This window comes from Acartia tonsa, chromosome 2 (genome assembly GCF_053477335.1).
Source record: "Acartia tonsa isolate MP-2025a chromosome 2, ASM5347733v1, whole genome shotgun sequence".
Taxonomy (NCBI): Eukaryota; Metazoa; Arthropoda; class Copepoda; order Calanoida; family Acartiidae; genus Acartia; species Acartia tonsa.
In genome coordinates, this window is record NC_137261.1 from 22,366,011 (window position 1) to 22,438,099 (window position 72,089).

The 72,089-nt window shown below is 30.3% G+C and overlaps 1 protein-coding gene across 3 annotated transcripts; it reads left to right on the plus strand.

The window, feature by feature from the left end:
* Positions 1–2,623: 2,623 nt before the first annotated feature.
* On the plus strand, positions 2,624–49,946 carry LOC145306784 (uncharacterized). Of its 3 annotated transcripts, none has more exons than XM_080149095.1 (15): positions 2,624–2,897; positions 3,514–3,841; positions 9,569–9,650; positions 24,580–24,681; positions 28,172–28,224; positions 31,953–32,133; positions 33,098–33,186; positions 33,906–33,965; positions 39,506–39,604; positions 40,206–40,312; positions 40,735–40,852; positions 43,359–43,553; positions 43,954–44,018; positions 44,876–45,069; positions 48,541–49,946. In XM_080149095.1, the coding sequence occupies exons 1-15, from the start codon at positions 2,828–2,830 to the stop codon at positions 48,850–48,852; spliced, it is 2,055 nt and encodes a 684-aa protein (XP_080005221.1). In that variant the 5' UTR covers positions 2,624–2,827; the 3' UTR covers positions 48,853–49,946. The 3 variants fall into 3 exon arrangements, with proteins under 3 accessions (XP_080005221.1, XP_080005213.1, XP_080005209.1); XM_080149087.1 differs by lacking the exon at positions 40,206–40,312 and adding an exon at positions 40,383–40,489; XM_080149083.1 differs by lacking the exon at positions 40,206–40,312 and adding an exon at positions 40,026–40,133 and having other exon boundaries at positions 39,506–39,603.
* Positions 49,947–72,089: the final 22,143 nt, after the last annotated feature.

Consider the following 72,089-nt stretch of genomic DNA (forward strand, 5'->3'; position numbering starts at 1 on the left):
GAGAGAGAGAGAGAGAGAGAGAGAGAGAGAGAGAGAGAGAGGGGTTATACTCAACAAATGCCTATCTTAGAAAACGCTTATAATAAAAACTTTGGTTCATGGAAAGAATAAAAAGGATACAAATACAACAAAACCTGCAAACTTGTTTCCTTTCCATGACCTAAAACTTATAAATTATTTTGTGTTTTAAAGCTTATTTTGAATATCTACTATAAGTAGCCCTCTTTCTGTTTAAGTTAATAAATTATATTTAAGTAATACACACATCCTAAAAATAAATTGTTATAATAATGTAACAGGATGTCTGTATGTTTGTCTGTTCTAAAGGATCTTGCTAACAGCTGAACCAGTATGGTTCTCCTTTACAGGGTAGCTCGTCATAAGTTCTTGAAATGTTTATAACTATTTTGGAGGAGAATACCACCACCCTCCAAAACGATTTATACATTATACATTAAAAATTTTAATTTTTAAAATTTTAATTTTTTATGGAAGTTTGAAGCTTTTTTAGCAAGTAGTAAATATTGAGATAGGATGAGGATGCTATGTTACAATTGACAACTATAAATCAGCTGACCTTATATCCATATTTGGTAATATCTTTTCGATTATCGATAAAAATCGTTTAATCTCCCCGTAAAAAGAAATTATAAACCTTTTTGGTTAGTTTGATATGTATGTAACAAAAGAATTTATTCTACTCTAAATTTGCAAGTAAACCTTAACAAAAAGATTGTTATTTGTCGATTTTGATAGGTTTTAAGATATGTATAATAAAACACAAAATACATCAATGTTTTCAAGGGAATAAATTCGTTTTTTTAAAGTTTGATTTATTTTTAAATGGGAAGTAATTAAGACTTAATTCTCAAAATAGTACTCTTAAAAAACATTAATCAGTGACATATATCAACTTTTTCCCAGCTTCGTGAACACTTTAAATAAACATATCAAATACAAATATTTGGAAATATTCTATTTTTCCTTATATGTAAGAGGAGGTGAGCATAAGTGGTTGGTGAAGAAGATAAAGTTATATTTTCATGCAATCTTTGTCTAGTTATTTTAAGCTTTAGAATATGTATAGAACTTTTACTTTTGTTTTCTTATATTAATAATTATTGTGCAACCATCCAAATTTTAAATTTGCCTTTGAGAAAAAGGAATATTTAGAAATTAATGATATCCTTTACTTAATAAAAGGAAAGGGGTGTATAATATTAGTTCCATGTTTCTAAGAGGGTTCTTTTTATATGTAACCCCATCCTATTTAATTTCTAGGCATACCCTTACATGCAAGTTTTCAAGTGTATGCAAATATGTAAATAACATGCAATTTATGAATTTTATAAATGGAACATGTACAAATTGGTCCTATTTACAATGTTTGGACTAAATATGTCTTGAACAAGGATGAAGGTATCAATTGCTGTAAAGAATCTTATAATGAAAAAAACAAACAAAAAAAAAAGGTTGGCCATCGGTATAAATCATTCAAATATTTTTGTATATCTATTTTTCAAGTTGGCAACCATTAATTGAGATACCACTAGTGAGTAACATTTACCATTAAATGCTTTAACTGTTTTTCAACTGTATGTACTTTTTATACTACTTTCTATGAGTTTTGTTATTGAGTGTTTGCAGAAATAGCTTTAATAAACTTTTCTCGTATTCATTTGAATCGGGTGGATAGGAACTGGTTCTCATCCATACGAAAAAACTATGTCTAGCATCGTATTATATCCAGTTTTCTACGAATATAGAAATGTACAATCATAAGATTAAAACTAGTTTTTTTAGCCCCAAGGTGCCAAGGTACATTCTATATCCGCGGAATAGCTATTTTTAATTTTAAATTTCATTGTACAAAGAATCAAAAAGATAGTGACCTCTTTCCAAAACAAAACATTAAATTAATTACCAGACTAGAACATTAATTTGCTATCAACTACTTAAAAAGTAGATAATGAATGCGATGTGTTGAGAGTGATATAGAAGTATATGAGGTAATCTAATTACAACTCTTTTCTTTAGATCTATATTCTTTTACAAGAGAATCTTGGGTTCCTGATATCATTTGAGTGATTAAACCTGTCAGACTTGTTGAGTTTAATGCATAAAAACACGAATAAAGTTAACAAATGATAAAAAGAATGGCTAGGCTTTGACTCAATTCATAAAAAGTTGTTAATAAACCTATAAACTTGTGACTGAAAATTGAATTTTAACCAACGTTTTCCTATTAAATCTATCAAATCTTTATCAGAATACATGTTCCTGTTTTTTTCTTTGTTTCTATCTATTAGATTTTTTCTGTCTCTCTCACTTAGTTGAACTTGTTTTTGTTTCTGTACTGTACATAAAACAAAACTTTATAAACAATAGATAAAGAAATTACAATTGTCTATCTTAACTTATCTAAGCAAATCTGAAAGATATCTAATGTCTTAACTACTAAAAATCTAAACAAAATTGTCAGTAAAAAGACTAACTAAATCTATCTCACTATCTCAACATATATGTATAGCTTTAAAAGTACTCTATATAAATGACCTAAACTCCTTATGATTTTCTTTATTAGAAATTTTAAAGTGGTAATATTTTGTTTTATTTCAGAAATAAATTAAAATCTAAGAACACTCATATATCCTTAGATTTATAAAAAAAATGCAAGTAAAAGTGAACTAAAGTTGTGTGTAATAATAATTGATCCAATAATTTCCTCTCTGAATGGCAGTGTATGCAATTTAATGTGGCGCTTCACATGAGATTATTAACTATGTGCGCTTTAGTGATAATTTAATGCCTCTCCCTTTATCGCTGAATGGTCGGGCTTGCGGTCCTTCTCCTCCGCATTTTCACAGCACAACTCCTACTAGATTATCTTTGTAAAGGTAATTTTAAAAAACGAAGCTTTTCTATTATTTGGGTCGGCCCGTCAGTCCTTAACGGTTAGCCTTTTCGTGTAACGGTTAGCTCTATTTGTTAATTTTGACATGTTAGAATTGTCCTACTGATTTCAAATTTTGCATGATGATTCCTAAACAATGAAGTACGATTTAGGAACTACGCAGTCAGTACTTCCATTTTTAAATATGCTGATTTTTTACTTTATTGACAACAATCTGACAACATCTGATTTTTTAGTACTGATTCCTAGGATAACAAAGTACAACTTTTCGTTCTTCTACATTTTCAGAGCTTTGCTTTTATTGATGTTGTCATACATGTTATATGTATGTTTGTTCATAAATAGTTTTCATGGATTTATTCATTTTCAGTAGAGCAACTTCTTTATAACCAAATCGTTAGACCATGATCAGATCGAGTTTTTTATTTGATTTTTTAGCCGTTTTCAAACAATTAAATGATATATACTGCTTACAATTAGTTCAGATATTAACGCATTGGGCCTTTATGGTTGATTTTATGTCAATAAAAAACTATTGATAAAATTGAATATTGCTAAGTGTTTTTAGTGTAACCTTTAAATACTGTATTTATGTATAGATGTATCGGGTCTGGAGAAAACGAAGGAAGAGAAAAGCAGCCTAATCTACACCCCCCACCATCCCTACATGGCAGACCAGAACGCAGCTGCCGCCGACGGAGGCAGCCACTACATGGCCGCTCAGCCCATAGTCCTACAACAGACAGACGCCGACATGTGGCGAGAAACTGCTGCTGCAGCTGCTGGTCACGGCGGCATTGGCGGTCCTATGGCTATGACATATACTCAGGCGGCGGCCAGAAATAACGGGACGGCGGAAAAGCTGTTGGGAAGACGGAGGATTCAAGAAGAGTCGAAACTGTTGAACTATCTCATGACAGACTATGATAGGAAATTTATTCTTTGAAAAAAAATATTTAAAATCTTTCCAAAGATTTAATGGTTTCTATAGCTAATTTTATGAAGTAAATCCTATTCTGTAAAGTATTATAGGTATCCTTATACTAAAGTAACAGGATGTTTGTCTGTTTGTGTATCTGTGTGTCTGTACCGAAGGATCTCGCTAACCGCTGAACCGAACGGGTTCTCCTTAACAGGATAGCTTCTCATAGGTCCCGGGAAGGTTTATAACTATTTTCATGGGGGGTGGGACACCCCCAACACCCCCAAAACTGAAAAATAGCCCCACCCCAAAAAAAATTTTAATTTTTTTAACTAAAATTAAAAATGATTGGGGGCACCCCCCCCCCCCCCAAAAAAAAAAAAGTTCCAACCCCCAAAATATTTTTTTTACTTTTTCTTTTAAAATCTAAAATAAGAAATTGGGTTATCAAATTCGACTTCCCCCTCCTTAAGTGCTCCTAGAGGCCTCTAGGGGCGTATCCGCTAGTATTGTATATAGGAATATGAAGTAATACAAATGTTAATCAAACTTAGAATTAATTCTATACATTCTCTTATAGAATATCAAAGCCCTAGTTTTTGGATATATATGTAGATTAGGATATATAAGTTGGAAGGAATTTTAATGTTAGAGGGAGATTTGAAATCTGCATCAAATTTTAAGGATTTTTTTTATAAAATTCGTTTTTTGTATAATTCTTTATCTAAAAGAAACTACCTGCGCTCTAATTGGTTGAATGATGTGCGACACTTAGGCTTCTCCAATCAGAGCGCAGATAATTTTCAATCCACCAATCACAGATGTCAAAATTAATTAACTTATATTGTATTTCCGCTTTTAGATAAAGAATTATACAAAAAACGAATTTTATAAAAAATCCTTAAAATTTTATGCAGATTTCAAATCTCCCTCTAACATTAAAATTCTTTCCAACTTATATATCTTAATGTAGATATGTAATAGTTATTTCTCGTATCGTATTATAAACGGCTTTTTTAGCCCCGAGGTGCCGGAGGCACCGGCTAAAAAAAATGGTTTTAATCTTATGATTGTACATTTCTATATTCGTAGAAAACTGGATATAATACGATGCTAGACATAGTTTTTTTCGTATGGATGAGAACTACGCATATTTCAGATCATTATGCACCCTTTTGCTTCTTAAATAGTAATAAACCAGCCAATAGACCAAAATTTATAAAAACTAGAAATTTTTCTGCTGAAAACATTAATTCATTTAGGACCCTTTTAGAACAGGCTAACTTTCAAGGTACATTCAATGAGCAAGAAAACCCACAATTAGCTTATGACAAATTTCATGACATTTTTTTCTCTCTTTATGACGCACACTTTGAGGAAAAAACTATTCGTTTTAACATCAATATACATAAGATAGAACCATGGATGTCAAATGGTCTTTTAACTTCTAGACGCAAAAAAATAGAGCTTTATTCAATTTGGTCTAAAGACCGTTCAGCTGAAAGCAAACAAATTTTTAATAATTATAAGAATCTTTATAATAAATTAATTAGGGCAATGAAGAAACTACATTATAGTATGCAACTTATTTCTCATCAAGGTAATTTAAAAAAAACTTGGGACATTATCAAAGAGGCATGTAATAAAAGTGGAAGGGCCAATTCATCCCCTAAATCCTTGAACATTAATGGCAATATTATTAGTCAAACAGAGGAGATAGTTGAGCATTTTAATAGACATTTTACTAGTGTTACTACTAACATCCAGCAGACAATCCCCCCCACGGATCGTCCCCCTGATAGTTATTTAGATGAAGTTGGTGCAAATTTTAGTTTCAATCTAACTTCATCTGAAGAAATAATACAAATTTTTAGCCAACTTGAAAGCAAATCTAGCACTGATTTTACTGGTCTCTCCACTAAATTAGTTAAAAAGATTCTGCCAATAATTTCTAGGCCACTTGCACACATTTTTAATTTATCTTTAAGGCATGGTTTAGTCCCCTCTCAATTTAAGATAGCTAAAGTGTCAGCAGTTTTTAAAAAAGGTGGAAATCCTGAAAACCTAAATGATTACAGATCCATAAACTTATTGTTAGTATTTAGTAAAATCTTAGAAAAATTAGTTTCAATTCAATTGAAAGATTATTTAAACGAACATAGCATTATTCATCCTAATCAGTTTGGTTTTCAGGAAGGCAATTCTACCATTCATCCTATGATTCATATGCTTAACAAAATTTCAACTGCAATGAATAATAATGAATATACAGTTGGAATTTTCTGTGACTTAACCAAAGCTTTTGATATGGTTCCTGTGGACATTATGTGTAAAAAATTAGAAAAGATAGGTATACAGGGGTCAAATCTTAATTGGTTTAGAAACTATTTAACAGATAGGCAACAATTTGTTTGTATTGATTCTACCAAATCCACTCTTCGCGAAATTAAACTTGGCTTGCCACAAGGATCAATACTTGGCCCAATTATGTTTCTTATTTTTATTAATGATTTACCCAAATCTACTCTATTATATACTTTGCTTTTTTGTGATGACACTACACTTCTTGCATCTGGGCCTAATCTAGCAGATTTAGTTTCATTTGTAAATTCAGAACTGCAAAAAGTCTCTACTTGGTTTCGCACTAACAAAATGTCTCTTCATCCCTTAAAAACAAAGTTTACTATTTTCCATCCCTCCCCTCATCTAATTCCATGGAATGAAATAAATATTTATATTAATGAAAATAATATTGACTGTCCTTCCCCCAATGAGCAACTTATTAAAAAATTAGAATATGTAAATCATGAATCAGATATACCTGCTATAAAATTTCTTGGGGTTTACTTTGATCCAGCTCTAACTTTTAAGTACCATGTTAAACAACTAAATGCTAAGCTTTCAAAGTCACTTTTTGTTTTACGAAGATGTCAAAAAATATTAAACCCTGAAGCAATGCGATCCTTATATTATTCAACTTTTCATTGTCATTTAATCTATGGAATTATAGCATATTCTTCAACATATGATAGTCTTATTAATGATGTCTTTAAACAGCAGAAGAAAGCTATTCGATGTATTTCTAATGCTAAATATAATTCACATACAGGATCGCTGTTTAAAAGATGGGGTATTTTGCCATTTCCTGCTCTAATAGACTATTTTAAATTAAACTTTATGTATCTTTATTTAAACGATTTGCAGCCTAAATCATTCAGGATAGATAATTGTTGGACTTTGAATCGAGACAGAAATGTTCCTTATGCTTTAAGAACTCAAGCTGACTTTGCTATACCATTTTCCAGACTTGCCCTAATTTCTAGATTGCCTTTTATTTCTCTACCAAAAACATGGAATAATTATGCAGAAATTTTGAAAGATCTAAAAAATAAGCCAAATTTTAATTTATTTAAACAACACTTGAAAAAAACAATGGTTGAAAATATTGAAACAAACTGCTACAGACTTCTTTGCCATATTTGCCATTTAAATGCAATTTGAACTATTGTTGGTTGGAATGCTGCCATTATTCTATAATTTTATTATTCTGTGATCAAAAAATATTAGAATGCAAAAATTGCCAGGTTTTAAACATACTACAACGCCGTACATTTCCTTTCTTTTTTTTCTTTCTCTCTTTTTTTTTGAACTACATGCTCCATTTACTTTTTTATTTTTTTAAAAGAAATACAAATTTTTTCACTTATGATATTTAACTTTTATCTCGTTTTTATTTTATTGTATTATATTCTTAATAGGGCTTGATCTCTTTTTACCGCATGATCACAGTGTTATTGTATAATAATCCACTTTATGCTAAAAAATTTACACATTGTGTTTTGCGTTAGGTCCTGCCACTAGGCAACATATTTGATATTTCTTGTGTATTAAAATAAATAAAATAAAACTATATAAACAATATACCTATGTAAATATTCGTATCATATAATTGTGTTTTAATATGTTGACTGAAATAAATATTTTGATTTGATTTTGATTTGACCGTTTCCTATCCACCGGATTCGAATGAATACGAGAAAAGATCATTAAGTTAATATAACAAATTATATTCTTTTATAGACCATTTTGCTAATCTAAATTCTTTAAAACTTTTATGAAATATTTTAAATAATTTTAAAATAAAATCACAAACTTTTTCTGCTGTGTATTGGTCATAAAAAGCGCATAATAACTCTTATGTACAAGAATACAAGGATCTAAAGGGATAAGACAGTGTTTGATAAATTGATGTACTTGTTGATACACAAACTTACCCCTTCTGTAGAATTACAATTAGTGGTTAAAACGTTTGGACACTCAACTTAATGAAAGTTGTTAAGCCAACGAATAAGAAAAGGTTGCTATACAACTGTGGGGACTAGTGTAATAATCAGTCCCAATGTCTCCTCCCCTCCCTGACAAGAATATGATTGTAAGCCAATGCAAAATTAACTGCAATATACATTTTGACTTTCTGCAGCAGTGCAATTTCTGTTTGTTTTAACCTTTAACTCATTATTTCATACTTTTTTTTACATTTTTATTAAAATTTTGACAAATTATAAATATACAACAATAATTAAAATTTGTTTTTACTTGAATACAAAAGAAATATTTGAATTGAATTTTTTAAATGGCAAAATATTATTTTTTATTCCGTATTTAAGAAATTTTCCACTGTGACCAACCATAAGCCGTCAATTAAATGCAATAAATTTCTACTTGTTTTCTTCAATCGTAGCACATTTTATCATGGATTAATAACAACAATGTTATAAACAAACAGAAAGAGAGAGGAGACAATGGACTGTTTATTTTAATAGTATCCAAAGTTTTATATAAAAAAAAGTTTTCTTATTCGTTGGCTTTATAACTATGGAGGCCTAAATTGGTTGTTTCATTAAGATGAGTGTTCAAAAGTTCCAACTACTAAGTTTAATCTACAGAATGGGTAATTTTGTGTATCATCATTGGGGATGAACATCAATTTATCGGCCATTGTCTTATCCCTTTATATCCCTCCAAAAACAAGGTATTGTAAACTAAATATTACAATATACATTACATCAATTTACTTTATCTTATTTCTAAAACAATTTTTGTTTTATTTTAAAAAAGATTTTCTCCAACTTTTAGTTTTTATACTTGAGCTAGATGAAAACAAGGCTGTAAGCTCTATTTGTTTGTTGATTATTTGCGTTACTATTTCTTCCTCTTATTTGGATTCATTTTCAACTTTAAAATGTTTCATTTAATCTATTTTACATTATTTTACTATCTAACAACAATTTCTTCTCAAAGGATTACTCAATTTTATCCTATTATGTAAAGTAGTAAGGTTTTTTATCTGTAGCTTAAGATTTCGATATTTTTTAGACCCATTATTTCCTTCTTTAAAGCTATTTTTCCTTTCTCTTAGAGCCCCTAGATGTTAGAGGCGCCGCCTCTTGTAGCTAATAGAGTAACAACATAATTCACCATAATTGAACGCGATTATTATATACAACTAATTACTTTATTGTATTTATTTTATCTTTACGGACTTTCTGGAAACGATTAAAGAGTTGCTACGCTTTCTAAATACTACTATAAGAATCACCATTCAAAGGTTTAAATCGATGCGAAAACTCTAACACGCCTAAATTAACGATAAGAGCTATCCATTACGGACGGACCCTAACTATAGAAAAGCTTCGCTTTAAAAAAAGTTTAAAGAATAAAATATGTGTTACCAGAGAGGTGAGACCTGTGTATGATGCGCACAAACCCGTGGTTGTCAAGGTGGGAATCACTCTCACACAGATTTTTGATATGGTAAGTTTTTTTTTATAAATATTTCTTCACTTTTTGCAATTAGACATTCGGTTCTTATTTAATAAAACTCAACTTGCAACATTTTTTTCGGGAGAAAAATTTAAACATATTTTTTTCTACAATGACTTCGAAACGGATTAATATGCGCTGGATTGGAACCTTCAATCAGCTATACTGAAAAATCATGTATAGCATCGTATTATAAACAATTTTAAACGAATATTAAAACAAACAAAAATAATACCAATTTTGTTATACCGGGGCCTTAAACTCTCGGGGCTAACAAAAATGGTTTAAATCATATAATTTTTCATTTTAATATCCGCGGAAAGCTGTCTATTATAATATGAGATAAATAACTACTTTAGTTGGGGAAATAATTATTGTCAGTTTGACTTAAACAAAGCACGCAACAAAATCTTGCTCAGAAATGTATCTAGAGTTTCAAAAAAATTTAATATGAATATGAAAACTTGATAGCCTCCATTTGATTTTATAAATACAAATAAAAACAATTTGAAATCTATGTCTGTACTGTTTTAAACTTTACCCTTGACAAGTATAATAAAGTATAACCTGTAGTTTTCTAGTGTAAGTGGCATGGGTCCAAATTATTAGCCTGGATCTTTTTACATCTTGCAAACAATTTATTTTAAAAAAACAATAGACTTTGTGATTACTAGAGTAATACACAGACAAATTTACTGAATAACTGGATATCTTCTTATTGTATCGGTCGTCTGATTTTAGGCTTTCTTATGGCTATAGGGTTAGGTGAAGCTTTCTTCCCCCCATGCCTTTAGAAAGGGAATTCAATAGCAGTAAGGCATCTGCTTTTTAAACATGGATGACAACATCCATAAAAGCGAATGTCTGAAAAGGTAGGACAAACTAACATTAACACTTGTAGAGTGTCATAATTGAAAAAAACTGCTTTAATACAGGATATTGTTTAAGACATTTGAGGACTTGATTATAGAGACGCTTCATTTATAACAATGTACTTTGTTGTCCTAGGAATCAGTACTACAAAAATCAGACAAATCGGATTATTTTATCACATAAAATGTGCTGTTAAAAAAGTTAAAAATCAACATGTTTAAAATAAACATACGGACTTTCTATAGAATTACAAAGTTGTAATAATTACAAAGTTGCTTCACTTTATAACTCATACCTAACTGCTATAAGATTAGTTTGAAATCGATAGAAAAATTTTAACATGCCTAAATTAACAAAAAGAGCTAACAGTTACGGACGTAAGGACCGACCTTAATTATAGAAAAAACATCGCTTTAAATAATATTTATCAAAAAAAACTAGCTACCAATAACCTGACCATTATAATCTATAATACAAAGTAGAACGATGTCTGTCTGTCTGTCTGTTTGTCTGTCTGTTTGTTTGTAGCGAAGTTTCTCGCTAACCGCTGAACCGATCGGGTTCTCCTTAACAGGGTAGATTCTCATATGTCCCGGGAAGGTTTATAACTATTTTGGGGGAGGGTACCACCACCCTCCCTAGAGAAATTAAATTTTTTTTAAATTTTTCAATTTTAGAAAGAGAGTTCAACGAAAAACAAACGTCAAACGTAAAATTTTTTTTTACTTTTTCTTTTAAAATCTAAAATAGGAAATTGAATTATTAAATTCGACTCTCTCCTCCTCAAATGCCCCTAGAGGCCTCTAGGGGCGTAGCCGCTAGTATTAAAGATAGAATGAAATGACATAACTCTAGAATTTATCTGTTTGTGTAGTTTTGGCAAAGCTGAAATATATATGATATAAACATGAAAATAGTAAATACAAGGACAATAATAAATGTTATTGAAAAAAGAGATATCTCAAACCAGCCTTTAAAAACCATCGAGTAGTTTAAGTTAGATGAATTTATTCAAAACCAAACATAGTAAATCTATATAATAATGCAGTGTTAATAATTATTTCTTGGTTTAAACTGCTTCTAAAACAGGTTTTTCACAAAATTAGTTGTCCAATCAAAGGTTTTATTCCACAATTATTGGTTACCTTTAGTATGATAGAATAAAGAAATAAATAAATTAATTTAATAAGAATCAGCTTATTGTCCCTTATAAAAAATGACGTCATACAATACAAAAGACCAACGATAGGCCAGTATACGTTGTAATTGACCTATGGTACAATGTATACCGGACTATTTTTGGTCCTTTGTATTGTATTTTATTAGGCACTATAATCTGCTTCTTTCAATCATAACCTTTCTGTTCACAGTTTCCAGAATGTTCCTCCCCCTCCTTGTTTATAAGATGTAAACCTTTTTGCACAGATATAATTTCTTTACTTGCCTAGTTATAGTTTTATAGTCTCTAGAGAGCTGGTATATTCACTCAACAAATCTTGGCTATGTCTCAATCAGTTTCTTATTATGTTAGAATATAGTCTGTCGGTTTGTCAGAAATGTAATCAAGAAGACGGTTTTTCTTGGTTGTTCTCGGAGTTAGATAGCTGAAATTTTTTCAAACTCACATCATAATGTACTTAATTTTGGGGCAGGTTGATTACCCCCGTTTAAAATATATGGTAGTGATGGGAGGGAACCTCTAATCTTTTTCCTTCTTTTTAATTAAAAAAAAATAGAGAGGAAATCTCCCTGCCTCCCCTAGGGAATGCTAAAAGCTGGGATTCGAAAACCTAAAAGTTAAATGTTACTTGAATCAAGAACCATACTTTTGGTTAGTCCCGCGACTGTGGCGTAACACGTAACGCATCCGCGCGTTGTCAGGAAGGTGATAGGTTCGAATCTCCAAAACATGCGCAACTCATTTCCATGCACAGTTAGGATTTTTCAGACAAAGGTCGTGCAATCAAAGGGTTGGTTGTCTGTGGGCCGTTTGGCTGAGTAATCATGCACTTAAGTAGCAAGATTTGTTTCAGAGATACATCAAAATAACACCTAATGATGTATCCCGCCCTCCAGAGGTTATCCAGGTGTACTTTTGGTTAAAAAAGAAACTCCATCATAAATAAAAATTATATTAATGTATATTGTATAATATTGTAATATTTAGTTATTATTGTAGGGGAGTGAAAGTGTATCCTGAACATAATGCTGATAACACACTGTCAATCAAATACAATAATATTTATATACCTCACTCTAACAAATTTTCATATCAACATAAAATAATCATAATGCTCTTTATAATGCCTTTTAAAAATGACGTCATATTAGAATAGTCCATTAATCAAATATGACAAAAGTTATTAAATTTATGCTCCTTTTTTATAGGCACTGAATTTATAAACTTTTGGCCTAGAAATCCTGAATTACGTCATATTAGTATAATGAATTATTCTAATATGACGTCATTTTTACGGGCACTATAAAAGGGTTCACATAAAATTATTAAACTGGAAAAAAGCACCCCCGTACACACACAAAGAATATTCAACCTTAAAACTAATATAAACCTAGGATAAGCAAAAGAACTTCAAATGTTTAATCTAAAACATCCCAACCGTTCTAATATATCTATTAGTTATTTTTGATATATTCTCCATTGATAAGATCAGTTATTGATTGAATTTAAACATACACAATACACATACACGCTAGTAAATACCCTAAAAGCAAAGGAAGGCCTTTTCAAAACTTTTCATAAAAATTTAGTATACCAAAATTTATAGATCTAATATTTTACAGGACAAACATAATTAACTTAGTACTTTAGTTTTTGGATATTGTAGAAATAGTATTTTAGCTAATAAATATCAGATAATTATGAAATATTTACAAAACTGATTTTTTTTTATAGTGAAGGAGATATAAAAAAGAATATCTCCATTAGACTTGGCACATACAAATAGGATGTGTGGTGCATTCTTAGTCTTACAACAATCAAGACTTATAATATAACACTATAATCTACAACTATGTTTATAAGGTCGACAAAATAAATGTAATAAGTGTATGTATTGCATAACCAAGACAACTACCTGACCTCTGTCTTTGGGACCTTTTTCGTCTGCTAGCAAACTGCTTTTGATCTGTTGTTCCGATTTGGCTGTGTTAACATTTGCGATGCTATTAGCTGATATTCAAATAGCCAATTTAAAGTCGGCACTGGAATGGAAACCAACAGTTATTTAACCCTTTCCCCCTCTATTGTTTTACCCTAATGATGACAAAAACCAAACTTCACATTTGATCTAATAGAAAATCTTAATTATAAGACGTTTACTTTTGTCATATAAAATTTAACTGAATATTAAAAAAATTAAAAAATCATTAAAAATTCTCTACAGCTTCAAAATTTATAAAATTCATGATTAGAAGCTTACTTAATTACTTTATAATTAGGGCAGGTGCAAAAGTGTCTTTTTTTATAACTAAAGCTAGCTTTTGGTAATATTTTATATTTACTATAAATAAAAACGATCATCAAAACGATATTAACTTGGTTAACTAAAATGAAAGATAAAATGAATTGTTATGAAATCCATTTGTATGGAATGCATAATCTGGATAAATTTAAATAGATGCGTACCTAGAGGGGGTACAGTGGTGGATTTGTTTTCCAAATTTAATTACAGCCCCCTTCACTACCTTTTTTTTCTCGCTTTTAAATTTATGGGATGATTTGCTGGCAATATGAAACTTAAACTGTTTTTAACCTATTTTTGAATGGGGGGTCAAAAATATACTAGGACACCTATAGAATCAGACTGCAGAGCCCAAATTTGAATTAGGTCCCCAATAAACTTTTTTTGGGGGATTTAAAGATTATTTTTTAATGTTGCTCTGGTCATTTTAACTAGAGCAAAAGGTCTTCTTTACTCGGGGTAATATTTAGTATTTTAGAACAATTTATATAATTCACTTTATATTAATACAATAAAAAAAACATTACTCTGTTCAATGGAAATATTTTTTTTTTCTAAAACAATTAATTTCATTTAAAAATCTAACATATAAAATAAAACATATAATTCTGAAGTCTGAACCAATAAGAAGTCTTCTTTCATTTCAATTCTTTACATTTTAAAAAAGAGTGTTTTAACAAAGTGACTTATTTGCAATGTAGTTAAATAATTTTAATTTAATTAAAATAAAAACAATGAAAACCATTTACATAAAAGATACATACTTTTAAAAAAATATTTTAAAAAAATAAGTTTGAATAATCTTATATTATATCATATTTGTATATGTGACAAAAACAAATTTGATGTATTGCATAAACATTTGTTGTCATCTTAAATTATTTGACCCTTTACAGCTGATTTTTATGTGTTTTAAATAAGTAATAGAAAACAAACATGATAATGTTAATTCATTCCATTGCAAAAAACGCGATATTCAGTTTGTTTAAATATTCAATTAATTAGGTTTTTTCAAGAATTTCATGCGTGTGAAAATTTTTTGAGCGTGGGAACCATTTAATTTTCATTTAAATGATACATATGTTTTTCATTTAATTTCATTTTTAGGACCCGTGGGAACTTTTTTTTAGTGTGGGAACCATTTAATTTTCATTGAATTTCATTTTTTGGAAGTGTGGGAAAAAACGGGAGTAAAAATATGTTTTAGTATAAAGAAATGTTCTATCAGTTTCAAACCTTTTTCATTTGATAGATCATACTGACTTTGGAAAAACTGTCAGACCGATTTTTGAATTTCAATCTGTGAAAAAAGATATTCAAGTTTTACTTTTTGTTTTGAAAATATTATTTTACATGTATTGACGCCATCTTGGATTATGATAATTTTTTTTAGTTAGAAGATTTTTTTTCTAAAATATTTATAAAAAATTTACTTTTTACAATAAAAAAATCTTTGAACTTAAATTGACCAATAATTCAAAGATTTTTTCTCTTTGATTTGGAAGATTTTTTATGATTTTTATTTTTAATGTCAAATAAAAACACAACAGTGAAAAAAATGAAAATTAAATGAAAAAACGTTTTATGATTTTATTCAAGAAATTATTTGCTAACATCACCTTTTTGTTGCAATAGAATGTTATTTAAGCAAACAAAATTTAGCATAAATGAATATTTAAATCCCTCGGTATTAAATGATGAGCTAACGCTCGATCATTTAATACCTTGGGATTTAAATATCCATTTATGCTAAATTTTGTTTGCTTAAATAACTCATTGATATATTGTAAAGAATTAACTTTTTAATGAATTAATTTATATGAAATCAAAAGGCCTAATTTTACTCTGTACCAGAATACAAAATTTACGAAGCAAAACACTCTAAAAGCTATGAATTTTAACCAAATAAAAAAAGACCTTTTGCTCTGATCAAAATGGACCACAGCAACAGTAAAAATTAATTTTTAAATCCCCCCCAAAAAAGTTTATTGGGGACTTAATTCAAATTTAGGCTCTGCAGTTTGATTCTACTGGTGTCATAGTATATTTTTGATATATGTTTTAAAAATAGGTTAAAAACAGTTTAAGATTTAGCTAATGGCTAGACTGCTTAAGCTCTGCTCTTCTGGGAATATATACCTTATGATTATACAAAGGTTTTAGTTTAACTTCCTAGAGAGAAAAGACATGGGAATTCATTTCCTCTAGGAGCGAAGCCACTAGTTTTAGATAACGCATTAGAAACATTTAAACGAATAGACATAGAATGAATAAAGATGAATAACCAGACTACTACCTAGTTCTCCTTGTTGGGGACCTTTCTCGTGTGCTAGCAACTTTCTTTCTGCTCTTTTGTAGCAATTTGGCTGAGTTAATTTTACCGACGCTATCTATTGATTTTCAAAGACCCACTTGAATTTCGGCACAAGGTTCTTGGGGTGGGTATATACAGTTATTTAACCCCTTTCCCCTCTATTATTTTACTTTAATAGACATAGCAAATATTTGGATTACCAATCTACGCTTGAGAAAATGTTGTGTATGTCCTTGGATGTAAATGTGATTTATGAAGTTAAAATGCATTTATTTACATCACAGTCAAGAATATATTATAATCAGGAGAACAGGAATAGATCAATGTTAGATAAATAATTTTCTTTAATATCTACCTGAATATTTAACTATCATAGTTTGGTTTTTAAAACTGTTGTTAGGATTGTTTATTTGTGAAGGGGTATTAAGTTTATTTAGGATCATTTAGTGTGTATATCATGGTTTGGCTTTATGCTGTTTAATTCCAGCTTCAGGTCTAGTAGATAACGAAGCTTTTTATACTACCTATAAAAATGACGTCATACAATACAAATGACCAATGGTAGGCCAATGCACAGACTAAGTTACCAATGGCAGGCCTGTATACTTTTTAATTAATCAATAGTAGGCCAGTATGACGACATTTTTATTGGTACTTATGGTAGATAGCATATGATTGATTGCAATGTCTTCGTAACTAAAATTAGATAATTGTTGCAGTTTGAATTTACCAAAGCAATAGACAAAAAATCTTTGAATCAATTCAGGATTTATACTACTTACTCATATTTTATTTCACTTAAGAGATAAAGCTCCTTTAAACATAAAAGACAGATAATTTTGAAGAATTGTGAGTTTTTAAAATTTAAGCAAAATGCCTAAATTAATGTATAATCATGGTTGTCAGGAATTGAGTACAAAAAATATGTTTCAGGCATCCCTGATTTGAGTGGTTGCGCATATAAATCAAGCTTTATATCCTATTCACTGAAAAGTCCAATAGATAAAACTTTCAAGGCACGATTTATTGTAATGTATGAGATTTAGGGAAATTGGAAGAGGGGGGGAGGGTTGTATCACGTGGGCGGAGAAAAATATATCAAGGGGTAGGAGGAGTGAGATACTTATCTTGGCAAATTACATTTTCACAAACAAAACATGTAGAGTGCAATATCGTACAAACCATCAGGGGCGTCCAAGCTTTTTTTTTTGGGGGGGGTAAAAAAATTTAGGGGGGGGGGTAATTCGTATTTGGGGGGGGTAAAATGGCGCGCGAAGCGCGCCGAAATTTTTTTTTTACCCCCCCCAAAATTTTTACCCCGGGGGTAAAATTTGATTGGGGGGGGTAATTACCCCCCCTAAAGTCTGTTGGGGGGGGTAAATACTCCCCCCAAATCTGTTGGGGGGGGTAATTACCCCCCCCAAACTAATTTACCCCGGGGGTAAAATTTTAGGGGGGGGTAATTTAGTTATGTAAAAAAAGCACCTACCTAATCTATTAAGTTAATAAGTACTATCTTATAACATAAAGTAGTAAGTAAGGTTTATTAGTAGCGAAGCTACTCTATAATTCACTTTGTCCGTCCGTCAGTCCGTCAGTCCGTCAGTCCGTCAGTCCGTCAGTCAGTCCGTAACGCTATGGGGGAAATGGGATTTACTCAGCTCCTATAAATGATAGAATGCTGAAATTTTTTGACAACATTCCCATCATTAAGGAGCACAATTGATTATAAAACATCATTTGCGGTCGGACCGATTTTTAGCAGGTTTTAGGCTATTTTTATATTCTTCACATTTTTCTCCATATCTTCAGTGTTTATGGTCCGATTTTCAAAATTTTTTCAGTTAAAATTTTCAAAATTAAATTTCCCGTCGTTTAAAGGAACAACCATGAAGGCCAGACTGCCTTTTTAGCAGGTTTTAGGCTATTTTTATATTTTTCACATTTTTCTCCATATCTTTAGTGTTTATGGTCCGATTTTCAAATTTTTTTCAGTTATAGATATCAAAATTAAATTTCCCGTCTTTTAAAGAAAACAATCTTGACGGCCAGACTGCCTCTTTAGCAGGTTTTAGGCTGTTTTTTTTATATATATAACATTTTTCTCCATATCTTCAGTGTTTATAGTCCGATTTTCAAAGTTTTTCAGTTGTAGATATCAAAATTAAATTTCCCGTCTTTTAAACAAAATAAGCATAACGGCCAGACTGCCTTTTTGGCAGGTTTTAGGCTATTTTTATATTTTTAACACTTTTTTCCATATCTTCAGTGTATATGGTCCGATTTTCCAATTTTTTTAAGTTAATGATTTAAAAATTAATTTTTTTGTCGTTTTAATAAAACAACCATGACGGCCAGACTGCCTTTTATCAGGTTTTTGGCTATTTTTATATGTTTTACATATTTCCCCATATCTTTGTTTATTTTGATGCAATTTTCAAACTTTTATGGGATATCAGTATCAAAATAATTTTTCCCATTATTATGAGCATCTTAAATATAATTTACTTTGACCATCGTCATCATGCAAAATAAAACAAGGTTTCATGTTTATTTTATTCAATAAATCTATTCTTGATTTTAGTTAAGACCTTTGAAATCTACCTATACGTATTCCCATCGACGATTTTTTGTGCTTCGCTACTTATGGATGTTGTCATCCTTGTTTGACTATAGCTTCAGATTTCATTTCTTTTAATACTGAGTTCTCCTTTTTAGGAAAGCTTCACATAGATCCCATGATGGTTCCACACTATTATAGGTCAATCCTTTGAGTGGTTTTAGGCTATTTTTCTCCTCCCTTTTTACCCTTTAGAAAACACGAGTTCTTAGATGCTAAGGGCGCCACTACTATTCAAATATATAATCTCATTCTTTAGAACATAAAAATACAATAATTAACTCACTAACCAATGAACCAATATGATTTTACTTTAAAGTGAAGCGTCTTATAGGTCCTGGTAAGTTTTATAACTAGTTTTGAGACACCCTGACATCCTCCCAAAAGAAATCGCCTATAGAAATTCTTTTTCATTATTTAATGAAATATTTAATTTAGTTAGGTATCTATTTTATGGAATCTTTAGTGCTTTACAATTACATCATAGATCCCCGGGATGGTTTTAGCCTCATAAAGGCCCAAGCAAATAAAACATGATCAAACTATTAAATTTTTTGTTATCATGGTTAAGAACTGTTTTAACTGGTTGGACAGTAAAATTTTTTTTTTAAGAACATTCAATTTGGGGGGGGTAAATACCCCCCCCAAAAATTTTTTTTTAAAGAACATTTATTTTGGGGGGGGGTAATTACCCCCCCCAAATTGGTTTGGGGGGGGTAAATACCCCCCCCAAAATCGTTGGGGGTGCCTACGGCACCCCCAAGGTAGGGGTAATTTTTTTTGGGGGGGGGGTATTGTTCACAAAATTTTGGGGGTGCCTACGGCACCCCCAAAATCGTTTGGGGGTGCCAAATGGCCCATTACCCCCCCCCTTGGACGCCTATGCAAACCATGGTTGCCAAAAGTCGACAAAAAATATAAATGTATGTTTATTATTGGTGATAAAAATATATTGATAACACCTCTTTTTGTTTATTATGAAGGGAGGGGTGTGGAAGGTTGACCGGTGATTATAATTAAATGGAAATACTTTAGTTAAAGAAAAACTACGCTTCTTTCATCTTTAGTGTATTTATTTTTACTTTTGACAGTTTTATTTTGTAATCTTAGTATTTAGGGATCTAAAGTGATAACACAATGGCTGATAATTTTATATACATCCCTAATAAGGCTAAACAAAATTACCTCTTCTGTAGATTAGAAATAAATGGTTGAAACGTTTGAACACTCAACTTAATGAATCAACCAATGGAAATTCAATAAAGTTCCCAAAGTTGTTAAGAAAACGAATTAAAAACGTTACTATAAAACTTTGGGGACTAGTGTAGTAAAAAGCCTATAATCTCTTTTCTTTGCTTTGTATTACATAATTTTGGCATTTTTATTGCAGTTTTATGGACGGAAAATGACACCGCAAAGTCATATAAGACAAAAAGCTCAAGGTTATTTATCTAAAGTTCGAATAATTGTTCAAAATTGTAGAATGTATGATCATTATGAAATATTTCGATATGGGCTGAACTGATTTTGTTCTTATTTTCAGAAAACCTTAATAGTGGTCTAAGGCTTTTTATACATTTGAAATAAACCAGATTAACCTTAGCTACAAAATTCGAACACAGTAAAAGTGTCGGACTGATTATGACTGTGTTCCAAAATTCCCGGCTGTGGCATGATTTCTGGTGCAACCTGTCGTAAGGCACAAATTATAAGCTGAGTAGGGACATTCCTTTGGCCTTAAGAAAGCATGAATTAAGTACTCTTTTTAAGTTTAATATAAAATTACAATGAGCTATATAACTCTTATTATTAAAATCAATGTTAATAATTTTTATTTACAATTCTTGTCAAAGCTTGTCCAAACTTATTTAACATTGATTAGTGTGTAGTTTCCTTACGTTCAACTAAATATCCTTGAAAACAAGGAGGAGTTATCTTATGATTATGATGCAATAACATTGCCAAAGTCATGTCATTATTCACAAAACTGCATGAAACTTATCAGAACATATCCATAGACATGGATATCTAATATAAATCCTTATACTAAAGTAACAGGATGTTTGTTTGTCTGTGTGTGTATCTGTGTATCTGTGTGTCTGTACTGAAGGATCTCGCTAACCGCTGAACCGATCGGGTTCTCCTTAACAGGGTAGATTGTCATATGTCCCGGGAAGGTTTATAACTATTTTGGGGGAGGGTACCACCACCCTCCTGAGAGAAATCACAATAAGATAAAAAATATTAAATATTTCCGCCGCATAGTGTCGCTAGCATAGTCGCGCTACGTAGTCGCGCTGCGTAGACGGATGAATTTAACAATTGATAACATAGACAAGTTATTTCTCAAATTAGATATTTAAAATAAAAAAAAAACATTTAAAGGCCACTAGAGGCCTCTAGGGGCGTACCCACTAGTAATAAATAATACAGCTATAGTGATGTCCCTATTCACAAAACTGCATGAAACTTATCAGAACATATCCATAGACATGGATAACTACTATAAATAATAAATAATACAGCTATAGTCATGTCGCTATTCACAAAACTGTATGAAACTTATCAGAACATATCTATAGACATGGATACCTACTATAAATATTAAATAACACAGCTATAGTGATGTCCCTATTCACAAAACTGCATGAAACTTATCAGAACATATCCATAGACATGGATAACTACTATAAATAATAAATAACACAGCTATAGTGATGTCCCTATTCACAAAACTGCATAAAACTTATCAGACCATATCCATAGAAATGGATACCTACTATAAATAATAAATAACACAGCTATAGTGATGTCCCTATTCACAAAACTGTATATACATACAGAATATACATATACATACACATGGATAACTACTATAAATATTAAATAATAAATAACACTGCTCAATTTTAGTAGCAAAGTTACTCTATAATACAAAATGTCAGTAAGTTTATATGTACATCTGTATGTTACCTTAAAAAACGTGATTTTCTTGCTGCTATTTAAGATAGAATACCAATTTTTTAAGAATACTCCCTATTTTAATGAGCAACCAGTGTATAATTACGCAGTCCATCAGTCTGTCTTTAATGTTCTGACGGTGATTTCCGTAAAGAAAGTTTCATATACAATACATAGCTGCTATTACAGATAATCGGCTGATCTTATGGATGTTGTTTTCATTGTTTTTATCATTTTGAAATTTATTGATTGTACTTGATGAGTAAAAAAATCAATTGTATTTAAACTAGAATACATGTATAATAACTTATAATATTGTCAAAACTATTTTAAAAACAACTACTTTATATTAGGATTGTTTATATCTTCACTTGACACTAAACATTGTACAAAAAGGGTGGAACATATCTTGGGTGCAATCTTAGAGTAAATATGGTAAAGAGAAGAACATTTTAGCACATAACAAGTAATAATTGCAAAATAGAACGGACTAAAAAAAAATTTTATTAACTTTGCAATTTTACAAAACAAAAAATAAAAACAATTGTTAAATAAATATGATATATATATTTTTTACTGAAATTGTTTGGGAAAAATATTTTTTGTTGATTCATATATCTATGTATTAGTTTGCATCACATTAGAGAGGCAGGCGCCCCCCCAGTTGAGCTGATATACATCATACTTGACATCATAAACAGATTAGAACAGCATCGGTGTGTATAGGGGTGGGGGGGGGGGGGGGGGGGAGGCTTGCATTAGTGAGATGAGAAACAAATATACACCTTTCTGTCAGAATATACAAAAACATGTATACAAACTTTTTTTGTTGTTCTAATATTCTCAATTACAAATACAAAAAAGCCAAGGTAGATTAATCATTTTTTCTTGTCTAGGTGTAGTCTGCTAATCATACGGCTGTTCTTAACATATATCTCTAGTCAACAATTTAAAACTGTTTCATATTTACTTGTTGAGCTTTTATTTTAAGGATGTTGTCAATCTTGCTTTATTAATGGTACTCAAATTAGTAAAATGATTGATCATTAGCTTAACTTTTGAAAATTTGTTCTTTTAACTTTAATAAGCAACGTTAAAAGAAAATAATAGTATTACTCCATTCAAACTAATGATATGCTATAACCATGGAACATAATTCTGTTATGCAATGATAAGTATGTAATATGTATTTTTACACAATATGCTCTTGTGCATATGCTTAAGGTCAATGGCAGTATAAGTGTATCAGATAATTGAAGATACAGGAAAAATAATGGAAAAATACAGGAAGTAATATAATAAGATAGTCATATTCTTTTTACATATTTCCTTGTTGTTTTACATTAATTAAAAAAAAACAAATAAATACTCATTAGTTTAAAAATTTAACAAATGCAAATTGGTAAAAAAAGTGCAAATATTGTACATAGAAGCTTTTATAGATGAGAGTGCATCAATTCTGGATGACCTAAACTATTGTAATGAAGTTAATCAAAAGAAAAACAGTGTTGGGCCCCCGCTCAAACAATATCCATTTCCTTCTTTCATATTGCTAAAAGTTTGTAATCAAAGTGAAAGGCCTGAAAAAGATTCTGGGAAATGATTTATGCACTTTTGGCAAAGTTTTCATGTTTAAACAGGTATTGATTTCAGAATGATATCAGCAACTATAAAAAAGTGGAAAAAAGTGCTTATAAGGAACATAATTGTACATTCTATATTCGCAGAAAGCTGTTTATAATACTATGCAAGAAATATCTATTATAATCAGAAAAAAAGTTTTAAGTAACATTTCAAATTGACTTCAATGTTCATCCAAAACAATATTTTGTTAAATTTATCAAATTTTGTGGTTGTAAATTATCCTAATGATTAAACAATGGGTTCAAAAAATATAACTTTAAACATTGATGATGAGCAGAATATAAGAATCTAATTACCAAGCTATTAACTTGTCTCAATTTCCAATATTGGAAATTGTTGCAAATTTTGCTACGAACAAAAATTCATTTCATGTTGAATATAAAGTTTTTAAACATTCATTTTGGTTTGTATTGTGTTTTGATATTCAACTTGAAAAGAAAAAATCTTGTGTAGGCCGGGTGTTGTTCATTTACTCATGTTGAATACTTGAATGTAATTTTAATTTTAAATTTTGTTTTTCTCTTTTTCATTCAGAATACTCTGGAGAAACTTTTATTTAAGAATTTGGAAAGTCTAACTTTGAAATTTATATTTGAAAAGAAAAAGTGAGACAGAAATCCAATATATAATATATTGGCAGTGTTTAAAAAATAATCTTTTAATACTCCACAACAGAACAAATCAATGAAAGAAACATTTTATTGAATATAAAGAATAAAATTAATTCATCAACAGTTTATTTACAACTAGTGGATATGCCCCTAGCATCTAGGAGCTCTGTATTTATAGAGCTAGAAAAGGGCAAAAGTATCCCAATACAGAACATTATCAAGCTACCCTTAAATGGATAACTCAATCGGTACATTAGTTATTAAAATCTTAAGCTACAGTCAAAAAAACCTTACTTCTTTATATACTAGGATATTTAATATTTTAATCATTTTACATCTTTGTCTTTAAAATATTTTTAACAAGTTAACTAATGAATGAATAGCATCTCAAACTAATAAATTTTTTTTATTTTAGGATGAAAAGAACCAAGTCCTGACTACAAATATTTGGTTGGACCAGGAATGGAAGGATGAACTGTTGACCTGGGATCCTGACCAATTTCATGGAATTAGAAAGGTTAGAATTTTCATATCATTATTTAGATTATCAAGTTTAAAACTTAGTTTGCCTAATGTCTGGGAAGTAATTGGTTTGATATTCATTTTGATCAAAGGTTTTACTGCTGTGTGCTTAATGACCAACATTGGTATTTAGAGGTAAATGTCTTGATACAAAATTTATTCCAGGAACAAGTACATATTTTCCAGAAAAAGGACATGTAATTGAAGGATTATGTTATTTCCAACAGTCTCAAAAAACTAAATTAGTTTCTTCTACAAATGTCTGGCTTTTGTTATCATTAACCATCCAAAGATGTTAATTAGGCATTAGAACATTTCTTTAGTGAAATTTTAATTTCCTTGAAATTATAAGAAGCTGTAATAAACTCTTTTATTATTTCTCAAAGCTCTCTTGATTTAAATTTTATTATGCAGAAATACGTTGGTTGTTTGAAATAAATTAAATTTGCATAAGTTAGCATTAATAATTTACTAAATGCATTTATGTTTAATAAAAAGATTTTTTTAAAGAAGAGATTATGTGAAAATTAAATCAAATTTAAAAACAATTTTTTTAAACTGTGTTTATTATTTTTTTTGTACAAGAACCAAGTTGAAAAACCTTGAAATTTACTTTAAGCATAAAAATGCTTTATTTAAGTATTGAAATAAAACTTGGAATAAAATATTATCTAATAATTTACTTTTGCTTTTAAAGTTTGCAAAGATTTAAGAGTTTTCTTATTTTTGTGCAATTTTGTGAGTAAATTGTGTGGAAAAAGATAAAATAATTAGCCTGTCTTAAGAAATTAATCATCTTTTCAGTGCACCTCCATTCCCGCACAACAGATATATAGCACCGCCAAATTAGAATAAGTCAAAGATTTAAAGCTTCAAATTTTAAATTAAAATTGATTTTGAAACGCAAAAATAGATAAAAAAGAACACTTTCAAAATTAAGCTCTTATGACAAAGTTGCCCTCTAAATAGTCTGGTAAAACTATAATATGACACAAAGAATATCATTTCTTTTTGATATTAAGTTTAATCGGCCCTTTTCAATAAAAATGATTTTTAGTAGCGAAGCTATTCTATAACTTTATAACTTGCAATGTCCGTCTGTCTGTATGTCCGTATGTCTTAGTTTGGGGGAAACGTGATTTTCTCGGCTCCTATAAAAGATAAAAGGCTGAAATTTTTTGACAACATTCCCATTAAAAAGGAGCACAATTAATTATAAAACATCAATGGCGGTTGGGCCGCTTTTTAGCAGGTTTTAGGCTATTTTTGTATTATTCACATTATTGTCCATATCTTTGGTGTTTATGGTCCGATTTCCAAAATTTTTTTTAGTTATAGTATCAAAATTAAGTTTTCTGTCTTTTCAATAAAAACAATTATGACGGTCAGACTGCCTTTAAGCAGGTTTTAGGCTATTTTTGTATTTTTCACATTTTTCTCCATACCTTTGGTGTTTATGGTCCGATTTCCAAAGTTTTTCAGTTATAGATATCAAAATTTAATTTCCTGTCGTTTCAAGAAAACATCAATGGCGGTCAGACTGCCTTTTTGCAGGTTTTTGGCTATTTTCATATTTTTCACATTTTTCCTCACATCTTTGGTGTTTATGGTCCGATTTTTAAAATTTTTGTAGTTAAAAATATCAAAATTAAATTTCCCGTTGTTTTGAGCATCCATTTACTTTGACTGACAGTCTGTTAGTCATAGTACTGAAATATAAATATCAAGAAATTAAAAACAAAAGGTTTCGTGATTTTTTTCCTAATATACATGCTTTTGACAACAAATCTTTAAATTCTTATACATATTTTTTCTGCTTCGCTACTTATGGATGTTGTCATCCTTGTTTGATGATCATCTATATTACAAAGTAGAATGATGTCTGTCCGTCTATTCCTAAGATCTCGGTAACCACTGAACCGATTTGATTCTACTCTTCAGGGAATATATCTACTGGTCCTGTGGTGGTTTTAGGCTATTTTCTTGGGGGGGGGACACCCCCAACCCCCCTCACTTTACCCTTTCGAATACATAGCCCCTAGATACAAGGGGAATTTTGAATGAAATGATAGGACACCCATCTTTTCAAGTGTTGAGAAAGATTTAATTATGTTCTTCTGGAGTAATTTTATCATAAAGTTCATTGCACCACTCAAAATTGTTTTAAAAACAGAATTTTTATTTTAACATTCGTTGTACATTCGTTGTACGTACGTCAAAAACCATGATAGAGAATTCTGAAAAAAATTATTCAATTGCCATTGGAAATAAAGTTATTCCTTTAAATATATTTTAAAAATGATTATTTCTTTTATGATTGAGAACTATATCTTTAAAATGGTTTATGTTCCTTATTATTAATTTCCTTACAATTTATAAACATCACACGAATAAAGCTCTTAAAAACGTTTTCTAAATTGGATTTAATCATATCAATTTATACAGTTTATCTATTTAACATGATAAAGTTATAATTTTTCTCTGCTAAAATCCAAGTTCTCGTACTTCCAAGTTCTGCCTAACCATCCAAAACATCCCAAAGGATTCGTAAATCCAGGAAAATTTGATTTTAACCTGATTTTAGATTTAGTTTGTATGCATCATTCATTGATCAAAAGAAAAAAGTGTATTCTTATACAAAAGTAAAAGGATGTACCATTACCAATATGATTCTTCTTTACCGTTTAGGTTCTCATAGGAATTCCTATTATATAAAAAAAGTAAGCTTTTATTGGTCTGCAGCTAAGGATCTCACACCAATAAGTTTCTCCTTTACAGTGAAGATTCTAATAGGTCCAGGGAAGGTTTTTAAATATTTTGGGGGAGGGTATCGCCACCTTCAAAACAGAAGATTATCACCCCCCCCCAAAAAAAAAAAAAATATTTTTTCTTTTCTATTTTAAAAATAAGATTTAAAGTGGAGGGTCGTCTTGTCCACCCACATACCCAGTATTGGCCTTATAATATTGAATATACTGTAAACAAAGATTAAAATGTTTTTCATGATGACTTAGAAACCGAATAATATCCGCTGGATTAGACCGTTTCTCAGGACACCATGGAAACTGTCCCAATTTTGTATAACTTTTGCGGAACATGTTCCAGTTACGTCATATTTTTCTTTCCTGAAAAAGGGAAGAGGGAAAGAAAAAAAAGGGAAGGGGGGAAGAAAAAAGAGATGGGAGAAATGGGGTTTTCCCCATCTCTTTTGAAGAGATTTTCTTCCCCCCTTCTCTTTTTCGGGAAAGAAAAATATGACGTAACTGGAACATGTTCCGCAAAAGTTATACAAAATTGGGACAGTTTCCATGGTGTCGTTTCTCAGCAACATTTAAAAATATTTACAGGCAATTTTCACGAATATTAAAATAAAAATCACACTACTGGTAAAATCTTATAATTTTTCTTTTTAATATCGGCGGAAAACTGTCTATAATACAATGCGATTAATAAATGTTATTACTTAATAATTATTTTTTGTTTAGTTTTTGGTGCCTTGTGACAAACTTTGGTTACCCGACATAGTTCTTTATAACAGGTAAACTTACACATTTTTAAAGAATGCCTTCAGCAACTGCCCGGTTTTTTTTTCAACTACCAGTCACACTTTATTTTTTACTGGCGGCTACGCTCCTAGCATCTAGGAGCTCTATATTTGAAGGAATATGGAGGGCAGAAAAATAGCTTAATACCATACCCCGACTTATCATAAAAAGGGGACCTATAAGAAGCTTCCAAAAATGGAGGACCACATCAGTTCAGTGGTTAGCAAGATCCTTCCCTACAAACAAACAAAAAACTTATTACTTATAATAGTATATGTAGTTATAGTTGAATATATGTAAAAGCGCAAATCTAACTAGAAGATGAAAGGTGATAAACAATGGAATGGGAAAAAAAGAATTATTTTTGTCATTAAAAGAAATAAAAAAAAATTAAAAAATATATTTCTGGGTGTTATATATTGTGTATAAAAGCTAAATCTTTTAAAATATGAAATTACAGAGTAATTTTGTTTACATTTTAAAGTAAAAACATTTTTAGATTTACATAATTTTGTATGAATGTAGTTGAAGTTTGGCTTTACAATTTACTTTTGTCAACCTTTTTTTTATTTTTACGCCGTACTATTTATTATTCAAAATCCCAAACGAAAGTTTTTTTTGGTTCAAGTAACTTACTATTCTACTTAACAGAACCCTAGTAGATTTGTCTCAAAATTATGTAAATTAGAAAAAAGCGTTTTATTGAATTTAGCCTTTTTTTATTTTGAACCTATTTAGATTGAAATAGGGCTAAAAACCCAGACTTGGGTACGGTGAATTGGTGCGGATTAGGTATTAATGGGTTTAGAGGTACAAAAAGTATTACTGGTGTTTATATCATTTCTTCATCGAATCTCAGTAAATATATAATTTTTTTCCAAAATATTCTGGAAAAAAGTTTACTTAAAACTATATTTTTTACCAAAAAAATATTTTATCAAAAAGAATCAAGAACGTGATATTTGATTATGTCCAAAAATTACATAAAATCCGCAAGTTAAAATGGCGACGCAAAATATATTTTCCACAGAGACAAAAATATTTTACATTTCTGAATATTTTAGTTTTACCACATTTGAATTTTATATTCTTTTTGTACTTTGAAAATGTTAATATTTTTTTGCCTGTTGGAAAAAGGCTTCTTGCTTTATTTTTTTCATAATTCTAACAAATAAAATTTTAATTCAAGTCTTTTTTTTGTGCATTGAGTGTATAATAATAAGTGATCTTTAGGGATAAGATAATGGATGATAATTTAATGTACACCTCTAATTAATAAAAATTATCCCTTTTGTCTATTTAAATTGTTGGTGGAAAAGTCTGGATACTGGTAGTAATTGATAAACCGATTAAAATTTAATGTCCAGTATGATTTATTGCCAAAGTCCTTTCTAAACAGGAAGTAATATTTATATTTGTCACTTTTGTGTATTTTGAAGATTTATACGTTTTCTTAAAAACTAATCTTGTTTTTATTTTATCTCCTGAATAAAATTAGGTCAGATTCACGGAAAATGTTTAAATACCAACAAAATCAAGTTTTTAACATATACAATTTTACATTAGAAATAATCATTTATTTTTTTTATCTTTTATGGAAGCTAGAATTATGAAATCTAAGCGTTATAGAACATATTTCTATGTTTAGGAAAATTTTCCACATAACTAATGAACAGCAAATTATAGATTTTTATTTTATGTAACTGTTTTTGTATCTTTTGGATGTGCAAAACTCGGGGATGGATCGCCGTTGCCATGTCTATTGGTAGCACAATTAGGGTCTTATATTGTATTATATTAGTCCAATTGTCCGTCACCTAATGCTGATTTCAAATTCAGTGTCTACAGTGGTTCTTTCTACGCAGCCTCTCTTCGTACAATTCATCTTTAGTCACCTACAAAATTTTATGCAACTTTTATTTATATGCGAGTCAAGTTTTAGGTCAGTTGGTACATTTTAACATGAAGTTCCTAAACTATGCGTAGCACATGAATAGTTTTCATGTTTTCAAAAACTAGAGCTTAATGCGGTTTCCATCAGGGAGTAATGGAGGGGACAATGGATCGAATATTCAATTTTTAGGAGTCTCAGACTTTGGGGACTGGCTTAAAGGGAATGTGCAAGAATTTAGCAGTTTCTGGCTGAGTTTGGGGACTTGCGCATGAAATGCCGCTACTCGTTATTTATGTTTTGAATATTGCAGACGGGGAGAAGGGATAAGGGAAGTGGGGGGCAAGGAAAATAAACACTCGTTGTGTTAGTTTGGAATGTAGCAGACGGGGAGAAGGGATAGGGGAGGTGGGGGCAAGGGGCAAGGGAAATAAACAGAATAAAAAGGGGCAGTCATATTCTTGCTAGCAGCTGGCCGGGTCCAATAATCTTTTAATATAAAAATCACACCAAAAAACCTCAATATATTTCATCAAAAACAAGTTGTGATTTCACTTTACATGACGCTATGGAAATCTATTATTCAATTAACAATCCCTTTATAATTTCCTACAAATTTATTGGATTAAACTGGATTTCAGGCCCTTTCTTTGAAAACTCTTATATTGAATTAATTGCCCATTGTCCCCTCCCTTACTCCCTGGGTTTCCATAATCTACTATTAACACAAACCGAGCAATTTGAATTTTAAAAATCTACACATTTTTAGCACACTCTGTAGAATAATGGACTATTCTAATATGGCTTCTTTCTTTATAGGCACTACAAAGAAATACCTAAATGTTTTCTAAATTTACACAAAAAAATTATACCACTTTTAATGCGGTTAGAAATGGCTAGAATTTGTAAAAGTTAGGTAAATAGTTATCTCTCTGGGTAGAGTTAATTGTCTTAATTAGTGGCACAAAGAAAAAGAATCAGAGTGAGCGGATTAACTAAACTAGTTATACCAACATTAGAGAGAAGTAATGATAAAACTAAACTCTTTTTACCTTTTTGTATCTACAAAAAATATTAATAATTATTCTTAAAAATGAAACAAATAAGACCACGTAAACAGTGATATGATAAATTATATTGGAAGCTAGATATTATTCCAGATCTTATTATTATGAAGCCAGGAGAACGTCAATTAACATAAGCAAACTAGATTTTAGAAAATACAGGGCAACTAAATTATGCAATAAAATATGAATAAAAGAAAATGGAATAACTTATTTTACAAAACTGAAATTTATTTAGCAAATTAATAGCTATATTTATTCAATATTGACATAGTAAATCACATTTAATTTTAAGAATACATATCTATGTCGTTTTGCAATTTATATAAGAATCAAGGATATAACTACAATCATAAAACCTGATCCAAACAGAAGGACGAACATAATATTGCTTATGAGTAAAGAAAGAGAAAATCTGTCATTATTTATCTTATAAGAAAATAAACTTACCAAGGAGAAATCTTATTTGAATAAAACTTTGAAACATTAAATTGCAATTAATTTATGAATCCAAACATGATTTTATATATTGGAGTAAAACACTAGGGGGGGGGGGGGCGGTTACAAAACTGGATGTTTCCACCCTTTCCCGACTTTCAATTAAGTCTTTGAGTATTAGCCGATAACATCGTAAATATTAACACAGCCAAGTGGCTACAAAAGAGCAGAAAGCAATTTGCTAGCAGATAAGAAGGTCCTCAAGATAAGGACCAGATAGTTGCTGGGTTGTTTTTCTATACTTATTATATCTACTTTTATATTTCAGTGCTGACGACTATTCTGACACTTACTTTCGGAGTCTTGCCTCTGTTGACTACGAGGGTAACGTGTTCTGGCCCCCGCCAACTAAGTTTCGGTCCACCTGCCCCGTGGATGTGAAATACTTTCCATTTGATGATCAAATTTGTAACCTCAAGTTGAGCTCGTGGATGTATGATGGCACAAAGGTGGGTCTAAAGCATCAAAATAGAAACAGCTTATAGTACCTAATAAAAATGACGTCATGCAATACAAATGACCAATGATAGGCCAGTATACGGTATTTTCCTCTTAGAAATTTTTTTTTCAATATTGAAAATTTGAGTAGCCCCCCCCCCCCCCCCCGACAGCGAACTATGAACTCTGGCTGCAGCGATCGGCCCCCTTGCCTGCCTAGCCGCAGCGCTCGGACCTCTAGCCTAAAACCTAACCTAACCTAAAATAGTTGTTCGTCGGTAGTCAAAATATTCATCAAAATATTAGCTAGGTTTTATATCTAGGCAAATACTTTTTATAGCTGTGCATTATAGAAACCATGACTAAGGTGTTATCATACCTTTCTGATTACTATCCTTCTGACATCTAGTAGTATATTTTTAAACAATATATTATTAGTTGAATATAGCAAACCTGACATCTAGTGGTATCTTACTAAGCTATATATTTTAGTTGAATGTAAAAACCTGACATCTAGTGGTATCTTATTAAACTATATTTTCCAGTTGAAGGTATCAAACCTGACATTTGGTGGTATCTTATTGAACTATATATTTTAGTTGAATGTAAAAACCTGACATTTAGTGGTCTTTCATTGAACTATATATTTTAGTTGAAGGTATCAAACCTGACATCTAGTTGAATATTATTAATATTGAACTATATATTTTAGTTAAATGTAACAAACCTGACATTTAGTGTTATCTCATTGAACTTTACATTAAAGTTGAATTTAACAAACCTGACATCTAGCGGTATCTTATTGAACTAAATATTTCATTTAAAATTAACATACCTGACATCTAGGGGGATTATATTGAACTATATGTTTTAAGTTGAATGTAACAAATCTAGTGGTATCTTATTGAACTATATATCTTATTTGAAAGTAACATACTTGACATCTAGGAGAATTTATTGAACTATATATTTCAGTTGAACGTAACAAACCTGACATCTAACATTGACCTTGAGAACTATGTACCTAATGGAGAATGGGAATTATTAGAGGCTAGACTTACAAGGTAAATATTTATTGTTTCGAAGTTATATTATAATTGAATTTCAAGAAATTAAGATACCAAAATATTTTTATTCAATTCTTTAACAATTATATTTTTTAGACCATAGCAATATCAACTAATATTAAAGTTAAAAAAAATTGGACCTAGGCAGCTTCACTGTAAAAGAGAATTAAATCAATTTAATAGTATGCATGACAGACATCCTATTACTTTTATGTGATGCTTTAAATATTTAGAACTGAGCAATATTATCCTTGCTGTGAATAACCCTACCCTTCAATATTATATTATATTCTGATATTTAAAACCGAGCAATATTATCCTTGCTGTGATGAACCCTACCCTTCAATATTATATTATATTATGGTATTTAGAACCGAGCAATATTATCCTTGCTGCGATGAACCCTACCCTTCAATATTATATTATGTTATGATATTTAGAACCGAGCAATATTATCCTTGCTGTGATAAACCCTACCCTTCAATATTATATTATATTATGATATTTAGAACCGAGCAATATTATCCTTGCTGTGATAAACCCTACCCTTCAATGTTATATAATAATATAATATTTAGAACCGAGCAATATTATCCTTGCTGTGATAAACCCTACCCTTCAATATTATATCATATTATGATATTTAGAACCGAGCAATATTATCCTTGCTGTGATGAACCCTACCCTTCAATATTATATCATATTATGATATTTAGAACCGAGCAATATTATCCTTGCTGTGATGAACCCTACCCTTCAATGACAGTTACCATAAGGTAAGATAAAAATCAATTTTAATCCAAGTCACCACAAGATAGATGGAATGATTTCTAGATTTATGGAAAGAATGATTGCCTTACTTTTTTAAACTTTCAATTTCAAACTTAAAAGAAACTTTTTTCGTAACAACATTAATACGAAACATAAAGAAGAATTTTATTTTATTCTATCCTTTAAGTAAGCTTTGTGATAAAATAGTTTTAATATTCAAAGTCCATTATCGGTTTTGAAAATGTAGAAAAGAATAGAAAACAGAATGAGCATATTACTATTAAATCTTATAAAAATCATATTACTATAAAACAAAATTGACCTAAAGAAATTTTTCTTGTGATTATGTACTCTTAGTAGTACTTTTAAACACTAAAATATATTCCAGTATGATGGCCTTGAAACCGATTAATTTCCGCTGGATTAGAACCAATTCTAAGATATACTGAAAAATCTTGTATGAAATCGTATTACAAAATTTTTACTGGAATACTAAAATGAAAATCAAAAAATATACTAGTTTTGTTAGCTCCGAGGAGCCAATAAATCTGAAATAGATTTTATATTTTTTGTTTAATATCCGCGGAAAGCTGTATAATAATTTTTAAAACTTGTAGAATCTCTCTTTATGTAGAATAAAATTCAGATGTCAAGAACATAACAATTGAAATGACAGAATTTCAACAGATTTTTAAACTTTATTCAAAATTCTTTACAAAATAATTTTCTTCTTTTCTATTCAGTTTTTAAATATAGATATCTAGGAGTAACTTACTAACGATTTTTCAAACCCTAATGAGACTTTAATGCAGTTGACTTTGATTGTAAGAAGTCAGAAATTTAGAAATCTTTGCATATCCTAACTTAACCTTAGTTTTACAATGCTACTTTGCAACTTTTGTCCCAGAGTCATTACAAATTATTTAAAATCCTTTATTCTTATGTTACTTTACATTTTTCAATTTAATTTTGCTTGTTCAATCTAACATTTTTAAATATCCAAATCAAAACAACCCATCAAACCCAACCTAAAAAAATCATTATGTATTACTTTATTCTTGTAAGAAATGCAGTCAACTTCTTATTTTCTTTCATATTTAAGCTGTCATTCTTTTACCCATTGAAAAACATAATATTTTTCTGCATATAATGTTTTTTGCAGAATTTTTAACATGGATATTTTTACTGAAAACCATTTTGCAAAAACAAAAGAAAAATAGTATTATGAAATTTGAATCCTCATTAAAAAAAAGGAGATAACTACTTGATTTCTTAAGTAAACGGTGTGGAAGAAATTTCTATTTTCTCTGAAACAAATAAATTTAAATTAATGATAATCAAATTAGAAGAAATTCAACTCTAGATTTTTAAAATTCCAACTTTCGAAATAAATATCTCTTTTAGTGAAAGAACAAAGAAAGGAGGATTTGTTTTTAGTTTAGTTTGATAGCATACCAACTTATTTTCTTTCACTATCACGCGTTTTCAAAATCTTGCTTATTGGAGGATTATTTTTCTTAAGATGAATTTCAAACAAATAAACATCCATTAAATATTATGTTCTTTTTAAACTACCCCATACTTTAAAACTCTACCACTTCATAGAAAATACAATTAGTTTTTTCTCTATAATTTAGCATATTGCGACTTATTTTTTTCAAAAAAGTTTATCTATACCTCTTAACCTTTGCTAAATTTCTTTTTTAGAAATTATGAAAAGAATCATTGTAATGAGAATCAGTATCTTGAAATGCATCAAGTTTAAATAATAGAGCAATGATACTCCTTTATTTTTTTTTATTTTAAACTTTATTTCCCATGTTTTTTTAACCAGGTTCTAAAGGGACAAGACAATGGCCGACTAATTGATGTACAACCCTAATTTCAATACACAAAATTACCCCTTCTCTAGATTACAATTAGTGGTTGAAACGTATGGACCCTCAATTTAATAAACCAACCATTAAAAAGCTCATTAAAAGTCCCCAAAGTTGTTAATCCAACGAATAAGAAAACGTTTTATAAAACTTTGGGGAATTAGGTAAAACATTAGTAGATCCCTTATTTAATCTATTTAAATACAAATTCTCCCTTCACAAATAATCATAATGCATAGCATATGCCCCTACGAATGTTATCATCCTTGTTAGTAATAACGTTTTTTTAGAAAACGTGTTTTTATTGTAAGTTTGAACTCAGCAAAGCGTTTAACAACAAATTTGCCTGTGGAAGTAAGCCAAGGATAGCATGTTTATTATTTACAATTGCAACAACTATTAAAGTTGCAAAACATAGTTTAACCTTACAATGCAATATAACAGAGTATTTTATACCTCATTTTACTCGTAGTTATGATGTTATTCTTAAACAACTAAATATTTTTTGCCTTGCTAAAAAAGAAATGATAAATTGAGCCAATGAAGTCATTTTTATTATTTTTACATAGCAATAAAATGTTGTTAAAAAATTTACATTCAAGATTATATGTATTATTTATTCTTAAAGTGTATAATCAAACAATAAAGTAACAAAAACATGTCCGTAAGAACCGCAGCGAGAAAATGAGTAAATAAAACGTTTAGAACAAATAATTGATAAAGTAACAAATTTCCTATTAATAAAGTAGCATCGCTTCTTAAGATGTTAAAAGATTGAACTTTACTAACCCAAGTGGGTCTAATAACCTCTAAATGTTATGTAAAATATAAAATTGAATTCCAAAGTTTTAGTAAGATATATGTGCATATTTTAGACATTATTCTTGTTTAAAAATTATAGGTAGGTATGGTTGGAAAAATGTAGAGCAAGAAAAAATCCCAAGGACATTCTTTGTAAAAAATTGAAAGCAACATTTTCCTATTGCAACTTGTATTAGTTTTAAGCAACAGAAATGTATTGTTGAACAAAAACATGAAACATATTAAGTTGGGGTTAAAAATAGTTTTTCTTTGTATAAGATATCCAACCCTTCATGTTAGTATCAAGGACTTAAAACTTAAATATTGAAGTATTTTAATTTTAGACATTTAAGACTAAATTTCGTTGTTTAGCCTAAATTTGCCGTCAATTTAAAATATCTCTTATTCTAAATATAAAATTTTCTTACAAATTCATTACAAGATGTTTAGATAAAATATCTCAAATTTTGTATTAAAATTATTTGAAAATTTAGTTAACTAATATATTTGACAAATTAATCAGGGGATTAAAATTATTTGATCTTTTGATGTTTAATGAGTATGAAAAAATTATTAAAATTAATCATATTACTTTATTATACCTAAACTAACCAACCACATACTAGCAAGATCGTATAATTATTCGAAGACAGATGGATGAACAAACAGGCATCATTCCTATTTGTTTCATATAGATTTTAAAACGAATATTAGACAAATTTGATGACATTCTTAATATTTATGGATACTTTAATCCTTGTTCAGGTATGAATGTATTAGGTTCATACATTAGATTTGATATGATGTAGATTTTATATGATAGTTATAAGGTACTTTGAAAGTTATGACTTACAAACTTAATTAAACTTATAAACATATGTACAGCCTACTAATTTAGATATTAGATTTTAAATTATGAATAAACCGTGGCAAGGGACATGTAAAAGCTAAATAGAATTAAGTTGTAAAGATGCACTGTCAAATTTTTAATAGTTCTTTATCGCTAGTATTAAATATAGCTTTCCGTTGAAATTAAAATGAAAAAAAATAAAAGATTAAAATTAGTTTATAATTTTTATTTTAATATTCGTGAAAATCATCTATAATGCAATGCTATGCTGCATTTCTCCATATGGCTGAGAACCAGTTCTACCTTAGCGGATATTAATAGGTTTTAAAGCAATACTGAACCCCTATTCTAATGTTCATCATATCTATTACTGAAGCTTATTGAAAGAATTTATAATTAAGCTTAAGATTTTTGCTTTAAAAACTTTTTTGATCGATTAATAAGCCCTTAAACACGAATAAAAATTATAATTATTTTTGTAAATTAAATTTTAAAATTCCATTTGATCCTAAAAAAAGTAGGAAAAAAATATTAAAATTGAATTTCTTTTTGATCTGATAAACAAATCAAATTAAAAACTTTAAAATCAAATTTTATTAGATAAGTACAAATTTATAATATTTTGAAATTATGTATTTTTTCATGGATAATAAGAATTTTATTGAACCGGCCTGACAGGGACATACTCACCCTGCATATCATAAGTGGCTTGATTTGAACCTCCTAAAAAGTCAAAAAGTGGTTTATAAAATTTGTTAACTATTTTCATTTTAGTTTTTGTACATCAATAAGTTCAGTAGAAACTCTATTACTTATGTTTTTAAAAACCTAATCCCTACTTCATGAGATCGAATAAGATAGGTAAATGGCTCAGGGGCGTCCAAGCTTTTTTATTTTTACGGCACCCCCAAGGTAGGGGTAAATTTTAAATGGGAGGGGTAAAATGAAAAATATTTTGGGGGTGCCGTAGGTACCCCAAAATTCGTTGGAGGGGGAAGGGGGTAATCACCCTTACCCCCCCCCCCCTTGGACGTTTTTTCTGTTGTCCTTGCTGCCTATAATTAAGATACTATGGTAATTTTGTAATTTCTTTTTTAACTATATCTTTTCCTAAAGTAAATTTACATATTCCTACATTTAGGAAGGGGAAAGAAGAAATTAAAATTTCTTGTTTATTGTTTGAAATTAATGCATTGTGCTTTAAATAATCTCTAAATTTGTTTCCATTATCAAATTACTTGCCTAATTTATTTAATGGGGGAAATTGCACGCGGGACAGGGAAAGACATATAAAGATTTAAACTGAATATTCCTATAATGATAAGGCATGACCTAAAAAGCAAAACTACTATCTAGACGTGATTAATGGGTCAGAATGCATATTTGAAAATTAATGTGTTTATTCATTTTGACTTAGAGTTAAAAAAAAGATAATTCTATTAATTGAATTAGTTTCTTTAAAAATGATACCTACATATATTATAATGATAAGGTACGATGTTAGAAATATTTGTGCCTTTCATTAGATTTCTATTCTGTATTATTTACAATTTGTTTGATATGATGCATTATATAAAATATTATTAGAAAATCTGCACCTATCCCTAATTTATAATTTGAAATGGTGATGGTATAAAAGGAAAATTCATTAGATTTTTGAAAAGTACTTGAAATAAGACGTTATTATTTGATTTAAACACAAGTCTACTTTGAAAATCTACCACCTTTCAGTTGATTAATCTGACAATTAACAGACAAACAGACTTTGTAAGTTTTAATCCTTGTTTAAAACGTATCATTTGCTGCTATACATACATTGTACTATGAAAAATAAGTTGTTATAAGATACTTTTCCTTTTGAGTGATTTAGTCAAATTTTAGAAATTAGATTTTAAAACTTTTGTAAGAAACATTTTTTCTAAGAATAAAACGAATGCAAACAAGTATCTAGAAGGAAAGCAAAAAGTACAATTAAGAAGACTTGTGTAAATTCAAAGATAAACTTTTTTTGTTTTAGGATCCGTCGGAAGACCCTGTACTACATGTACAACATTGTGTTCCCGTGCATGATGATGTCGAGTCTCACTGTGCTGGTCTTCTGTCTCCCACCTGACTCAGGGATGAACATTTTTAGCGCCAAACTTATTTATGATGGATTCAAATCTTATTCTATAAGTTATTTTTTAGAGTTATATTCAATTTATTATTATTTATGTTTTGTTAGTAACTGGGATCATGAAAAGAAAACTAAGTTGCGGGTTTCGTCGTATTTTCATAGTAGCTTTTCTCCTATTTCTAGCCTCTGCGGGGGGGCTCTAGCCCTGCGGGGCAATCATTCACATTTACTTAACCTAACCTAAAATCACTTTTCAAAATCTACTATGAAAATACGAAGAATCCCGCAACTTCGTTTTTTTTCCATGACCCAGTAACTGTATTAAAATGTATGTTTTTTTACTATTTGTGCGAGCATAAACAATGCACGCATATTTGAGTTATCCCCGTACATTTTGAGCGCTATAAAATCACCATTTTACCAGGGGAGAAAATAGCTTTGGGTGTGACTGTTATTCTTGCATTTAGCGTGTTTATGCTTGCAATTGCTGAGAAAATGCCGGAAACTAGCGAGTCTATACCTTTAATAGGTAAGATATTAAGTTTTCATTTTGATTTCTGATTCATATATTGTACGAGGCGCTATAAAATCACCATCAAATAGGCGAAAAGATTGCACTTGGTGTGACTGTAATTTTGGCTTTTAGTGTTTTTATGCTGGCTATTGCTGAAAAAATGCCAGAAACTAGCGGCTCTATTCCCTTGATAGGTAAGACATTAAGACAAATCAGCCTTTAAACTAAATATTTATAAATGAGCTATAAAATCGCCATCAAATTAGGAGAGAAAATAGTGCTCGGAGTTACAGTACTTTTAGCATTCAGCGTATTTATGCGCACTATTGCTGAAAAAATGCCGGAAACAAGCGTCTCAATACCGTTAATAGGTAAGATATCGTTATTTAAGAGGGATTTAGAGAATAATTAGGTAGCCTATACAATGTAGATATGTGTTTTTATTTTACGTAGATATTTAAATGTACTGCTTTTCCATAGTTTTAAAAAGATACCAGCTTCCTAAAACCAATGTTTGTTTTAAAATCTAATGTATGTAGTTCCTCCCTTTTTTTTGTTACAAACATTTCTCAGGTATGATTCAGCTTGACCATCACCTCTTATTTTGTATGTTTAGGTATATATCTGACCTTTGTGATGGCAATGACGACAGTCTCGGTGATCATGACGGTCATGGTGCTGAATTTCTTCTACCGAGGCCCCGCTCTTACACCAGTTCCTGCTTGGGCTAAAAAGTAAGATTTAGCCAGTAGAGAGAATATAAGTTAGTTTATCTGTATATTTTGTTTGTTTTCTGCGGTTGGCAGATGTGCATTTATTACGGCCTGCTTAGATTTTATTGTGGTTGCCAAGAAATTTTTAAAGCAAGGATTAATTTATCTAATTAATGTGTTTCACGGCCAGCTAGAAATTATTACAAAATATAGCAACCTGCTTAAAGCCTCATTTTGTAAAAAAAATGAACCGGTTGATTGCAGCTGTCATAATTAAATTTTTGACAATTCGTTTTCCAATATCTATAATACAAAGTAGCTTGATGTCTGTCCGTCCGTCCGTCCGTCTGAAGCTTAAGATCTCAGTAACCACTGAACCGATTGGATTCTACTCTTCAGGGTATATACCTATTGGTCCTGGGGTGGTTTTAAGCTATTTTTTTTCTAATTTTAATGTTTTTTATGTTTTTATATATTTTCATTAATTTTTTATTTTTTTATACTTTTTTATACTTTTTTATATTTTCTTTATATTTTCAATTATTTTTCTTCTTTTTAAGTTTCTTTTCTTCTTTTAAACTTTGTTTTATCAAATTCAAAAAGATTGTGAAAACTTCCTTCTCCTGTGGGGGCGAAGCCCCAAAAAGACTACCTAATGGCAAAGAAATTTAAAAAAACAATAAAAAAAGAAAAATTTCAAAGGTTTTAAATAATATAAATCAATATAAAAAGTTATAAAGAGTTATAAAATGTTATAAAGAGTTATAAAATGATATAAAGAGTAATAAAAGGATATAAAGAGTAATAAAATGTTATAAAATACAAAAAATATCTAAAAATATGTAAACAAAATTTTTAAAATTCTCTCTGAACCTTCAGAAATAAAGCCCCTAGTGGCTAGGGGCGAAGCCGCTAGTCCTATGATAAAAAGTATTAAGGGTTTTCTGTCTGTGGCTAGGTATGTAAAAAATGCCTCATCTGATTAAAGTGTGCTTTTCTGGGAATCTTTATAAATTTCTTGGGTTGTTTTAGGCATTTTTTATGAGAATTTCTTGGAGTCTATTTAAAAATAGTTTCGACTAGATCGACCAGTTCAATCATTTCATTTACAACAAAATATTTCATAAAACATCAACAAACATTTATATTAATCTAAGAAAACTCATATAAAGGAAAGACAAGATATATAATAAATGTTAAACGAGCAAAAAATGAGTCTGAAAATAAGCCATTAAGTAGAATAAGTACTTTAGATACACAACAGCGTAAACAGGGGAGGATTTTAAAAGCCTTATTTTCTAACAATGTTCTTCACCTCAAAGAGCTTGTCGAATACTGAAACCCCGACATACTTTTTAATAAATTAAAATTAAGAGAGGGTGAGTTTTTATCCTTATCAAAAACCTTTCTGGAGGTCCCTAACCCTCCGGGGGTATCCGAAACCCAAAATACCCTAAGCTAAATTGAAAAAATTACCCTTCCTGAACTTTATATAGCTAGCTAACATTACCAAGTAAATTTCAATGTATACTGGCCTGCCATTGGTAATTTGGTCTGTGTATTGGCCTATCATTGGTCATTTGTATTGTATGACGTCATTATTAATAGGCACTTCAAAGAGCTACATTTTTGCCTAACCTTGAAAAGTTAATCACAAGATAAAAATCCTGAATACGTCTTCATAACCTTGTAACATATATGCTGTATAATGTATACATAGAAAGATTAATTCTAACCAAAATGATTTTAGTTCAATAAAGAGAGAAATTAGAGTTGACTATTCTTATTAAAACGAGGGCGAGGGAGAAAAAAAAATTGAGAAAGTGAAGGACAGACAGACATTAGAGTAAAACACTAGAGGGAGATAGGGTTAAATAACTGTATCTCCCCATCGCAACCATCTTGTTCAACCTTTCTATTGGGTTATTGAAAATCAACCAATGGTATCGCTTGTATTACATAGCGAAGTAGCAGAAAATAACTTAGAAGCAGACGAAAGAGGTCTTTGAAAAATGAAAGGAGGTAGTTGTCTGTATATACATCTATACTATAGATCTATTAGACAGGCGGACATTTTTCCTATATAGTATTTTTGTATCAAAAAGTTTACATTTTTTCATCTTTCCATTATCCATAAAGTAGTAAGGTGTTTTTGTCTGTAGCGAATGATCTCGCTAACTACTGAACCGATACGGTTTTCCTTTACAGTGTAATTTCTCATAGGTCCCAGGAAGGTTTATAGCTACTTTGGGGGAGGGTAAAACCACCCCTAATCCCCACATAACATTTTTTTTTACTTTTTCTTGGAACTAAAAAAAATTGGAAGGTCGAATCACTAAAAGTACACCTAGAGGCCTCTAGAGGCGTAACCTCTAGTATTGAATAAAGTAGTAAGGTTTTTCATTCGATAAATAATGAACATATTGAGTTCTTCATTATAAAAAAAGCTTCACAAAAAAGGTCCCAAAACATGGGGCTAGGTAGTTGTCTTGATTTTACTTCTATACTTATTACATCAATTGTTTAGATACATAATGAGTAAAGGGAAACTCTCAAGTCCTGGTTTCTCCTACAGAAATAAGAAACGCAGCATACGTGGCGAGGCGGGTGGCGGGGACAGAGGCGGGCTCAGACGGCACTGGGCCACCTTCAGGCGGAGATACAACTTTGATGTGATTAGGAAACAGATACTCAATGCTAAAACCCAACGGGCAACGCATAGGTAGGACACAATCTTTATATAAAAGTTTTTTTTTAATGGTAAAACTAAAGCCAATCTTTTAGTTGACTATTTTAGAATGGATTGTTCTTTTTCACAAAATTATTACTTTATATTACTAATTTATATAACACAAAAACTACATGAACTTATAAAACAGGGCTAGTTAGTAATTAAGTTATCTTGACGAAATGTTTTAAATAGCTGTAAAAATCAGCAATAAATCCAAAATACAATATATCACATCCATAGCATCCCACAATGATAGTTTTAAAAAGCTACCCAAAAATATTGATTATTGATATAAAATTTAGATTTTTTTTAGTGGAGAGTAATAATGTAAAAGCTAATGTAGTCAACAAACCCCCCCCCCCAAAAAAAAATCATAATAATTATTTTTCAGGGAGGGTAATAATGGAACAGTTCCTGTGGTGAACCAAAATCAACATATACCCCTTCAAATATCAGGTTGAGGAAAACATCATTATAAAAAAAGTAACAGGATGTCTAAATGTATGTACCTAAGGATCTTGCTAATCGCTAAACCTATTTGGTTACCTATTAAAATGTAGGTTCTCATCTTGGAAAATTGTATAACTATATTGGGACGGGAGGGCACCACCCTCCCAAAAGAAATCGCCTGGAAAATAAATACCCAATAAAACTTTTAAATTCATGGATCTGAAAATAAAAGACAATGAACGATGAATTGATATACATTCCCAATGATTATAGACAAAAAAAGTAACTAAATTCTATGAGCCAACTTGATATAACTTGGTTATAAAACTTTTGATACTTTCTACCAGGTGAAAATTGATTTTTTTTATTGATGTTTCACTCCTTTATTCCTTAACAGTAATACATGTAAGGGTTATAAAAATGGAATGAGCATGTTTTATATATTTCTACAGTGGGTGGATGTCCTCAATAGGTTGGAACAATTTTTCAAAGGGTGAAATATGTAATCAAAGATTATTTTGCTAGTTTATTAATGAAAATTTAAAGTCCATTATTCTCTCCCTCCCTTAATTAAACTAGATTCAATGTATCTTTAAAAACAGAAAACTATAATCTTTTTAATGATTTTGTTAGGATATAAAACAGTATGCCTTGCCAATTGTATTGCAGATATTAAAGAAAAATCCAAAAAAATTTTAAGCATTCCTTAGAGCTTGGGTTTCAATATTTCTTTATATCTATTTTAACTCCAACTTTAGCATAAGTAAACTTTACAGGATTTGGCCAATTTTTACAAAATCAACTCATCTTAAATTGAATGTAGAATCTATATTCCCCTGAATAAAATATCTTCTTATTACCAGGAACTTTAGATGGTGAAAGTTTTGCCTTCATAGATCAGACCCAGCCCCCCTTCCCCTCCTCCGTGCCCCCGCCAGCCACACACAACCACGCCCTTCCTCCCCACAACCATCCCCACCCCCACACACAGCCACCCTTCCCGCCATTTTTGGATCAGAACCCGTCGTCCATCCAGGCAGACAGAAATAACAGACAGGTAAGTTTCACATAATTTCTATCTACTATAACAAAAATATATTGTTTTGATGGGAAAAATATTTTCTTTATAAAATCTTATGATAGAGAGAGAAACTGCGCAAGGATTGTATAGCCAATAACAAATTGACATTGTTATTTTTTCGGACAGTCTATCAGTGGATTTTTTTGTTCCAATTTAATTGTGATAAACTGTTCGCAAAAGGGGTTGTAAGGTTTAACATCAAACACAGACGATTGATTTTCCTTGTTTATATACTTTTAACTTCTAAAGTAATTAAAAAGCTAGTTTATTTGTTCTATCCTTGACGAAAAAAAGGTAAAGGGTTTGTAGTTATGGTAAAAAAACTCATTTTTTTCCTAGGGTGCGAGGTGACTCTCAATTAATTAATTCCTAAAACATCGGTCTCTTTTTTGTCTTTAAAACTGGGACAACTTTTAGTAGATCTTAATTGGATGGTACAAAATATAACTTTCTACCACTAATAGTCTTTATCTACTGGTATGGTGGTTATAATTATCATAATTGGGGTAGTACAATACAGTACAACAATTGTACTGTCTTTCTCTTATCCCATAAGATTACTGGAGTGTTGTGAAAAGGTGAATATGATATCATCAATACTGCCCTCAATCTTAATCATTCGAATTCCATCAATGCCAACAACTAGCTGTATACACTAACTTTTTGTCAGGGGCGTTACAAGGGGTGGTGGGATCCATAAAGCAGAATCATGAAATATGATAAACGTAGCAACTATAGTATAAGAATATTCGCCTGACGTTCTGTTTTCCGCAAAAAGCAAATATCCTTATAATTAGGGATCAAAAGAGATAAGACAATAACCGATAAATTGATGCTCATCCCCAATGACAACACACATAATTAACCCTATTGTAAATTCAAATTAGTGGTGGAAAAGATTGACCACTGAACCAATCAAAATTGAGCCAATGTTAAGCCAACGAATAAGAAAGCGTTATTATAAAACTTTGGGGACTAGCACATTGTCCCTCTCTCTTTCTGCTTGTATTAGAATTATATTGACAGCAAATGTTTATTTACTCAATATTTCAATTTTTTTGCTGTGTTATAGTTTACTGTTTTTATTACTTCCCTTTACTCCCCCCCCTAAAATACTTATTTGTTATGCCCTTGAATATTGCACAGAATAAGAAATATTGCTTTTTAGTTTGTTTATATATAACGTAGAAGCTTGTTGCATTGATAACATAGATACATTTATACAGATCAGTCAATAACAACATAATAGCAAGATTTTAAAAAATAATTGGCTTCGCCTCTATCATCTATATATTGTCCTATTGGGATGTAGGCGTAAATTAATATTTAGTACAAAAAAATTATCAAAGTCCACAGTTGAATTGAAAAACCCTTTCCGTGCAATGGTTTGGTGTGGATTGGGGTTGAAAAACAAAAAACAAAGTTTATAAGATCAAACCCCCCACCCACCCCATGATTTTGAATAATTTGAATTTTATATCAAGCTGGCATTATTTCAAATATTTGTATTTCTACCATAGATTAAGTATCATAAACACGAAGTCAATGTATTCTATGGTATTGGTAACATGAATCAAAGCGATCCTAAGCTTTATAAAACACGTTATGTATAATCTTTTTATATGAATAATTTTCCTGTATACGTACTTTTAAGATAGACATTTGATGTGACTTCTTTAAGCTCTAATAAGCATGACCTTGCCTTAATAATAGGTGAACAGTTGAACGAACATATTTAGATTATGTATCGTACTTCCATTCTACTTTTTTACATATTATAAAGACAATGTCCTGTAAATTGATGTGCATCCCAAAATTACCCCTTCTGTAGATTACAATTATTGGTTGAAACTTTTGGACACAGTTACTTACTGAACGAACCAATCACAATTTAATAAATGTCCCTAAAGTTGGTTAGCCAACAAATATGATAACGTTATAATGGAGCTTTGGTGACTAGTCTATAAAACAGCCCATTGTCTACTCCTTCCCGGATTATTACATCATTTGAATATTACATAGATTACTAGAAGGAATTTCTTCTAGGTTTTCATCTGAAATAACATTTTTATTTAAAAACTATATTTATCGCATCATAACGTAGGATGTTTTCCAGGGATAGGAAAATATAAAAGTATTTGGAAGTGTTTATAATGCGATACAAAAGTATGGCTCAGAACCGGTTTAAATCCAGTGAAAATTAATCAGTTTCGTAGTCATACTGGAAAAATATTTGTTTTCCATAGTTTTAATTAAAATCAAGACACGGCTTAGAAAATTTCCTGAAAATTGTGTTTAAGGCTCCGCTGTCCATGTAATTAATTATCCTTGGTATTATTTCCAATGACCCAGAAAATTATTAATAATACAACATGGGTATGCAGAAAAAATATTTCTTTATTTTTCCTTGAGAATAGTGTAGCTACTTTATAATAAAGGTTATTCCTATGTTCTGCAGTTTCCAAAACCATATAGCATATTTAAGCATCTGAAAGGTTGTAACTGCTTTATAGCTGCTTTTATTTATATTTTTTATATCTATAACTTAACATTTAATTACCAGAAATTTTTACACAATAGAAAATTTTCAAGCAACCTTTACCGATCAATTTTAAAATGATATTGGAATTGCAGTAACTGAACTTCCTAAGAGTATAAATCCTTTAATTGGTTTAAAGATTTAATGCATGTATGTACAAGTACACTTTACAATAGAGAGTTTCAAAATTTCGTTGAAGAGACCATTCATGACCGCTTTAAATATGAATTACTACTAATATATGAGATCTTTAGGGATAATGCAATGAACATACTTAAAGTGATGTACATCTTCAATCACGATGGCCAAGTGTAACCTTTCTGTAAATTAAGATGTGGAACAGTTAGGACAATGCTATTTTACCGGCAATTAAAGATTGAAGCCTCTAAAAATTTTGGAGCAAAGAATGAGAGAAGATATTAAGGATCCTAAGTCCCTCTCTCTCAGATGAATATGTTAATGTTTGACTAAATAAAGATAAATTTCAGCTGTGCCTTTGCCAACCTTTCAGATGATAATAGATATCAAAACGTACAATGGTTAATTTTTAAAAATGGCATGATTTCTTAAACATTCTACTAAACACTGTACTTTAATTAATTAATAAAGTGCAAAACTGCAAAACTATTGTAACATTTATCATTATTTCACAATTACAATTTGTTATTTCAAAAAACATGCAATTTTTCTTAGGGGGGGGGGGATCCAATGGAGTTCTGTTGTTAGGAAGGAGGTGTTGATAATAATAAAATGGAGGGGGGGGGGGGGGGGGATTTGTAAAATTGTGTGCGAAGATTAAAAAAGGCAGAATAGTCTAATAGTCTTAAAAGAAATATTCATATTTGTTATAGAGCTTAAGATTAATAAATTTTTATACGTTATGATTTTTGATAAATATAATTTTTCAGGATAACTGTAGATTTGGTCCCGGGATGATGGACCACCCCCACCCCCACCCCCACCTGCACGCGACCCCGCCGTCATGCCCAGTTACAGCCGACACATTCATCGAGCCAGAAGACGATTTATTCCGGGTGCTTCGCATCCTTCTCGAGAAGGAGGACCAACAAAACAAGGATGATCAAATTCGGCGGGAATGGCGGCTGCTGGCGGAAATTATTGACCGCTGGCTGTTTTGGGGATTTTTTCTGATTACTACGATTTCCACCGCAATATTTATCCTCATCTTGCCCTACAGTAAGAGAGGGAAATTCTTCTGAGATATTATTTTTAAGATCTTTTATCTTGAAAAATGATCTTAAAAATATCTTCATCTACCTGCTTTGAACTTAAAAAACATTTCTTGGTACTCAAATGAATTAAAAGTGACTAGGTAAAACAGAAAAAAAGTGATTATCAAAAATTGAAACTATTGAAACTTTTAATAAAAGTCTAATGTGCAAATTTAAAGTGTGTGCGAAGTCAACCAATAAGTGAATTTAAAATATTTATAATATGTTGTTCATATTTAATTTAAATTCAAAATATTTAATTGAAGTTTGATTGAAGTAATTGGAATTTTTCTATTGTATTTTAAAATGAAATTGGTTGTAACAGGGTGGGCAGAGCATTTCCGGAATTTTAAATGAATGAATAATTAATTATTGAATATGTTGGAAGATTTGGAAGGTTATAAATTAATAAACTGCTCAAACCCTGCATGACTTTTAAGATCTTTATTTATAATTCATAAATTCATACTGTTGGGTATTTGATAGACTCTTTAATGATAAACTGAAGGATTTTTTAAATTGACTGCCGTTTCTAATGCTTTGAACACCCTGTATTTATTTGTAAGTCAAACGCTTTGTTTTAGTCAAAGTGACAAAAATAGAGAAAAAGTAAAATCAATAATATTAACGCACAACGAAAAGTGTCAAACTACATAAAAGTGCATAAAATTGGCCAGAACTACCTTGCCTGCAACAGTTACAGGCAAAGGGACAATAGAAAATTTGACAAAATTGATGGCAATATGACAAGGTTGCCGTTTCGACTCGCACACACTAAAATAATGTTTTTGAAAAGGCTTGCACTTATATTCTGGTGCTATACAACATTTAGTATTTATTGTGCAGTGTAATAACAAAACTATATGAAGTGTTTTTATTAAATATATATATATATATATTAAAATGTTTGAAAAATCCGCGAAATTTTTTGATGTTTCGCGGTATTATCCTGTGCAGATTATTCAGTTGTCAGGTTCTATATATGAACAATTATATAGATATATTGTGTGAAAATAATTGGATTGTATTAAAATAATAATAAAATAGATTTATTAGTAATGAATAAAATGATATATAACTTATTGAAATTGTTATTTTAAACGCAAAGAAACTCTATACCTTATTTTGTCCTTTATGGTTTTGACTTAGAATTGCTTAGAATTACTATTTTAACAATATCAGTGGATATTGGGATGTTTCATACACTAGTCCCCAAAGTTTTATAATAACGTTTTCTTAATCGTTGACTGAACAACTTTGGGGACTTTTATTGAATCTAGATTTATTAAGTGTCCAACATTGATCTATATGAGGGGTATTTTTGTGTAGCATCAATGGGGAAATACATAAATATATCGGCCATTTACAGTATTTTTTTTAGAATAAATTGAAATTACGTTATAAAAGCCATTTCTTACAAGCATTAATCTAAAATAATAATTAAATAAGAAAGTCTCAATATTATTAAACATATTGAATAATTTCCAGTAGTGTTTTTCTGGATTTTGATTCTGTTAAAAATGCAATTTTTATACAGTTTCTCTCTCTCTGAGCATTATAAAGATCTAAAAACCATTTTTTTTTCAAACATGACCTTTTAAAATATACCAGACTTTTCATAATCTATAATTTTGTTAGAGTGCTGTTTGTGCACTACATATGGATAAAATCTTTCTTGTTGTTAGGATAAATCCCGCAGGGTTTAAACTATTATTCTAGTCTCTTTTCTACTCTGGTTTTGAATACATAATAGTTTTTACAAGATCTCCAAGATTCATTCCTAAGATTTATGCAGAAATTGTTTATTTAACGTAATCTGTCCGAAGTCTGTCTCAAGTATACTCAACATCTTTGTAACCCCTGGACTAGCAAGGTTGTGCTTTAAGGAAAAAAGCAGCAAGTGTTAAAACTTTCCTTTAATATTGCCTCTCATGGGTAGAAGCAACTAGTACTATAAAATGTAAAACTTTTTATGAAGGTTTATGAACTAAATTGTAGAAAACAGAGATTATTTAAAGTAATTATAAATCAACTATTAGAAGCAGTAATTTTAAAGTTATATATTTCATACTTAATTGCGTACACTCTCGGTATACTGGGTCTGTGTAATCAAATGTTCTTATTATTTTGTTTAAAATTCTGGCGGTATACCAAGCAAAATTTTAAAAAAAGCCGCAAGATTTATAAAGATACTTGTACAGTATTTACAAAATCCTCAAAATTTATTTAGATATTTGCACAGTATACAGAAAAAAGAATCTAGGATCAACTGTAGTTCATGGTAAAATATTGCTGGTAACATGGCCAATTTGTAGGTTGCCATATTCGTGCTGCTGGATCCAAAAACCTTGTGATAATCCTAGGAAAAGGGAAGCATTCGTTACCAGCAATATTTTAACATGATCTGTAGTACAGTAGTTGACCCAAAAAATTACAAGTTGTACTTGATTTCTAAACATAGGCATATAACTGAAAGCTACACTTTTTTTGTTCTCTGTTTTCTTGTAAATATTTCTTGTCTTTCTTTTAAAATATACATTACTTACATACCTAGATAAGTGTTCATGAAGCAACATACCTAGACAAGTGTACATGAAGCAATATACCTAGATAAGTGTACATGAAGCAACATACCTAGACAAGTGTACATGACCCAACATACCAAGATAAGTGTACATGAAGCAACATACCTAGATAAGTGTTCATGAAGCAACATACCTAGACAAGTGTACATGAAGCAATATACCTAGATAAGTGTACATGAAGCAACATACCTAGATAAGTGTACATGAAGCAATATACCTAGATAAGTGTACATGAAGCAATATACCTAGATAAGTGTACATGAAGCAACATACCTAGATAAGTGTACATGAAGCAACATACCTAGATAAGTGTACATGAAGCAATATACCTAGATAAGTGTACATGAAGCAATATACCTAGATAAGTGTACATGAAGCAACATACCTAGATAAGTGTACATGAAGCAATATACCTAGATAAGTGTACATGAAGCAACATACCTAGACAAGTGTACATGAAGCAACATACCTATTTTAACAAAGACATAAGAAGCGAAGCATTGAAAGTTGATAATAGTTTCGAAAAATAATAGAAAACTAATATTTTTTTGTAAATATGAAGTTGATAATATTAAGAAAAAAAGTAAATCTATTGTACATTTCATTTTGTCCAGCTGTACAATTGTTTGCCTTGAAAACGTTTTCGCAAGCCTCAAAACTATTATTTTTTTTCTTTTAATAGTGTCCAACCACAATATAACTTAGTTCATATAACAAAGAAGAGATTTAATTTCAATTGGAAAATTGGATTTTTTTTAGTGCTATATGTGAAACTTCTTAAATTACTTGTAAACATAGACATAGAATATACGTGGATGTTATGAAAGGGAAAAAATTGTCGTAAATTTATGTTGCTGACATTGAAATCATTTTATGGCCAGTTCGTTAATCCAATAGGACGGGAGGACTGGAGTAAGAGCGGTATTGTTACTTTAGCCCGATGCGAGCTTCACTTTATTAGAGAAAATAAAAATCTGGTGTAACATCCAAATAGAAATACATCCATTATTATAAATAAGTCGTCTGCTAGTTCAGTCGATTAATTTTAGATTTTTAGGTTCGCTATTTTGTTATTACTTATATCTTTTTTTTAACAGACTTTCTTAACTTGTATTCATTGATGTACAACATTCATTTTAATATTATTTCTGGATGAAATTACTTTTTCAATTAAATAATATTTTTAGATGAAATTTTATTCTTTTCTTCCTTTCTTAAAATATTATATATCTGATTCTGTACAATTACATTCATATTTTTAGTAGAAAAGCTACCTTAAAGTTCCGTCTGTCTGTTTAATGTAGAATCATGATTTAGACTAATGTAATTTTGAATCATGGGTTGTTTTCGTTGTAGCTATATTCCCATTTCTAGTCCCTGCTGGAGCTCTAACCCTGCGGGGCAATCACTAACATCTATCTAACCTAAGATAACCAATAAAAAATCAATGTAAAAAACACGTTGAAACCCGCTACTCCGTTTTCTTTCCATGATCTGACCCGCGACCGTGGCTCAAAACCGCTCGTCGGCGGGGAGGCGATATGTTCAAAATAAAAAGGCGCATTTCATTATTATGCACAGTTAGGACAAAGGTCAGACAAAAGTCGTGCATTCAAAAGGTTGGATGTCGGATGGATGTTACTTAACCTAATATCCAACAGTGGGCATTATAGTTTTGTATCCCATTACAAGAGGATGCTGCCCTGGGAATTTCAAGCTGATCACTTGAAATCGAAGGAGAATCCTGCCCCAATTAGGTAATTTAAAGCATATACCTTATAAAAATTTATAATGCATATTATAGAAACAATCGTCCTTGTTATATTTTACTGTACATCCACCCACGCGGGTGAATTATTGAACACAATAGAAGTTTAGTTTAGCTTTCATGTTACCCATGTTACCTGTCAGTAGCTTGTCAGTATGGTTCGGCAACCGCAAGTCAGCCGTGTGTAAGCCTCAGTGAAATCATCATACTATAACTTTAGAATTCAGCTGGCTATATACACGTGTTCCTGAACAGACAACCATCTTTTCGAACAATTTATTTATTTTGTCACACTGCACTAGGAGTTTAATTTTGAGGTTGAGGTACGGCTGCCCAGCCCTGCTTGTCAGTCATACTTCAAGCTGTTAGGATTTTCTTTTCTTAAAATTTTCCTACAAACATGTCTATGTTATATTTTTTTCACTTAATTTAAAAATGTTATAAGACATAAAAAAGTATACTTTAATTTTTATGTTTTTATATAAATACAATGTCAATTAATTAACTTCATGCAATTGATAGGCCTACTATAAACATTTTTTAACTGTTAAAATTGGACTAAATTTTTATTTTCTTTATTTCTTTCTCTCTGAGACAACCTGACCTAATAAAATATAAAACTTGTTATATTTAAAAACTTTTTATGCCTTGCTTTTCTAAAAGAAACCTAAAAATAAGAAAGGCAAAAAAAAGGAAATTTGTTAAAAATACAGACAGAGTAACACGAATCTAAAGTATACTGTTGAATCATATTATGTATTGACACGAAGACATAGAGTCATACAAACTTAGAGACAGAGGACAGGACAATATAGATACCGAAAAATTAGTTGGTGCTTTCACTCAGTATACATTATTAACCACCTAAACCTAGTTAGTGTTGGATGAAATAAAATGTTTCTGACACCTACGGGAAGCTCCTCTTTACTTATCCTAAATGAGCAATGCACTTAGTCCTTTTGAACAATCAAAATAAAACCCGTTGGGTTAGAATGGATGATTATTTGTAATTCAACTATTAATTTATTATTTGATTTTTAAAATAGAAAATGATTGCCAGGCTTGAAATATAAAATGATCTAATTCTAAGGAAAAAGTGCAATTATCAAATTTAAATGGAAATGCTCTTTTTAAAATTCAACAATTTGAATTACTTTTTCTAGTTTTGTTTTGTTTGAACCAGGGCTCAGCAGCCGCGTGTCAGTCGCATAAAATCACCAGGGAAAACCACATTTTACAATTTTAAAAATCAGCTGGAAGTCTAATAGCCTCGGGAATTTTAACCCAGCCAAGTCGCTAAAAAGAGCAGAAAGCAATTTGCTAGCAGACGATAAAGATACTCACCAGGGGGATCCAGGTAGTTGTCTGGTTATACATCTATATTTCTAGATTTATTATATGTACACTAGCGGCTTCGCCCCTAGCATCTAGGGGCACAAAGGTACTGGAAAAAATGTTTAAAACTACTCCGAGACTTAAATTTGAAAATAAGTTAGCCTAAAACCATCACAGGACCTATGTGAAGCTTACTAAAAGAAGAGAACCAGGTACAATCGGTACAGTTGTTATTGAGATCTTAAGCTTCAGACAAAAGACCTTACTACTTTACATAAAAGAATATACAGCTTTAAAATATTATTTCCCTCTGTATACACTACACACTATCTGGAAGTTGTACTTTTCATAGTTTGGGATAATGTCAAATAAATCTAATAATATCTGTCACCTGGCTTTCATACATGTTTTCTATATCTGTGTTATGGGGAGTGTTAAAATATTATTATTTTGTTTTTGTTAGTATCATTCAGAAAGTGCATTGTAAATATTTATACAGTCGTGCATGTTATATCAGAAAGATGTTTGTTGACTGTCTCAGGGTGATGGAATAACCTTTCCCAGGCTGTTGATGTAACCTTCCCTCGATAGTCTAGGTGACCGAAACCTCCCCCAGGTTGTGGGGGTAATCTTCCCTTGTTGGTGGAGGTGACATTACTTAGTGATTAAAGGACGCCTGCAAGAAATACCAAGTTTTAACTGCTGAAAGACTGCCACAACTAGACCCAATATCCCAAATTTAAAGCCTTTAGCTTTAATAACAAAAAGGTTCTAGGCATTTCAAAATAGCATTTTATGTACAATGAAATTTTGGAAAGATTTCCAATGCTCATAAAAGAAAAAAAATATTAAATTACGTCGCCTAGACACAAAATTAAAACCTTGTCTTTGTCAGAAACTTAGATTGTTGGTAACTGATTACATTTTTACAATAAAAACACCACATTTCTTAGTCAAAATCTATGAAAAAAAATCGATTTAAATTGCATTTTTAAACGAAAATCATATCGGAAACAAAGGGGGAAACTAACACAAGCTCAGCTGTGATTGGTTGTTAAGTTGATTCAGCCTTCTGATTGGCTACAGTACACTCGGTACAACGCAAGTTAAACTAATTTTTTTTATGATTTTGACTATAAAAATTGGTATTTTATTGTAAAAATATAATTAGTTACTGGAAACCTAAATTTATGACAAAAATAAGCTTATACTTTTTTTTCTAGGCCACGTAGTTTAATTTCAAAGTATTCAACATGAGCATTGCAATTCTTTCAAAATTTTCATTGTACATAAAATGTCATTTTAAAATGCCCAGAACTTTTTTGTTATAAAAGCTGAAGGCTTCAAATTTGGGGTATTTGGTCTTTTTATGGCAGTCTTTCAGCAGTTAAAGCATGGTATTTCTTGCAGGCTTCCTTTAAGGTGACTATCCCTAGGTGTTAAAGATGACCCTTCCTAATTGGTGGAGGAGGTACCCCCCCCCCCCCAAGGTTGAAAACAAGAGTCTCCCTCGGTGATAGAGGTTACCATCATTCCTTCTTGGGATTATCCTATAGTTTACTGAAGAGAAATATAAAATTACTAAAAATATAAAAGAAGAAGAAAAACTAGAAATATAGAAGATTTAAGACAAAAAGGTGTAGACAAAAGCTGTAATCATAATTAAAAGTTAAAAGGTTCGTTTAAGAACAAGGATAATAATGTCCTTGAAAAGAACAGGAATTACAATCTATTTTTATCAGTTAAAATTATAAAGAACATTAATGTACAGTTATACAATTATGATCAAATCAGTGAATGTTATTCCGAGGAATTCTAATAAAATTTTTAAACAACAATCCCTGTTTTTAAATCAAGACAAGATAGTGATTTAACACATTGTATTATAGACAGATGATAAAATATTATAGTATTAATCTTATGATTTTTTCTATAATATTCATAGAAAATTGTCAGTAATATGTGGCTAAGTAGGATTTTTTTCAGTATGGCTGAGGACCGGTTCAAATCCATCGGATATTAATCGGTTTCTATGCCATATTGTAAAGAATATTTATAATATAGTTTGAGTAAGTTATAGGCATTTCCTAATAACATTTTACGTAGAGAATTTGAATTTTCAGTACTCATGATAAAAATTTCAATATTAAAATAGGTCAGCTAGAAGCAAAATTATAAGCTAATTTTGGGATTAAGTTAGAATGTAAGTAACATTTTCATAATAGAAAAAAAAACATTTACATCAGCAATCTCTTTTTAAAAATGTCTGTGTCTGGGTCTTTTTGTGGCAGTCTTTCAGCAAATGGAACGGTGTATTTCTTGCAGGCTTTCTTTAAGTATTGGACACTAACTAAAACCACAACTTTTTATAAGAAGGTATCTAAACTCTGTCTGAATATCATAAATTAAAATAAATCTTAGAAGAAAGTTTCATAAATATATTCACTTTAACTATGTGTCTTAAATTTTTGTCATTCTTCTTTTTGGAAACAGCTTATAGAGCCTATAAAAAAATGATGTCATAAAATACTAATGACCAATATTAGGCCAGTATATATTTTTATTGACCAATAATAAAGTATATACTAGACATTGGTCATTTGAAATGTATGACATAACTTTTTTATAATTGATAAGATCAAAACATCGAATATGAGCCTAGCTAACTCTGCAAGGTAACATTGGATTTATAGTCCACTAATGCTATATCAGGCACAAAATAAAGAAACCAATGTCATAATCAATAAACAGTTGCAGCCCGTTTCCCAATTTAGTTGAAATTTAAAGGTAAATTGCAATTATTATGTAGAAATTTTGGCCATTATAATGAATCTCCAAAATATTTTTCAGCATGTTGAATTTTTATATCAGTGATATTTTTGGCTTTAAATGTTGATATGAAGGTAAAGTTTAATTTTGTTAACCTTGTATTAATGTTGATAAATGTTTTAACCTTGTTTCAACAAGAAATCTCTTTCAATGTTATTTATAAAGGTTGATACAGAAAATTATGTTTAAAAGCAGAAAAGCAAATCCTATTATATAAAGTAGTAAGCGTTTTTTGTCTGTCCCAAAGGATCTCGCTAACCACCAAACCGATATTGTTCTCCTTTACAGTGAAGCTTCTTATAGGTCCTGGGAAGGTTTTAAACTATTTTTTGAGAGGGTGTCTTAACCCCCCTCTCCCCCAAAAAATATTTTTTATAACTCTTTGGAAACTCAAATTTAAATAGTATGAGGTCGACTTTTCCTTCTCATACCAGTGCAGTGCCCCTAGAGGCTTCTAGGGGCATAGCCGCTAGTTTTATTAAAAAGCGAACAATATTTTCCACAAAGAGAAAAAATATAAAATCCTATTAAGAGGCAACTCTAGAATGTTATTTTTCTGGAGAAAAGGGGCCTTTCCCCTCCGCCTTATGAGTCCTGTGGAAACGTTTGGAAAGACAAAGTAAATCATGAATAAATATTCACTATTAAAGTAGCAACTTGTAGAGTTGCTATGCTAACAAGAACAACACAATGCAAATGATAGAAAAGAAAGGGGAATGTTTCCCCTTAACCCTCCCTATCTCTGGATAAGGGGGGTTAACAGGTAGATTCCTTGCAGTTTATATTTTAGCAAGGAATCTTATAATAACACAATCCATTTCATAATTTATACAACATATTTAATTAACAAAATAACACATTTGTAAAGGTGTAAAACTAGCCCAAATCCTGCCTGGCCACTAAAATAAGTTATAAATAAGGGAAAATATGTCGACCTGCACATAACTAAAATTTTACCTCTATAATTAACCTTGTAAAGCTATTATGATATCCATATGAGGATGAATTTTAAATCTATAAGCCAAAAATAATGATATTGCGCACAAACAAACAAAATTACCTCTATAAATAACCTTGTAAAGCTATCATGATATCCATATGATGATGAATTTTAAATCTATACTAAATCAATAATTTAATTGTGCAAAAATAAAAATCTACCCCTATAATTAACCTTGTAAAGCTATTATGATATCCATATGATGATAACCCAACAATAACGCTGTTTCGCACAAACTATAAATCTACCTCTATAAATAACCTTGTAAAGCTGTTATGATATCCATATGTTGATAACCCAACAATAAAGTTATTGCGCACAAACTAAAAAAATTACCTCTATAAATAACCTTGTAAAGCTATTATGATATCCATATGATGATAAATGAGGCCGATTATCCTACACAAACTTTTTTTATGAGTTTCAAACTTTTTTATCATACAGCAACTCTATGTATAATTTGGTAGTGTTTTTTTATCCTTCCATTTTTAAAAAGATAACAAAAGGGCTACATAAGCCTAAAAAAAAGCCAACCTTTTGAAAACAGACAAGAAAATATTGATGATTTATATAATTAAGTTATATGTTATACATTATAGGATAATCAAGATGTATTTAAAGATTTAAGAAAGGGTTAGTTTAAGTTATGTTTTAGTCTTTACATATATAAACTATCTGCTCTTCATCATAAAAATACTTCAGTTACATAAATTATCAATCTTCAGAATTCTCTTGTTTAAGTTAATAAAACAATATTATCCTAGTAGTTTAAAATATATATGAAATGTACATAAAGATTATCTGTATTAAAAAAACACTTTATTAAAATAAGTCCTCTGTTTTCAAAAAGGAATAGAAAGAAAAGAACATTAGGTCCTAAAACTTTTACATGGTCTAAAATTAAAACCAATCCATCCAGGAACATATCTAAATATGGAAAACTTGTGGGAGAAAAATAAAAAAGTTATGCAAAACTAAAAACGTGACCTTAACATAACGTCTGATTTCAACCACCAATAAACAGTAATTTTCAGCGCTCAGAAAAATATAATTAAAACGTTTACATTGAATTATGAAAGAACCTTGTTTAATAGCTACACAGCCATTAAAATGCAGAAACCGGCGACTTTTAATGCAAAAATAAATACTAAAAACTATAATAAAATTATAATCTGAGTTTGGAGTAGACATTATGTCGCCATAGGAAAGAAAAGTTATGATTTTCTTGAAAAGAAAAAAAACTTGGAAGTTCGAACAATAGATAAAGAAATTTATCCCTTTCAGGATATAAAGAAAAACAGGGATCAGGGGAAATTTAAATAGCTTTGGATTTTGAAACAAACAACATTAATAGGTTGAAAATATGTATTTATGGTAATGTCAAATCAACTGAAAATTGATAAAATTTTAATAGAAAAAATATGTATTATATATAAATTAATGGTTATATTAAGTAAATTAAGTGTTACGAGTGCCCGCAGGGATAGATAATGGCTATTTGTCAATGACTCTCTATCAAATCTTAAAGTGTTCATGATGGGGGGGGGGGGGGGGGATCTGTGACCCATACAACAAAAATGAGATTACTCCTCATTCAATATTTATAAACTATTCTATTAACATTTCACTTTGCCTATTTGATTTGAAAATTTACAGTAAAGGTTATTAACATTATATTTATACAAAAATGGACCATAACTTATTTTTATTATTTTTCAACACGATTACCTATACCCAAAAGAATAAAAGAATTGGACAAAATGGTAAAACTTTGCTTTTCAGCTAAATTTTCTTTATTTGACCCTACAAATTAATTTTAATGCTTATGGATAGTTCCATAAAGGAGGAAATAACCTATTTTTTCAATTCTAGTGGCCTCGCCCAAAATTTCGCCCAACAACATTTATTTTTAAAATAAACTAGGTGCTTGTTAAGAGAATTATCTTTAAAAGGGTCACTAAACTACCCACCTTATTTTATTCTACATTGACAGATAAATAAGCATCATACTACTTTAATTTTCTTCATAATATTCATAGAAAAAAAAACTTATTTATTCTTCTTACACTATCGGCTAGTAGTCTCTGTGAATGAAGGGGGGTGGGGAAATCGACCCTCCACTTTTAATTTTAGGTTTAAAAAGAAAAAGTACAGTACAAATTTTGGGGTTAGTGGTATCCTCCCCCATAATTTTTTTTAAAAAAACCTTTTTTGGACCTACAGAAAGCATCACTGTAAATATAAATATTAATTTTCATATAAGAAATGTGATGTCGAAAAATATGTGTTTTTGTATGTGTGTATTTTCATTAAGATATCACAAACAGCTGGATCTGTAGTTCTGCAATTTTCAGAACATTATTGGACAACAATAGGTTTTAGGCAATAAGATATGACTCCCAGAAACTAACCCACCCCATTTATTTTTTGTAATATTTGAAACCCTGTTCCTTTCCATGATTTATTAATTTCTCTGCCCAGGTTCTGCCAGTCAAAGTTAAGTACCCATGACACGGTTAATCCCCTCGCAGGAGGCCTAACAACAAAAAGTAAAGGAACACTTTATGATTCAGGTTTATTGGCCATCAATCATAAGTAATTTATCTCAATGAATATATAAAGTTGGCTGCCAAAAAACATATATAAAAAACTAGCCGTTTCCTTTTTTTCTAACAATTAGATTATTGTTAAAAAGTATATTTTTATATGCCAAAAGAATAGTACGTACAAAGAACAATTGCATGATTTGATACGCATACAAATCTAATAGTCATAGTTAGGGGTTGGCAGCTGAAAACGCGGATTACATAAGTAACTTAATTAGTCTGAGCCTGCGACTGCAGTGTAACATCCGCTCTTCATGAGGTGATGGGTTTGAATCTTGGACCCAACCATGGCATTACTAATTAGATTAAAAGATCCTGCTGTCTTTCTTGTGTAGTAGGTGGAAATCCTTGGCACAAAACAGGCAAATTAAATTTTACAAACAAACAAGTAGTTTATCTTCCATAGTGCCAATAAAATTTCTGGTCCTACGTTGTTATCAACCGTCCGAGATTCTATAAGCCTCAGTTGGTACTGCGTGGCTTAGAACTCTAAGCCTCAGCCAAAGTGAACATACTTCTTTTAAGTCAACGTGCACTAGCATGAGCTGCTTTATAGGCAGAGCCAATGCCAAACAAGTTGCTTGGGTTTGAAGAATTAAGCCTTGTAGAAAAACTATAAAAAAAGAGAATAAGCCATCCAAAGCTTCAGCCTCCCTCGGCATAACTATTATTCAGTTGCAGCAGCCTGGATAAAAAATTATAGTAAACTGTCCTTTTATATTTATTTTTTTCATTTTTAAACCTTCATTCTTTCTTTACAGCAGGCAGCCTAACTCAAAATTCATTAACTACAGGAAGAAACATGAAAAAATAATTAATCTTAAAACAGACAGATCATAAAACCTCATATTTTATATCAAAACCTGATTTAAGTTAGGGCCAGGGATATTAAGATATAAGACAATGGACGATAAAATTGATGACGAAAAAAGACATTCGGATTCCCTTTGTTAATTACAATTATGGTTGAAAAGTTTGGACACTACAAGCATAAACTAACCAATCAAATATAATTTACTGTTCATTGTTTAATATCTCCTCTCACTTTAAGGAGGGCTACAGCCTACATGATTTACATTTTTAAATGATCCATGAAACTTCCACAAAAGAATGTTTAAAATATTTTGTTTTCATATTTTAAGAATCCAAAATCTTTGTGACTATAATTATTCTAAAATTAATAGTTTCTTCAAATTAATTTCTCCTATTCATACACACTTCCATTTGGTTACTTTCAGATGCAATTTTTACCCAATCTTTCCGCCGAAGAAACGTCTAAATTTGAGCAATATGAATCATACCCCCACTATAAACAAAAGTTACTTCTTAAGAACTCTTGTAAAACTTGTAAATCTTAGAATAAAGCCTTGTTACCTCGAAAAATTCTTTTTACAAAAAGTCATTTGATCTGTACAGCAATATTTTCAGTTTTAATTAAGCTTAGAAGAGTGGAAATGTTTTCCTTTAAAGTATAGTTATACATACAGACAAACATCCTGTTTATTTTAGCAGAAGTCAAATATATCTAACATGGCTTTGTGTATTGACAGACAAATTTAGTATATTTATCTTTAATTGCAAAATGTTATATTTTCCTCATACTAACAAAATTAGTATAATTTTTTTATTTCAATTTTCGTGGAAAATTGTTTGGAATACGATTTTGTACATGATTTATTTTAGTATTATTGTTGATTACCAGTTCCAAAAAAACATTATACTGACAGACTAAGTTATTGACATATTGGATGCTCATTGGTTTTGAGAATCTTTTTAAAATCTTCCGAAAAAAATCAGGTTTCTAATAACTTTTCTCACAAATGAACAATAACATACGGACATTTAGTTATAGAGTAGCTACATTCCTTGAAATGTTTCTAATCTCTAAACATTATATGTACACACATAGAAGATACTTTTGCGTACTTTTTCTAAAAGAATCACAAATTTTTGCACTTTTCAAAGCAAAGCTACTATATGAAACTTATGTACATTTGACTTAAAATAAGGTGATTATTGCTCTTTAAGCAATAAAGTCGTGGGATTGAATCATACTCAAGATGTTAAAGATGGCGTCTGGTGCTTCTAAGTCAAACGAGAGAGAACTTACAGAATGAGTTGTTTGATAATTAACAAGTAAGGACTTGCAGACAAAGGTTTAGCAATTAGAGAGCTTATAACCTATTGCGTGTCACTACAACTAATGCCACTGTGTCCCATCAGGTTTCAGTTACATTGGACGATTCAATTAAGTCCTTGCATGAACAATTAAAGTCAAAGAGAAAATTTCTCGTAATTGGTTGGTAATTGGTAATCAATATTATGTGAAATGTCTTGCTAATATACAACAACAATTTGCTAGTATGCACAGTTGAAAGTATCAGAAAAAAATTGGAAAGACATTAAAGTACGGAATGCAATATATTATTTAATGCAGTGGTGAGTAAAGGAATTCACCAGAAGGGTGTTAAAACAGGCCTTTAAAATTTAACGGGGGGTATTGAGAACCCTGTACATCCCCCTACTGCAATGATTTCAACGTATTTATAAGTAAAACTTTGCTTACACTGAAATGGTATTATCCTTGTTATTATTTAATATTCTTAAAGCAAACAAAGTGTTAAAGCCATGTAAACAAACTTGAAACACTACAAATTTTCAGAAGCGCAACTATTCTATAGGTTGTTTCTTCAATTTCACCCTTTTGGGTCCAGTACGTGAGCTACGAAATTTTTTATTCATTTGGTAATCTGAATTCAATTACAATTTAAAAACTTAAAAATTTTATATTTACGGTTTCCTTTTTTTTAGCTTTAATATTTGAGAACTTTTATTAAAATTTGACTGGTTGAGTGTCGAAACGTTTTAAACACTAATTGTGATCTACAGAAGGGGTAATTAATAGTCGCTACAGAAAATTCATTCATTTTAATACTGAAATAAAAGATAGTATCTGCCCTTCATACCCTTCGAGTACAGAGTCCCTAGATTCTAGGGGTGCAACCGCTAGTATAAAATAAATATCATGTTTTTGTATTCAAATTAATAATGCTGTTCAGATTTGGTTTTACTTTGTCAGGAAAACTTCAAAATGTCTTGGGGTATTTTGTGGCTATTTGGCTGTCTTATCCTCGCCCCACTAGAGACTAGAGGCGAAGCAGCAAGTTGTATTATACATTAATTGAAATAGTAGGGTAATAATACTACTAAAATGGTTTAATCATACTTTTTTGAAGGTTGATCCAAAAATAAGAGTATGTATTTGGGAGAAAATTAAAGTTAATATTAAACAATCTCTAAATGTAAAATATCAAATATGAAGCAACTTTTAGACCTCAAAAAGTATGGTACACAGTATGTATTATATTACATACAGAGCTCCACCTCATATATCATCGTTTGCAACACAATAAAAATTTTCAAAGCTTTCTCTATATAAACATATATGTTTTCTGCGATGGAAATAAAATAGATAAATAAATTTCAAAATTTTAAGTAATTTGCAATAATGATTATGTTTATAGTGGGGTTTAATATTTCAAATATGGACAAAGACTGGCTCGAGTATATTTTGATTTATAAATTCCAAACATCTATGTGCAAAAAAAAATAATTGATGTTATCTTGTTATTCTCATGTAAATTCTTAAAGCTAAGTAAGCTGTAAATATGTTTAGGTTTATTGTAAAATGATCATTACTTTTGAAAAAAAATATAAAACATAATCAAAGCATATTTGCACAAGGAGTATTTTTTAAGGATTACCCTCCAATCTTACATTTAAATTACATGAGAGGTTTTTGTGGCCACCCTGTAAATTTAATGTTTTCAGTCCTAGAAGAGTACTGTATTATTGTGATCAATCAGTTATTTTAAAGCTTTAAGTCTTGCTGGACAGTTTTTTTGTGACCACCCTGTAAATTTTATATTGTCAGTCTCGAAAAAGAGATTTATTATGAGCAGAGCACCCGGTAAACTTTATATTTTTAGTTTTTAAAAAGAGATGATTAATGACCACCCTAGTGTTAAAAAATATATTTTTATGACCACCCTGTAATTTTTTTTCTTGAATAAGAGATGTATCATGGCCATCCTGTAAATTTTATATTTTCAATCTTGCAAGAGATGAATGTTTTTGCGGGTGTATGACATAAATCTTGTGAAAATCAATGTCCCAATGTCCTTTTCTTATACATAGAAGACTAAACCACCAAGGGCAGGGAAAATTGTTATAAATAAAATATTTGATTGGTATACATTTGCTGCCAACAGATGATGAAAAACAAGATAAATAAAATTTAAAACAAACCAACAATAGTTTAACAAAAAGATATTTATATAGAGTATGAGTAGGAATGATTGAACATTTTTATATTCGTAGAAAACTGAATGTATTACAATTATAGACATAATTTTTTTGTATGGATGATAACCGGTTTTAACCCACCGGATATTAATCGGTTACGAATGAATTCGAGGAATGATATTCTATCTTTCTCAAAATGGACAGATCTTTAAGTCTCAACAAGTATCCTAGTACATAAATAACAGAATGTTTGTTTGTTTGTCTACTGAAAGATCTAGCTAGCCCCTGTTATTATAAGGATCAGCTACTTATCAATCCAGGGAAGGTTTCTATCTATTTTTGGGTAGGATACCACCAACTTCCCAAGAAGAATCGTACCTAGAAATAAAAGACATCCCCCTGTTCAAATTTTCTATTTAAGCCTCTTTAAAAATCACCAGATATGACATTTTCTTTAGACAACTCACAAGTATTAATATTTTTAAAACCAGTCAATAAACACTAAAGATACATTGATCCGATATTAGAGAAAAAGTGACACATGGACATACACTATATCAGATCAGATAATTCGATTACATATGTAATTGTCTTAATGCGACTTAAATTTTCTAATTTTAAAATTGATTTCAGATTTATGAAATTATTCGTTGCCGCTTAACTGAACCAATAACATATGTATATATCTATATATCTTCCGGAATGCATGTATGGTTTATTTTAGCGGCAATTCAAAATTTTTAAGATATAGGCTATAGCTACATCTTTTCTTTAATGTTTGAGAATACCATTCCCCATGCTGGGCTAGCCTGACCATCAGCAAAAAGTATCTGGCATAATATTTGTGATGGAAATGCATTTGGAAAAATGAACATGCAGTTTTTTATCTGCTTGTTTAGTGGATATTTATTGTGAGGTAATTACTCATTTGCGTTTTTAACTTTTTAGAATAGTAGAAAAATAGTAAGTATTTTTAAGTAAATTTTTGGCAAAAACTACCAATAAAGGACAGTTGCAAATTAAGCAATAGTGTTCTGTGCCTTTTTTTTCTAATCACATTAAGAGTTTTAATAACGGGATCCTTACCAGAAGCCGTGAAAACCTCCAGACAAAGGTTGTGCAATCAGAGTGTTGGTTGTCTGATGGGTATTACTCTACCTAATACTGCAGATGTTCTGATAGAAAAGTTTACATTGCACCATTTACATACCCTTACTTGTTAGCTCTGTCAGTTAATATTTTCAATAGTTTATAATTAGGTTCTATAATTATATTTAGAGAAGAGAATTGTAAGTCTTTTTTTTCTATTTTCTATTTTTTTTATTAAGCCAAAAATACTAAAAATTTGATATTCATAACGACCTAATAAAGTATACGTACAAAATAAACATTTTAAAATGACAATGATGCATTTTTTCTGAAACAGTCAAAATTTGGATTAAATTTCTTTTAAAAGAATTAAAAGGCAATCTTTTGTAAAAATGCATAATATCACACTTTAATACTTTAGGGTAAATTTTCCTTATTCAACATTTTCTTATTTTTTTATAAGGCGTTACAATGTATATGGAATAAAATAGTTGTTCTACTTTTTAAAAACTCTTTTTTTATGTCTTGATTTCTATTCTATGGAAGGCATCTAAAAGGATAAGACAATGGTTGATAAATTGATACATCCCCAATGAGGATACACAAAAATACCCCTTCTGTACAATATAATTAGTGGTTGAACCAACCAATCAAAAGTCCCCAACAAACGAATATTAAAACGTTATTATAAGACTTTGGGGACAAACACAAAAATAGAACAATGTGTAATTAATATACCTAAATCAAACTAAGGACTACTTAACTATATGATTTCCCTTTTACATATTATTTTCAAATAGGAGGATTGCTAACTATCAGTAATGTATGATATTTGCATGGTACCTGTTTTTTGTTCTATACTATATTCTATGAAATAAACAGTAAAGACTCAGTATAACATATTGTGCACCTAATTTATAGAATCAAATAGGGCTATCCTGGTACTTCCTATAGAGATAATGCATCCACAATTACATACTTACTATATCTTAGCAGGGCATTACAAAATATATACCATATTTTTCAAAATATTTTCAAATTTGGAAGAAAAAAATGAAAAACTAATCAGAAGTTCAATTAAACAAAATTTACTTTTAAGTTTCCTAGCCTGTTACACATATGAGTAGGGACGGCTAAATCTTTTTAGTATGTGGGGGGTAAAAAAAAGGTTTCAACGATTTAGGGCGGGTAACTAAATGTAATTTTAAGATACAGTTTAAATAGGAAGGAGACAAACACCCCTTTACCTCCCCCCCCCCCCACAACCCACCTTGGATGTCTTTGAATATGTGATTGGTTTTAATCACCAGAATTAATATTTCAAAAATTCCAACCAGCACTTATATATATTAATATTCAAATATTTATTAAAAATATCAAAATTTACAGTACACATAAAGATATAAAATTAACCACAAAATCAAGGATATTCATTTTGATTCTCAAAAGAATAAATTGCAGAACAGAAATCTTTAATTTTTATTCTAAAGCAATATATTAATTGCTAATACTAAAGACCTTAATAGATGGAACCTAAAGCTGTAAAATTTATAGTAATACCAGAGGGACTGTCTTGGCATTTTAACAAGCAAAAGAAATAAGGCCTATTGATAGTATTCGCGCATTTAAATGGTTGATTTTCTGTTGGTTGTTATTTACTGATTCGCCAAGGTGTTTATGAACAAAAAAAATAAAACTTCAATATTCCCCTGTGCTTGCCTAAAGTACTTGAAAGGTAAGGGAAGGTAAGGTAAGCCCCGCATGGCTTCGACCTTTTGCCATTACTTTTGTTATTCAAAATTATTTTCCCTATCCTGCACCCAGTAAGCTGTGGCTATAAATTGTATAGGCCCAAGTTTTTGTATGCTCAAAGTCTTGATGTAAATTTTATAATGTGATTTATGCATAATGTATATAAACAACTAATGCAATACAAAATAATGACATCATATATTTCCATAGAAATACAGAAGGTGGGTGGAGAAGGGGGAGGGGGCAAATGTCGTGCAAAGCTAATTAGGGATCTAAAGGGATAAGACAATTGCCCAAAAATTTATGTAGATCCCCAATAATTATACAAAAAATTATCCTTTCTGTAGATTACAATAAGCTGTTGAAACGTTTGGACACTCATCTTGATAAACCAATCAATCAAAAGTCCCCAGGGTTGTTATGCCAACAAATAGGAAGCCTTATGATATACCTTTGGGGACTAGTGTGTAATAAACAGCCCAATAACCTCTCCCTCCCTTGAAGCTAACCAACATTTTAAGCTACCCCAAAAATATGTTTACCTTGTTTTAAAATTGAAATGAGGGGGGGGGGGTCTAATTATTATAGTTTTTAAAGTGTTTTAATCTAAAGATTTAACAAAAAATTTAATTTTTTTTTAAATCTAAAAATAAAACTTGTAAGTTTTATTTAAATCCAAAATCCTTTTCCATATTATGGTGGCTAGACCCTAAACCATTAGGGTGTCCTTTCTTTAGAGACATAAATGAATTTTCGCTTTTTTGCAACATATTTTGTCTTGAATAAATAGAACAAAATTTTTGGGCACACTTGCAAGTTTTGGTGAGTATTTCACACCTTTAAAACCACTTGAAAATTTTTCTTGGTGCCTATGTTAGAAAATTTGTCTTTGCAAATGAGTTAGATTTTTTTTATAATTTAACACTCATGGGTTTTATAGGTTTTACCACATAACTCTTTCCCAACCCCCCCCCCCCCCACCAAAAAAAAAAAATAAATAAAAATCTGTAAATTTGACTCCTAGGGAGGACATTTCCGGTGCTCCTTTCCCCTGCTAATAAGTTATACCCTACCCCATCCCCAATTGAAGAAGCTTAGACGGCTTTGCTTATCAAATGAATAAAAAATTTCTGTAAATTTGCCCACCCTAATGACCATAACACTTGAGCCGTTTCAATCAATTCAATAAGAAATTCACTTGAAAATAAAATATTTATTCAAATTGAAACAACTTTAACACTTTACAATTTTATGCCCATTTATATTTATTCTTTATAGCATGATGACGAAATAGAATAAATTACAAAAAAATGAACTTCAAATTTCTTTTTAAAACTATCAATTGAAAATGACTAAAATATGAAAAAGAAAACCACTTAAGAAGACAAAACATAACAATAGAAATGCCTTGCTTTTGTTATCAAAATAAAACACATTTTGCAAAATTAGGTTAAACTACTTAATGCAGAAAAATAAATGTACAGTAGGAAAAGTTTATAAATTTATTTATAATATTTTCTAGCGTTTTTAGTATATTTTTCCCTTTGAAAAAGTTTGGATAAATCTATTTGAAAGTATCAAAGTTAAAAGAAAAATTGACAACAACTTTGGAAAAGTTTTAAGCCATCAGAAGAGAGGGGTAAAGGCCTGTATTTTTCCAGAAACATTCACAAACATTCGGATATGTAATAATTTTTAACTACGGCTTCGAATCCAATTAATTTCCGCTGGATACAAACCGGATCTGTACCTTTATTTAAGAAGTTATCAAAGATGACGTTTGAAAGAAAAAGAAATAAAAAATAATCCTTATCAAAAAGTAACAGTATGTCTATGAATATGTCTATCTGAGCTGAAGGATCTCGCTAACTGCTGATCCGATATGGTTTTCAGTTGCAATGTAACTTCTCATAGGCCCTGGCAAGGTTTAAAACTATTTTGGAGAGGGTACCATAACCTTCCCAAAAAACATACATGTTTACCCCCCTCCTTGAACTAGGTTGTAAAGGATGTTTATACTTTATACTTTTAAAAAAACAAGCATTATAGTTATTCATAGAAGTGATTCACAATTCAGATAAACAGTATTATTAGTGATCTTAAAGAAGCGACTTTTTTAGCATTTAAAGGTTTTTAGAATTTTTTGCTATAAGAAAAAACATTCTTGTAGGTACTTTTATGCTAAATCAACAGAATCATTTCAAATAGATAACAAAAAATTGCAAAGTTTGAATCAGTCTACAATCATCTTATACGGAAAACGCTACCTTTTTGTTAAAGGAATTTTAATGAAAAGTTTATTATTAATAGAATAACTCTTACATTTAAAATTTATAACTAAAGCTATATGATATAAAGACTTGACCTACGGAAACATCACAAATATAAAAAGTTTTGCCTTTAAAAAACAGTTTGTACGTACATAAGTTTGAAGATTTTGTACTTTTTACAATAAATAAAGCTAACTTTTCTGCTAATTTATGAAATGCATATTTGAACCGCTAAAATGTACTAAATACGAACTAGAAATAAGAAATGAGATTATAATAACAAATCAAACTATAATTTTCTTTCTCGTATTCATTCGAATCCGGTGGATAGGAACCGGTTCTCATCCATACGAAAAAACTATGTCTAGCATCGTATTATATCCAGTTTTCTACGAATATAGAAATACACAATCATAAGATTAAAACCAGTTTTTTAGCCGGTGCCTCCGGCACCTCGGGGCTAGAAAAACCAGTTTTAATCTTATAATTGTACATTCTATATCCTCGGAAAGCCGTTTATAATACGATACGAGAAATAACTACTCTTAATTATAAGGATTAGACAAAAACCAAATCAAGGGATTTATTATTGGGTCATCATTTTTTATGATTTATTTTCTTCTTACTCTCAAATAATACATAACATAAAATTATTTTTGAAATATAGAAGACAAATCTTTTGGTTTTGGCTGCGAAAATAAATTATGTAGATTTGAAGTAATATCATACATACTTTACCAAAATGAAAAATGTGTCGAAATCATTTTAATTTCATGTTGTTTTAAGGTATACATTAGTAACGGCTGCGCTACCATCCGAAGACCTAAAAATGAAATAGTCTAAAACCATCCCGTCTAGTGGTGGCTAGATCTTAACTGGCAAACAATATAATAATCTAAGTTAAAAAGTTACTCCTTCCCGACCTAGCAGTTGTAAAATAAAATGTGGAAGTGGTCTGAATCTAAGGATTTAGTGCAGTTCACGGTAAAATGTTACTGGTAACGATTATCTCCAAAAATCTATGAACGTTAAAGGCTGCTAACGGTCATATAGATAAAACTCGCACAAAATTTTAACTGACAAAATAGGCCTAAAAATAGTAGTCATTTACTCAGTTATGCACATATATGCGCGGAAAAAAGACCTGTTTTTTTTCATACAAAAACTGTTGAAATATAATGCACTAGCGTAAATAATTCGTAAAAAAGAAAAAAAAATTAGGGGGATTTTTTTGTTTTTTGGGGGGTTAGGGGTGTCCCACCCCCCAAGAAAATAGCCTAAAACCACCACAGAACCAGTAGGTATATTCCCTGAAGAGTTGAATCCGATCGGTTTAGTGGTTACAGAGATCTTCAGGGACAGACGGACAGACAGACATCATTCTACTTTGTATTATAGATAAAAACATTTTATTGATTATAGTTTTTGTTTAGGTATTATTTGGTAAAGTTTCTATGATCAGATTTTATTTCTATATCCTTGACTTTGACATTGAATAATTTTTGATGGATTGTTACTGTCTCACAAATAAAGCTACAGGATAGAGGTATGTATAGCAACCAATCAAGTCAAATGTTTTACCTGGGTAAAGAATACATTTATAGCATTGTCATAATTCTAAATAAACTTTAACTGTTAGCACTCAAAAGCTTGGTAAAAAGACAAAAATAATTTAGGTAAATCTAA

Coding starts and splice junctions, on each gene's coding strand:
- LOC145306784 (XM_080149095.1), top strand. CDS start 2,828: ATGGTCGGGCTTGCGGTCCTTCTCCTCCGCATTTTCACAGCACAACTC. Junction 39,605..40,205: donor TTCTGTCTCCCACCTGACTC/AGGGATGAACAT, acceptor TCACCATCAAAT/AGGCGAAAAGATTGCACTTG. Junction 43,554..43,953: donor ACCCAACGGGCAACGCATAG/GTAGGACACAAT, acceptor ATTATTTTTCAG/GGAGGGTAATAATGGAACAG.